The sequence below is a fragment of the Melitaea cinxia genome, chromosome 6 (assembly GCF_905220565.1).
Source record: "Melitaea cinxia chromosome 6, ilMelCinx1.1, whole genome shotgun sequence".
In the NCBI taxonomy this organism is placed as follows: domain Eukaryota; kingdom Metazoa; phylum Arthropoda; class Insecta; order Lepidoptera; family Nymphalidae; genus Melitaea; species Melitaea cinxia.
In genome coordinates this window covers 12,246,898-12,318,986 of record NC_059399.1, presented here as the reverse complement: position 1 = coordinate 12,318,986, position 72,089 = coordinate 12,246,898, and the positions used below count along the sequence as shown (strand labels likewise).

General features: G+C 31.4%; 1 long non-coding RNA gene across 1 annotated transcript; it reads left to right on the top strand.

The window, feature by feature from the left end:
• The first annotated feature begins 23,004 nt into the window (after window positions 1-23,004).
• LOC123654376 lies at window positions 23,005-40,839 on the top strand. The gene is made up of 3 exons (XR_006743232.1): window positions 23,005-23,160; window positions 29,101-29,103; window positions 40,829-40,839. It is a non-coding gene; the product is annotated as an uncharacterized LOC123654376 (long non-coding RNA).
• The last annotated feature ends 31,250 nt before the right edge of the window (window positions 40,840-72,089 follow it).

The window sequence follows — 72,089 nt, the reverse complement described above, 5'->3', positions numbered from 1 at the left end:
GTAAAAAAAAAAACACGCATAAAAATCAACCCTCGATCAAAATTAGTAATTAATAGCTTGAATTGAGATTTATGGCATCAGTTATAGTCATCACCATCACCATCACCATCACAGCAGCCTTTCGCAGTCCACTAATGGACATAGGCCTCCAAAAGTTCACGCCAAAAATGGCGTGAACTCATGTGTTATAGTCGTCGATGTGTGAATATTAGACGTCCGTGCGCGTGTTAAGGTTATGGCTCTTATTTTGTCCCTTCGCCATTCATATAATTGTTAGTTAGACGCAGAACAGTTTTTCGTAATTTTATCTTATCGGGTCAGTAGGTACGTTTTTTTTATATAACTAGGTTGGCAAACAAGCGTACGGCTCACCTGATGGTAAGCGATTGACGTAGCTTATAGACGTCTGCAACGCCATAAGCATTGCACGCGCGTTGCCGATCCTATACCCGATTTCCTCCAGGAGCTCTGGCCACCTTAATCACCAATCGGAACACAACGCTGATTGAAAACAGTATTATTTAGCTGTGATCTTCTGTAATGTCGAGGTACTACCCCAGTCGGAATGCTCCATATTTTAAGCAGGAAATTTCCTGCTGTGCCTTATCACGGTTAAAATTTAATACTGAGGTATGTACGTCCTACGATTAGTGCAATAAAAAAAATCTAGAGCTTTATATTATTAGTATAGTAGATAAAAAAATATTAACTTATACAAGTATAATCGTACGTTTTTTAATGCAATGTAATGCGTCAATTAATTAGTTGTCTGAAGTAATGTCTGCGCTGGCTCTCAAACTTCCTAAAGAATTTTGTTCAGAGGCGCGCTTATTCAATATAATGAAATGAAATTTATTTATAGTGTAAGTAATATTAATGCGCCGCAGCTCTCTCGGGGCGGGCGTAAGAAGCTTTCTTGAGGAAAGATTGTGAGTCATAAACTACGATTTTTCTCTATGAATATTATGGCAGTTAAGTGCCCAAGACAGACGTCCAGCTACGCGAGAGATATAAATCGTGGTTTATTAAATCAAATATGAGCCGCGTAATGGCTACAATGTAAATAAATATGTCTACTAGCGACAGGGAAGGACGCCAAAAATAATGATAAAAATTTATCATAATTATTAAAAAAAAATTGTTTACATTAATAAATTAATATCATAAAAATAACGTCACTAATAGATTTATAACATTGTAAAAATTTGCGTCATATTTGTTAATTAACAAGGTCAGAGGCGATTCATACAATAATCTCGTAATCTTTATTAAGCGACGGCGTGATGTTTGTAACAAATATTTGCTAAGCCGCGGGTTTCTGTTTGCGTTCAATAAGAACGTTAGGAGACGTTAGTTGAATTCTTCTCAGGATGTCGGGTAAAGGGACATCTGCATAAATAAAGCGGTCACGTTTGAACGCGCGTTTAACGTGCAGCTTCACTGGAATCGCTTGTATCGTACGAGTGCGATGGAGCTAGTGAATCAGTTCAGTGTAAATACATGTAATTTAAATAATTATTTGAATTTTTTGTTACAATCCGTTCGTATAACATAATACTGACTATATTAGTATTTGAAAAGAAGAACTTTATTCATTACACATCGTATATAACTATATTTTTAAACATACCTATTTAAGAATTTATAAACCACGGATGTCACTCAATTCATATTAATAAAAAGTAAAAACTTTTTTCTTACAAATATCTGTTCTAATAAATCTTAATTTCCGCAAAGTGATACCTCTCCTATAAAATATAAAAACGATAATAAAATAAAACCGAGCTATAAAATAGCTCTTATCCTATAAGATATTTTTAGCAATAGGTAACATACATGAGTTACTGCTTATATTGTAAGTGTAAAAATTAAATAAATGAAAGCTTAAATATTATCGTACCTTATAACTTAGGACTATAAAAAATAGATGTTGGCCGATTCTCAGATCTATCCGATGTGCACACAAAATTTCATAAAAATTGGTTCAGCCAGAATGGCCATTAACATTGTGACACGAGAATTTTATATATAGGTAAGATTGTAACGTCCCATTGTACAGCTGCCCAATTTCAAAATACGGGACAATTTCGAAGTCGATTTTTTAGCATTTTTCATTCCAATGGAGTCGTGTGAACATTTATATAGATATATTTAAAAAAAAAAATTGAGTACCCTTACTGAGTTTTAAAATAGTCGAGTATTGCTAAATGAACAGTTGAGTTTTCACGTCAATCAGAACAATTAATCAGCTTTTTCAGTGTTTGTGGTGGGTGACGCGTCATTAGACGATCGTTGTTCATTGCCGTTCCACCCACAAACAACGTCATTACAAATATATGTTTTTATTTATTTATCTTGCGATTTAATATTAGTAACTACAGTCCATATTTCAATCAATTACAAAGACATCATTAAGTTGATAGTATGTAAATTAGAATAATTCCATCCGTTTAGAAAAAAATAAAAAGTAATATTAATAATTTCGAAGTAATATTGTAATACTTTAAAGTTTGGAGCAATCTTCCAGTAGACTTGCCATTGTGAATCGTGCACAGCCACCGTTCATGTCACACGGCCTTTATTTTCTATTTCCAATGACCAAAGAAACACCACGGCTAATCGTCCGCCCGTTACCCTCCCTTCTTGATAGTGATGTGATTTCTTAATATCGGTATTGCGAAATATATTTAAAATAGTTTGTGAACTTAGTGTATAAAATTTTAAGAAAAAAAAAAAATACATAATTAAATACAGTTATCTATGCTTTAGTTTTTGTATATGTCAGATTTGTAAAAGTTTTTAATCAATGCACAAAAAACATATATAAGTCATACATACGTAAGTCATATATGTTTGCTACACTCAGAAATAAAGAAACACAATGTTTTTTAATTACTTTCGTAGATTAATAGAACAACAGGTTCAGTCAAACTGATTTCTCGGTTTCATTAAGATGGACAATGACTAAACAATTTATTAGCGAATCATTCAAAGATGAAATAAATTCAAAGATAGATTTTAGTCTTCCAAAGATTATTTCAACGATTAATGTCTTGTACAAATTTCATCATTAATATTTTAATATTTAAATTATTTGTCGCATTGATAACAAAATGTGTTAAGTCCATACTGGTGTATGATATTTAAATACCATTTATTTTAATTTCTAGTTTCGACAAAAATCATCTTGAAATAAAATATCGATAATTTTTTTCACAGCACTATCTGTCTTGATGTGTCCGGGAAATAACGTGTTCTTTTAGTGGTTTGTCCTACGCTTTGCTACCTGCGCTTCCTTGCTGGAGATCAGTTTACTTAGGTGCTGTCTTTTATACGTATGCTTATACTTTTAGGCACGTGTGTGTGTTTTAGATTAGGTGATTCAGATCATTGTATAAACAGGCTTAAAGCGCAATGTTGAAAATTGTTTTATTTCGAAAAAAAGCTATGACATGTATCAGAGACAATGAAATTTTATTAGAATAACGTTAGCTTAAATACTCATATATTTGAATAGCGAAAACGTGCTATGCAGGTTTTTCTTACTTTGAGTATAGATACCCTGGTTGTAAATTATATTTTTGAAACGAATTTATTCATATTAAAAATTGATAGGTATATAGTTTCAAAAATTATCTTATTTTAACTATATGACCAATATATATGACTTTGTTGTTTGCGGATATCACAAGGTATCGGCGCGAGAAAAACGTATTAAGCAACTTTAAGCTGTGCAGCAACGTAAACAACCTGTGTAACGCTACAAATCCTTCAGTCGAATACATCTTGATTCATATCTTGAAGCGACCACAACTCTAAGAGCCACCTGCTACCGGCTAAATAATCATTTGTCAGACAGAATGTAAGTTAAAAAGGATTGCTAATATCTCAAGTGGCTTTGCCTGCGTTTTGTTTACGAATTGAGATTTGTACGTCTGAGTTTACGTAAAGTTTCTCTCTAATGGTTATGTCTTGTAAATCCGCGTCGTTGCTTTCGTTGTATCTGTGTTTAAAGCATGTTCAGTTCACGTTTGTCGTTTAATTGTTTATTGTATTGAAAGTAAAATATATATGATGTACGAACAATCATTTTTTTATATTAGTAGATTATGAGTATATTACTCAATCATAAACATTATGATTGATTTTTGAAATAAAAAAAAATAAAGCGACTGAATAGATCAGTTTTGAAAGACCGAGCCGATGTTATGATTTCGCTCAGTAGAGATTTTTATAATATGTTTTAGAAGTGTGCTCAGACTTTTTTTCTTTCACTTTCCACCACAGATCAATGATCTATCATGAGGAGCTACATTCCAATGTTAGCTAGCTTCTACTCATCCCGCTCATCACGAGTTAATCTTCCACGTTTCAGTTATGTAATACCGTTGTACTGTAGCTGTATTCCTGGTGTATATATGCGTGTGTTAAAGAGGAAAAATAAAAATATATTTTCAAAGAATAGGATATAAGTGCATTACAGTACAGACCTCTTTTTTATATTGAACCAGACTAAATGTTTGTCAAGCGCAACCTTAATTTACATTAAAATAAGCGACGCGACTTTTAAAAGCGGATCCAAAAATTATAGTAAACGCGTGTGTATCTTACACACTACTTTTAAGAAAGAAAATTATTTAATAACAAATATTTAAAACGATTGATACTAAAATACCACACAGTAAATTATAAATAGAAAATAATTCAATAACAGGATATGTATGTAAAGACGTCTGTTCCGGCTGTCACCGCAAGCAACTAATGTCGTTAAGTTCCCCAGTCACAACATGTCTCGTTTCATTAACCGAAGTTCACATGGTTAGGAGCTCGAGCGTTTTATAACTAAATTTTATCTTATCGACAATTCTAGATCAATTTCTTGAGGTGGAATCGAATAAGTTTGTCATATTTTAGAATTTACGTAGCTCCTATAATTTACTAGATTTAAATTTGATACTTTTTACTACTGTTCCAAGAACTCCTATTGAATTTCTTTAATCGGCAATCTTTCTATTTCTATATAAATAAGGTTTTTATTACCTTAAAGTATTGGTTGTATGCGATCTCTAATACATGCGTATGTATACTTTAACACCTTATTCTGGTATGATGGAATTATGTCGAAACGTCCACACGTCGTCATCTAGATGTCCTATATCACCCGTTTATCTGATTGTACATACGACCAGATTTAATGTCTAAATCTAAAATGTAGGTACATATTTAAAAATATTTAAGGTTTGATTTGTAGTAAGTTTATTAAAACGTGTTTATAACTTTCACAGTTAAAAAAAAGTAATGTATAAATTATTATAATAATAAATTTAATACGAAATGTTTCATTATTATCTAAATAATAACGTAGAAATCTGGTTTAGTCGTTCAAAAATATCCTTATCTTACCTGTCATTAACAAAAGGACAAGATTAAACAAAGCTTCGTCCGGTATTAAAGAATTTTCCTGACATGAAAGCATCTAAGACCGATCGAAAACATCGAATAATACCTTTTCAAAGCGTACGGATTGAAAATATTATTCGTTATTGGTACTGTTATTTCGTCCCTTTTTTACGTTATTAATAAAATATCAGCAAAACAATAAAAGTATAAGAAGATCTTATGTAACGCTTTCTGATCATCTTTCACGTGAATGTATCTTTTTATATTTAAAAATGATATAATAAGTGTATAAATAATTATTTTTAAGTTTATTATAGTAAATATGTACAATATATATAGTAATAGAAAGCTTTAAGTCTATCTGACAGCATTAGAACTACAAATTTAAAGTATTAGCAATATAGTTGGTGCCGATTATATAACTGTTATACTTTTATGAATTTACTATTTTATTTTTAACTTCATTTTCTGTTGATTCAATTTCTGCAACTGCAAATACAATATATTTTTATGCCTCTTCGGTACCTGCGACAAAATTCGAAGCTTAACACAAAAACTCGTACGTGACACGTCTTTTAGCTATCAAAAGGAGAGTAAACAAAAAAAATAATTGGCTTGGCCTACACCAAATCGGGAGATGAGACCTCAGCACACGTTCGAGTAGCAACAGGTCGCCGATTTATCCCGGCGAGGGTGACGAACACTCTAATGGGAAAAATGTCACGCTACCCGCGATTTTTTTAAGAAAATTGAATAGATGAGTTATGAAGTTGATAAAAGATAATCGCTAAAGATGGGGATTTGTCAGTTCATTAATTTTATACGACTAAACGTTTAATTGATAGAGACTCCCTTATCGTGAGATTTGTTTGATGTTTTAGCACTTTACCTAATTGATCTTTGACTTTTATATTAATTTTAATGTTTTTTTTTTTTTGCTGCGTCGCGTCGTTGTGGAGGCTTCGAGCAGAATAAGCTTAAATATTAACTGTCATAATATGTATACATGTAGTAACTCTGATTTACTGTTTGTTCTACATAAAAATCTCATTTAAGTCATTTTCATTTTTATCAATGTATGAAAATTTTTAAAATACAATAAAATTTTCAAAATACAATTTTAAGTAAAACTTAATTTATGATGTCTGATTCGACATGAAAGAAAAAGATTAAAAAATAAACAGTATAATATTTTTCGCCGCCGTCATTATAAAGATAGTTGACTCGTTAGAGAAGGATTTTTGATGTTGATATATCCCCCTTGCATCCTTTGAGCCATGTTCTAACTTATTACAAGTTAGAGAAAATCGTGCTTCATGAAAATAAGGGCAATTTTGTCTTCGTGTTCGCCCTTTCGTCTTAGTTTGTATCTCGACCTTTATTTATATTCATCACTGTCTTAACGTATTTGTCATTAATTACTACACATTACACTTATAAAATTATCCGCCAACCCGCAGAGGAGCAGCGTGGTGAATTAAGCTCCAATTCTTCTTCTATAAGAGGCCTATGGCCTTGATTAAATTAAGGTATTATTTTCTATTATTTCAGTAATTATTATATACGTGTTTATAATTGATCGCAAAATGTAGTGTTCCTAAAAAATTAATACATTAAATTGTTAAAAGTAAGTAATTTCAATAAAATTAATTAACGAAGTACATTAATGTTTAATGTTCGCTAATTAAAAACATACTAAAAGCACGAAATCAAATCAACTGGAATAAACAAAATAATTTGCATTAACTGTTTTGATATTAACAACCGATACTTCACATTTTACATTTATGAACAGAGCCATTATTGCATTCAATTACCGTCACACTTTCACACGAATAAGCACTAATTAAATTAAACTCAAAAATCGTACAAATATATATGTGCACGAGCTAATAATAATACAGGTCATTTAGCACAATAAGCGATATTAATCGGCTTAAAGCCTATGTAATTACATAATAGGCGTACATACTGTTACTACTTGCCATTAGTACATACTCGCTGGATGGGAATTGTAATCAATCGGACGGACAATAGGGACTGCAGGTGTATAGCGCGTCGTAGCAATACGGGGAGACAATGACGTCCGACTAGTGCGTTTCTGTACAACGGAATCAAGAACGGGTCCACTAAGACGAATGAACGCTCATAGAATATGATTGTGATATACTAATATATGTCTTGCAGTAAATTATTGGTTTCGGAATTCAAATTGAAGAATTTAATACCGAATATTGCTTAACAAACACACATAACACACATAACGTTTGATATGGGTACTAAATTTATGTTGGACATTGATACTCTGGTCTGTTTTTAACCGACATAAAAAAAGGAGGGGGATCTCAATTCGATTGTATTTTTTGAAGTTCTTTACACACGCTTGGCTTGGAAAGTAAGCTGGTGAATACGTGACGATAGAGTTACGAAAAGTGTGATTGGACGGGAAACGGAAGTTGAGTGGGAGATATAAGTTAGTGAAGATAGAAAGAGAAAGGGAGAGTTGCGTTTCGTAAGTTTTACTTCAGTCTTCGTTTTTTTCATATATAAATACGTCGGCAAACAAGCGTATGGCTTACCTGGTGGTAAGTACTTATCGTAGCTTCTAGACGTCTGCAACACCATAAGCATCCGCAACCACGTATCCGACCCTATCCATAATTCTCTCCAGGAGCTCTGGTTACCTTACTCACCAACAGGAACATAACACTTGTTATGTTCCTGTTGGTGATACACCTTGATCTTACAGAAGATACGTATAATTAGATATACCTCGGAAAGTACTGACTAGTACTTTCCGAGGTATATCTAATAATACGTATTTACTTTACTATTTTTTCGTCTACCTACGTTATATTAGATCTCATAACTTTTTACTTTGTGTACCGATTTTGGTAATTTTTAACCGACTTCCAAAAAAGGAGGAGGTTCTCAATTCGACTGTATTTTTTTTTTTTTTTTTTTTTATGTATGTTACATCAGAACTTTTGACTGGGTGGACCGATTTCGACAAATTTTCTTTTAATCGAAAGGTGGTGTGTGCCAATTGGTCCCATTTAAATTTATTTGAGATCTAACAACTACTTTTCGAGCTATATCTAATAATGCGTTTTTACTTGACGCTTTTTTCGTCGACCTACGTTGTATTATACCACATAACTTTCTACTGGATGTACCGATTTTGATAATTCTTTTTTTGTTGGAAAGGAGATATCCCTAGTTTGGTACCGTGATAAGGAAACCAGGATCTGATGATGGGTTACCAGAGAAATCGAGGGAAACTCTCGAAAATCCGTAATAACTTTTTACTGGGTGTACCGATTTTCATGATTTTTAATTTAATCGAAAGCTGATGTTTATCATATGGTCACATATAAATTTTATCGAGATCTGATAACTACTTTTTGAGTAATCTTTGATAACGCGTAGTTGCTTGACTATTTTTTTGTCGATCTACGTTGTATTACTTGTCGATGTAATTGAAGTCGGTTTTTTTTCGTTTGCGAGCAAACACAATTATGTTTTACTCGAAAGCAGCTTATTGTGTGGTCCTATTTAAATTTTGATTGTGTTTCTGAAAAGTAATTTTTGCGTAGTCTCTGATAACGCGTATTTACTATCTTTTCGTCCTCCTACGTTGTAGTATTTTTCAATGTAATTGAAGTGGGTTCTTTTCGTTTGCGAGCATACACAATTATTATACATACAGTTATGTATGGTCTTAGAAGTACATTTTCAATATACAATGTCGTTTCGTTTCGAATTCTTTCAGATTTATATTTATCAAAGAAAATTAATGTTTTTGACATCGTAAATTTTGAGAACATACTATATTATTTAAATACCAGTAATTCAAACAAAGAGTTGTTAACCGATAATTGGTCTCGTCTTCCGATGTTGTTTTACTTGTCGATGTAATTAAAGTTTTTTTTTTGCGAGTAAACACAATTATATAACAGTAAATAAACCGTCCTCTTCCCCTGAACTAAACTAAGTACTTGATACTGAATCGTAGCTTAGCAACTAAAATGGGTCGCACCAACATTATTGAGCTTTATACTTTTCTTTTCCAGAGGTCTGCCTAACAACAACAAACACAATTTTACAGCGTATTACCTTAATTTCGAGATTCCTTGATAAAGTGTTTTATTTTATTTTTTTGTTTCAATTATTTCTTTTTAATTAGTTTTCTAAGTAATTAGTCTTTGTTCGTTCATTATTTAAATAACCTTATTACAAGGCAAGATTTCATTAGACATAATTCGTTTTTGTTTTCAAATTTTCTGTTATTTCAAATTTCTGTTATTTTTTTCATCGGTTTAAATAAACAATAGTAAGGATTTAGAAGAGAAACGCTTCAGCCTGTAATATCCCACTACTGGGCATAGGCCTCTTTCCCCATGTAGGAGAAGGATCAGAGCTTAATCCACCACGCTGCTCCAATGCGGGTTGGCGGTTATATTCCCTACTATGAGTAACGATCGCTATCAGACATGATAAGAACTGGGACTGACGGCTTAACGTGCTCTCTGAGGTACGGTAGGAAGAACCACAAGCACTGCACAAACACTCAGATCATGGCAAACATCTGTATGGCCGATACAAATGTTTGTCACGTGCGGGGATCGCAATATATAACTGTAATTCAGTACAAGTTTTCGTACGTTAGCGACTTTAAAATGTTACGAAATACCGGAAAAGGCAGTCAGACACTCTGAAGAGAGCGTGTAATGTTGGCCCTTATAAAAATAATAAACTATAGGTTAACAGATATTCATCTACAATTGCTTGTAATAGTTATTAAGTAAATATTTTACAATGTATAAAGTATGGAAACCTCCGAATACGACTTTACGGTATTATTTTTGATTTTGCTTTGATTACGTCGAATAGCTTTTGTGGATTTTCAATGACACTTGATTCATTATAATCATCGTCCAAAATATCAAGTTTTTATAATAAAGTGTGAATTATTTTTTTTCATATAAAATTAAAAAGAGTCTGGATTTATGTAATGTTATACTATATATATACCATATTTTACGTGTTAATAATAGAATTCTTATAAGTGAATTTTAGATATTTTTTGTATGGTTTTTTATTATAAGTGCTATATACTTGCCTGGCTTCGTCAGTTTCCAATAAGAGACAACGTGCCTTATAATGAAGGCTTTATATTATACCAATCACCAAAACACATTTATTGAGATTACATCAAAATACTGAAAAATACATTTTTAGTCATTATATGAAAATTATCTCTGTCATATCAAAAAATATGTATTAATGGTAGTAATCGACGATATTCCGGTACCTTACATGATTGTAATCATGAAATATATTTTCAATAAACATCGGGTTAAAAAAAATGATTAGAAAAGTTTTAACGGCTTGAACTAAATATGGACTTAAATTAAGCATATCAGTTGTTCTTAAATAAACCAATAAAATCAAGTAATTAATTAAAATCATTTAAGAGTACGTAATTTATTGAGTTTACTTTGTAATATACGCAACATCATAGAACAACAGACCGTCGAATCTAATTTAGGTGCATTGCTGTGCTTAACCTTCTGCCTAATACCTTGTGGCTTCAATTCTGTTAGCGAACGACTATATCTAGTTTCAATTACCTTATCGCATAATTAGGTGCATTGATTACCTTTGTGAGCAACGGTCAGACGTCAACGCCGTAATTGTTTGAAACTTGATTAATATAATACGTTTACGTAATGTAATGAGGATTAATTTGATATTATTTTAATATTTTCATTTAAATTTTATAATATAATGGTCTTAAATAAAAATTTTCATTTTTATTTAATTAAACTTGATTACGATAACTACGTATTTAATATAATATTAATTTAAAAAATAAATATTGATTGTAAATAAATATTGAATTTTATGATTGCTCTCTTTTATACATGTTATACTGTGTATATTATGTGAAGTACAGAATAATGAAACAGCAAATAAGTTTTTGATCTCGCTAACATAAACACTCGGGAACATGTGTACTCCGTTTATGAACAGTTAAATTGTGTTACGACTATTAGATGTGAATCTACATGCTAACACAGCTTTACGCAGACCCACGCCAGTCTATATGCAAATAAAGTGCTTCCAAAGTAAAATAATGATTACACTGAGTCCTTTATATCTGCAGATACATCTATATAAAACCTTTGTAAAGAAATATAAGTTTGAGTTTATTTTCAAATTAATTTCTGACTAATCTGTTACATAAAAAAAAATATTGTGTACTAGTAAAAACTTTCAAATTTTAGACTTTTTTCATATCCAAGTACATATTAATATAATATAATCATTTAGAATTGAAATGAATTAGAACATGAGTGATTGTTGTAGAGAACGAGTATTTTTGTATTGTCTTTCAATTAAAAGCGAAAAAATAGGCCAAAAGTAAAACGTAGTGGTGACGCATTTGTGTTATCTTTGCCGGCAAATTGTTTAATAAAGTTAGTAAACATAATTTCTGCTCTGCTTTTTCTGCTTTCTAATATCTACTTCCGCATTCCTCGCAGGCAAGAAAGAAGTGTCCGCAAAAAGGATTTGTTTACAATACCTAAAAGTAGGGCACGCTACACCGCCAATAGTTTCATACGACGTACATGTAAATTGTATAATGATAGATTAAGTGATATAGATATATTTGGTATGAGTAAAAAAATCTTTAAAAGAGATCTAATTAGAGTATTGAATGAATAAAATATTTTCTTCTTTTAAAAATGTAACAATCTAGCTGTACAAGTTTCATATTTTATTTTATTTTTTATTTTGTATGATATTTCAGGGAGCTATAGGTTTAAAATTATTATCATAAATGTATTTTTATTACATTGTATGCAACTGTTTGTTCCTAAAAAAAAAAAAAAAAAAAAAAAAAAAAAAATTTCTAAAACAAGAAAATTAAAGATTCCGTTTATTCGCCTTACTTGTAATACGTTTGTAAAACAAAAGAAAACAATTTGTTTGATATTTAAAAAGGGTAACAATAACTTTATCCCTTGTCTAAAAAACTTCGCTTGAATCTACAATAGCTACGAGTATAAGGTAACATGACGGGTACAGTTTGACAGCTTCCGTAAGTATCCGCAAAAAAACTATAACAGAGATGAGCGAGTGCTGTATACCCATAAAATAAAAATCGTGGGACCTCTACCTGAGGCGCGCCTACAAACAATGTTAGCGAAATTCAATCTCGCAAAATAGAAAATATTTTTACGGTCAATGAATATGAAAATGTGGATATACCGAGGTACAATGAAGTTTACGTTATCTTAACACTAAACTTTTGTGTCTCTCGCGTTACTCTGTTGGTTCAGTCGAAATAGTTGCAGTTTATTTTTCATAAAACAATGTTGTCGGACTTTCAAGTTTTGTATCGCTCGTAGATCGTAGCATTCTTACAAACGCCGAAGTGTAAAACTTTATTTGTCATTTTTACTAACACATTATGGAAATATACTTTATTTTGAATTGTTTGTAAGATGAGTAATGATGATATATTTATTAATATCATACGACTAACTGCAATTCTAAAATTATATTTTTTAATTTAAAATTTACAAATAAAACTTAAATTTAATCGAAGCTTTTATAAAATTGCCTTTGACCTCAAATTACAAGTTTATAAATTCATTCAATTTTATTAGAATATATCTTTAAATAATTTGATATAAGAAAATGAAACAAATAAGTCTTAAATCCTCGCTAGTACGGATCAACAGGTAATTTTTACAGGTATACCTCATGTAGCATCGGTACAGATCGGTAGATGTGTTAGACTCTATTGTTGCTTGGTTCTTCGAGGTTCTTAGAAGAAAATTTAAAATCGATTTCTGTGCTTTCTTGAGAAAGCAATCCTCTCACAATACTCGCTTGACAATGGCGCCGGTAATAGCGACGTACAGGGACGGGTATCACTACACCACGCTTATGGTTCTTACGATAGGTATTATGCTATTTACGTAGGGTATATAAAATTCACGTGACAATTGTACGGTGCACAATACGGGATAATCATTTAGATAGGATGTTATTTCATTTTATGTTATTTGAACATATCGGAAGAGTATTATACGAAGTGAATTTACTCAGTACATACACGTAGTGTTGTATATTGCTTTTAATATTTTCAAAGTTTGCAATTGAGTTTTCGCTTAAAAATAGATTTAATAGAGAAGTTTTGATGTAATACATAAATTGTATTTCAGGTGTACCTATTATATACAAATTAACTGTGATATGATATAGATAATAAGTCTTTTTATATATTATATCGCAAAAAATGTTTCTTTGTTTTATGGAAATAAAATGGTGTTCCGTAGTACGAATTGCAGTAGACACGAATACTAATATGTTGAAAGAAATCACATACGTAGATATATAGTCAACCGCAAATAAATTTGTAACAAAATTCATATGTACATATTTAAACATCGACATTACCCATCAAACACTCCTGAATAAAACAGCAAAGTACTAATTACTTTGCTGTATTTGTTTAAGCCGACACGTCACGGTTGCCTGTCTCTTAAAGGATTTAACGAGGGTAAATATTTTAAATTGATACCGCCGAGTTTTCGTCACGGATCATTTCAGGCCCCGAGCGGCATTGTCTCTTAATGATATTAAAACCCAACAGACCAACGGAATGGATAAGCTCGGTATCTTACAGGTATATACAAAATATAGGTACATTTAAACTTACAAGACCGACTAGTCTAATCGCCGAGTCTTTCTTTGAAGATTAATGTTTGTAGGCATTACTATCGAGACAGCGGCTCATACTTAATCTGGGTCATGTACTACATATATTTATTCCGATAAATAAGATGGTTTTCGAGTGTTGGGTAGAAAAACTGTTCTGTAACTAAATGGCAGAGCAGCAAAGTCACCGGTATAGCTCGGTATTCAGTACTTATACTAAAAAAGTTTCTCAGTAAAAAAGCGCTTTGTCGAATCCTTTTAGTATTGAATTAAAGAAGTCTTAATTATTTAATAAAATAGACGACAGTTCGTTTGTCCTTATTTTCTTCTGCTCTTTCATTTTCTTAGTCCGGAGTCAAAACAGTTTTTTTTGTTTATTATTGTGTTTTTCCGATAAAACATAATACATATTAAATTGAATTGATTTTTCCTGGATCAGCAGTCGAATTACTGAAATATTGCTTACATTAAGTACTACGAATAAAAACGAGACACCGTATCAAACTAATCCGTTCCACATATGTCTGAGTCGTTTCTTAATCAGTCTAAAACATAGACTTTGGGTAATGTGTAGCTTTTAATGTAATTTGAATTACTTCGTAACATTAATATTATGACTTTAACAAAATTGTAATTATTCAATCCTCAATCAGCTAATTATCTTTCACCTGTATTGTTTTTGTAGTCATAAAGTTGTATTGAGCTAAACAATCATTGTTTCTAGTTTTCAGCCAATACCGAGTGGACTCATCCTAATCCATCTCGTATAATGTAGCAACAGAGCAAACAAAAACCCTGATGCCAGTTAGTAATTAATTAACTAATGGTATTGCTATTTACCAAATAGTACAACTAATACGAAATTTGTTACCTCAAAGCTTTTCTATCGTTAAATATATATCGACACGAAGGAAAGTTATTTTATAAAAAGGTTTCTTTAATTATATGACGAGATAAGCATCCACTAAACGTAGTTAGGCGGGTAGACTTACAATAATTTAGCTCAACGCGATATGACGCAAAAGCCACCATTATTAGATCGTGTAATAGCGTTTCGTAATCGGCGAACTCTTTAAACATCTCCAAATATCTACATAGCTAAAGGGTTCAAACGAAACGGAGCGTAGACTCCGAGCTCGGGGAGCGTGAAGCCGTAACCGAGTTACAGATATAGAGAATAAGAAGTGCCACATGTTAATTGGCTCTTAACTGGTTTTATATGTTTGATAAATATAATATATGGAATAATTTGACGCCGATCTATGTAACGTATCAGGGTTCAATAAAAAAAAAACATATAAATATGTTTAACATACACACGTGGTCGTCGGTTACTAAGGTAGGCAACTTAATGCCTTACTCGTTCGCTCGCTCGCTTCAGTCTATCTCAGTCCAATACTGAATGTAGGCCTCGCCAAGTTCACGCCCAACTTCTCGGTTTTCTGCAGTCCTCATACATTCCTCACCGGCGATCTTACGTAGATCATTGATCCAGTGGACTAGAGGGCGAAGCACACAGCGTTTGCCAAGACGCAGTCTCCACTTCAGGAAACGTCTGCTCTATCCTTTTTTTATGTGGGGAAAATCCATCATGTATACCCTCCGGCGCGGGGCTGCCAGAGGGTTATGTCAGACTCCTACTGACTAAAAAACCACCACGTGTGAGCAGTCGTCAGCCTGGGTGGGGCGAGATGGGGTCGCGCTTGCATTCGCCACCTCGCCGCGGCATCAGCCATCGATCCTGCGACAGAGATAACCAGCTCACTGCCACTTCAACTTGCTTATTTTACAGGCTATGTGTGTTACTTTTTTCTCATGGATAAACTCATTTCTGATCTTATCTTTAAGAGAGACCAAGCATAGCCTGTTCCATTGCACGCCGAGCGACTTTTAACTTTGTGGACTAGTCTCTTCGTCAATGTCCACGTTTCGGCTCCGTATGTTAACTCAGGCAAGACGCATTACTCGAAGACTTTTGTCTTCAAGTTAAATAGTTAGTTGAATTGTTTGACCTAGGTAGATATAATCCTGAACAACTTCGAGATGGGTGCCATTGACCGATAACGATCTCGGTACGACTTTATTCATATCGAGACCGACTTCATACCTGTATATAGGTAACTGTAGAAGTATCTAATAGCCGGCTGATATAACTTTTTTTTTTTATGTCACTAGGTCGGCAAACAAGCTTACGGCTCACCTGATGGTAAGCGATTACCGTAGCTTATAGACGCCTACAACATCAGAAGCATCGCAAGCGCGCTGCCGACTCAATCCCCAACCCCCCCCCCCCAGGAGTTCTGGTCACCTTAACTTAATTTTTTTCGATAGATGTACGTACAATTAATATATATTTAAATAAATACACACCTGTTTATACACACCTAGACTCGGGTAAGGAATCGATCCCACAAATCTTCGGAGAAGAAAGCAGGGTCACTCGAACTTCACTAATGGTTTAGTCATAAGGGCTAAGTTTAGGATAAGATGACACTGTTTTATTAATTATTACATTATTCTAAAGTTTACTTGAATCTACTTCACCATGTACTGTGTAATCGAATATAAACATATTAATTCGCTTTCACAAAATCATTATAAACAGTTAATTAATTAAACCTTAACTACATAGGATTCAAAATATTACATTTCTTATCTGTAGTTACCCTACAGAATAACAGGAATCTCAAGCGAGCCATCGTGACAACCCTTTATTTATAAGTTAAGTTTAACATAACAGTTCTTAGCGTAACGATTTGATTATACAATTAGATAAAAAGTAGCAGAGAGGAAATGTAAAAGAAGTTATCATTCACTGTGACGTCAGTTGTGCGAATATATATTAAGTGTGGTTTATTTTATTCTTAATATTCCTTCTAGTAAAACGTCTATTTACCAAAGAGTTGTTACAAATCAAACCTTAAAAACTTTTCCGAAGATTCACGATAAAACGACCGAACGGAATAACTTTCAGCCTGTACTTATTTATACTTTGTTTGTGTAAGAATGGGAGTTTCCTTTGGATTCGTATTTACTACGAGTAAATTACTATGTTAAGTGTCACACTCGTAATACATATTTTTAGATATTTACTAGTGTAATATGTATACTATGTTTACTTTTAAAATCTTGCGTTGATTGTGTCGAAAAAAAATAATAATAATTTACTAGCATACTTATATAATCGTCAAATCATCTTTACAATCCGCCCGTTACAATCATTTATAATTATTTCGTGCTTACGCTCATTAGCTCGTAAGCTTAGTATATAAAGTAAGTTAAAAAAAGCCAAAATATCTTTAATATTATTGTCAAAATATTTAAACAAAATCATTTAAATAATTAGATTCTACGTGTATAATAAAAATATTAGATTTGCAACCACTAATTCACCCTTGCTTGGAGCATGGAAGACTGGGGATGAGTAATAAAATCTGTAAACTGTGAAATGATGCGCTCGCTTAACCCGGGCAGTGCTCTGCGCGGAATGTAAAGAAAAGCTTGAAAATTACGAAATAGTCTTTTATATTCGCAATGATGTTCACGTATGAGAAATTTAATTTGAAGGATTTAAGAAACCAGATTTTATTACTCTTATTGTATTTGAATTTAAATAAAAAAATAAATAATAATTTACAAAAAAGAAAGTGTAAATAAACTAATAAGAACTTACCTACATGTGTCCTGTATTTTCAAAAGCATTTCGACAGTAATGTAACGTTTATTATTGTATTGGCAATGTTATTCTATTAATATTTACTAGCTGTGCCTGCGTCTTCGTCCTCGTGGAATTTAACGAAAAAGTTATTGTTCATTTCGCAGAGTTACGAAATAAATAAATTTCTAAAATGAAAGTAGCCTGAGTTATTCCTTACTACATCAGCTATCTGAAAGTGAAAACCCTGTCAAAATCGGCCTAGCCAGACAGACAGACAAAAAATGTAAAAACTGTTATTTTGGTATATGTACCGTGTAATGCATATTCATTAATTAAAAAGCGGTTATTTTAATATTACAAACAAACATTTCAATTTTATTTATTTGTATAGATTAACCTTTCTCTATTAACAGCCTATTTGATGTAGAATAATAAAAAAAAGATGCAAGATCGTGAGATTATCATCTAGGAAAAGCTTGAATTAAAGCATATTAACTATTTTATAATACTTATTATTTGTTAAATAATATATTAGAGCTATTAAGATCTCGTTCTTCCAGAAGAACATAGACATGAAATTCATGGTAAAAGTAACAGGTTAGAAGGCTCGTGAGTTGCCCCGTATTAGTATCGCGTAGATTTGGCCGCACGCCAGAAGGCGTTGACATCGTCGTGGCATTTGAGAGCCAACTGTTGCGTTCGGTGTTATGGGGAGACGTCTTGTATTTTTTGTTTTATATCTTTTACGCAATTCTTACAATTTATATAGCAACTTATTAAGTTAACCTTCTGTTCCATAATTTAAGAGATATTTACTGAGTGTTTTGTCTTTTTTTGTACCGTGGTATACTGTTATATACAGTTCTATTTGTTTATACTAGTAAAACTATCTATAAACAAAACAGAAATTTTATTGTTTTTTTTTTTTTATTGTAATAGGAAAATTAAATTTAACTTATTGTATCAAATATTTAATATTCTACTGCTTGTTATGGTGAATTTTTTATTCATAAAGAACGCTTGAAAAAAAAATTGGTTGTCTGTAAAGTTGGTTTACGGACGAAATTTTTACGTGACAACGTCATAACATAATAATTGTGTTTGGTGGCAAACGAAAAAAACCGACTTAAATTACATTGACAAGTAATACAACGTAGGTAGACGAAAAAATAGTCAAGTAAATACGCCTTATCAAAGATTACTCCAAAAGTTGTAATCAGATCTCGATAAAATTTAAATGTGACCACATGATTAACATCGTATTTCGATTAAATTCTTTTGAATAAAAATCATCAAAATCGGCAAACCCAGTAAAAAGTTATGCAGAGTTTCAAGGGTTTCCCTCGATTTCTCTGGGATCTCATCACCAGATCTTGGTTTCCTTCTCATGGTACCACACCTGGGATATCTCCTTTCCAACAAAAAAAAAAAGAATTATCAAATCGGTTCAGAAACGACGAAGTTATCCCCGAACATACATAAAAAATATATATTTATATACGGTCGAATTGAGTAACCTCCTCCTTTTTTGAAGGCGGTTAAAAATATCTCTTCGGACGCATAGCCCAATCGAGTCGAAGAGAAATATATGCGGCACAAGCGTACAATGAGCGTAACGAGACATTGAGTGTAAAGGTACAAAGAACATGACGCTACTATGGGTTATCCTTTTTCGTGCATGCAGCCGGCTGTCATCGATTTATTAGATGTTATTAGGTCAAAAACTACAAAATTCAGCGTTCTAACATGGGTTCAAATCCACAACATTCTTGTTGTTTGTAATCGATTGGATGCTTAAAAATATTGAAAGCTTAACGAAATACAAATAATTATATACTGCCAATTTGTCATAAGCATGTAATGATCTTATATTTTTGTTTTATGTTTTGATTTTTTAAATTTGACAATATATCTCGACATCGGAAGCAGTTAAGTTACCCATTAGGCGGCAAATAAATATACACGACTTCTGCTTAACACTGTCAACACCAGACACGACCTTTCCTTAAAAAGATGTTTACTTTTCTGGTGTATCATATTAACTCAGTTTCATCTCTTGAAAGGATAACTAACTAACAATAATCCTCAATAGTTCTAATATATAATACATGGTAATAAACCTTTAAAGTTTTGAAACTCTGAAATTCCTTGCCTAATGAAAATCGTAAAGCTGACTCTGTATTTATCTTACGCTTTACAAAGTCGTTTGTACAATCACAACTCATGTCTTTATCAGAAGTAAGTATTATATTTGATCAATAACTTACATACTATATAAAATACAAATTTATTACACTTATTTAATCATCCAATAGATGTTTCCATTCATTATGAACGTACCAGCATGCGTTTAGTACCCCCATGATTAATCATAATATATTTATGAAGTTTTAATTACACTTGTTACGAATGACTGATAGTCTGTTTTGCCACAGCAAGAGCGTGAAACATAAAATTATAATAACATCATTTCGTCTGATGAATAAAAAATACTCAGTTCGTTTGCAGTAATATGCCTTATACGTATATGTTAGATGACCGGAGCTTTAACATATATTTATTATTTTTGTTAAGAATCATATAGTTTAGATTTTTATAGATAGTTTTAGTAGTTTATGACTGGTTAGCTTTTTATGGCTTACTATCTGACAAGCGTCAAATTTAGTTGACTATTTATTTATTAGAAAGAATTTCATGGCGGAGTTTTATGTAATTGTTGTGTAATTATTCATTTTTTTTCCGAAAGAAAAATAGATTTTGTTGTAAAACAAAAGACTAACATCAACAATCCTCTAATAAAAAACCCTCCCCTTCAAATTATTTTGAAGAACGACCGGAACAAACATGCCGACCGATATACAAAATTAATCCAAAGTATATGTACGTGAATAAATATATTGTAATGTAATTAAAAGCTCTGGGTTTTAGCAAATTGAGTCTCGAACGTTTTTATATATATCGTGAATTAAAACGCGTTTTAACGAAAAACTAAATTTTAAATCTGACCGAAAGATTATGAAATTGAATCAAAGAAATATGATTTTCAGCTTCACTTAGATTATACGCGTTTAAACTATCAGATATAACAAGTATGATTATATATTAACTTTAAACAATATTCATTAAAGGTCGTACACGATGCCTATAATTATTATCGCCTAGACTTCATCCTATCACGTTCGATCTAGATATTCCATTATTGGCCACAACCGAGAAGTTAATAGCCACTATAATCTAATACTTCGAATTGCTCTCGGGTAAGCGGTTGGCTGTTCGCCAACGCCACCTGTTGGCTCGTGCGATCATAAGTGAAACCTTTTGTAGATACAAGAGATCTTAAAGCTTTATCAATGCAGTATACTTTGGTCAAATTTTTCACTTGAATCTCAAGAGGCTTTGGTTCAGTTAATTCTTTATTTCATGTTGATTATAAGTATGTGACTGTCGGCAGCTTTCTGTGTCTGTAAACATGATAAAAATAATAAACTTAGAATTATTTATAACGCCGGTCGACTTTTTAAAAGTGGTTGAATAATCCTGAAAACAACTCTCTTCGATATGAGGATACCGCACCAAATAAATATAGCATTTTGAATGCTAAACAAACTTTCCGTTGAATGAAAGTCTCATTTTTTATTTAATATTATTAAAAAAAATTTGCTTTTTGATTTTAACAATACAATTTAACCTAAAAAGCGGGCTGGCATCGTCCGAAGTTATTCCACTTTGTATAATTCGGAAAATTCTAATTAAGGTGAGCAGCTGTTTCGCTTTTTTAATTTCGCCGTCAAACTGTGTCGTCAGATGACGCAAAAGATGTTAGGACCTTTACAGCAACAAACTTACGACGTACCTTATCTTGTGCCAAATATTTCATTTTAATATAATAAAGGGAAATTACGCTATAAAAGGTTTAATATTAAAAAGATTAATTATCTTTTGAAGGAAACTCGCCCAACGAAGACATGGTATTTTTTTATTTTACTCAGCAATAAAAAGCAATGATGCGTCTTAGGATCGAGTAATAGGTGCGTATCTTAAAGAATATAAATGGTGTAACTACTTAAACAAACAATTTTTTTCTAAGATATTCCAAAATAATTATCGTTAATTACTGTAACAGTCACTGCTCGTAAACAAATATTACATAAAAAAAAATTAAACAGTACGGAGCTCATACTAATTTACATGTAAGTTCTACATGGTCAGAGCCGGGTAGATGTGAATAAAATATTCTTGTTTAAAACAAGCTGGTGTGTTTAAAAACGAAACTGAGATGGATGTTACACGAGAATACAATAAAATAAATATTAAACTGTTATTTCCATTTGATGTTTAAATTTAAAATATGGACATAGCGTCCATTGCGCGCATTCGATTACCGGTTTTCAATTCGTTTTAACACTGCTAAAGCTTGGCCCGAGGGCTTGCAGGAAAACATACAGTCCATAATTTACGAGTTCCGTGAGCGGAAACAATGTCCCGAACAAAATGGATAATGAAAACAATACAATTTCACATCAGAAATTTAATCGATTAAGTACGAAGTTATAAATGCAATCTCGTTGGTACAATCGATGTTACGTTAACTATGCAATATGAGCACGCATTAAAACTGTTTTTCCCATACATCTCTTTATTTATCGGTGTAAAAGGTGAAAAATGTTTGAAAGCAACAAAACCTCTGAGAGTAGGTAGCCCCATAGTTGGTATAAAGGAGACCCATATCTTGTTAATTAAATCAGCACAGCAGGGTTTCTTCAGGCGGGTTGTTCGCATCTTGCCGTATCTTTCTAAAGCTGCCGAATTTCAGACACAAACGAGGTTTAATTTAAACTTCACTCAAAGGATATTTAAAAACGACAGTGATTATACCCATACAATGTATTTTCAATGACAAAAGACGTTCTAATAACGCCGCTAGTCTTATTCTACTTTTCTTAAATTTATTAAATAAAATCGCTTTAAATATTTTTTTTTTCATATAAGAACTTTTTGTTAATGATTTAAAGTAAAGGTACAATCGTGCTTTGTTTTTTTTTTCGTGTTATTATTCCATGCTTCTGAATGTATACATATATATATATATATATATAATTATATGTTTACACAAACACACACACACACGCACACACACACACATATATATATATATATATATATATAAAATTGCTCAATAAATGTCAGTGAATTGAAAACAATTAAGTATCATTTCTTGTTAGATTGTTGTTTCATAAAATTATTCTTATTCCCTATACCAAAAGTATCAAACACTTAACTATATAATACCTAAAACCATTTGGAAGTAACAATAAAATACGTTTATCACTTATATTTTCATTGGATATTAAAATAACACAGATAATGTTACGCAATTGTTACATAACATAAAGAAATATTTTTTTAATTACTGCATTATTATTCGTGTCTAATTAATACTATTGTAATTACGTGATCTATTTTGAAAGTAGGTTTTGTTTGGAATATCTGAAAACAGCCTTGCAAATATTTTTTTGTTCGTTTTCATTTCCACTCATAATTAATTTAATGAAACTGAAATTCGTGGAAATGAGAATTGTTTTTTTATGGAATAATTGAAAAACCCCGTGATAGATAAGTAAGTATACCGTACGTGGGAGGTGGCATTACTAAAATACAAAAAAAAAATGATGATAAAATTACCCGACAACTGGCAACAATATTTTGTAATATACAAAAAAAACGGATGAAAAAGTATTTTTGAGGTCAAGTATAAATACTATTAATGCCTTAAAAATAATAATGCCTTAAAATTGGATATCATATAGCAAAAATACATTATATCATTTATATAAAATGGTAGACCATTTTCAGGTATGATATCCTTAATTAGGATTCGAAAACACACATAAGGGTTTTATTAAAAGTAAATTGTATAAAATACGCATAAAAAGATATAAGACTAAAGAATTGTACGGTTACAAAGTATGCGATAGCTGTATTAAATCCTTTGTACGGGTGGTCAGCTAATGCTAATACGGTATGCCTTTGATGGATCGCGTTCAAGATCTACGGTAATAGTAAGCCAGATACATCTTTATCTTGGGAATTCCTTAACATTATAAAGAGCCTTTTAGGGATTTGGAAAAAGTCTATTTGTATATTCCTTTTCATCGATGCTGAAAAAAACTGAACTGATAAAATACATGCGAATCAATATTATATGTTTTATGTGAATAAAATATCACCATGGAATTTTTTATAAATATAATTATATACATATCTTGTAAAACTAGGCTATGTAAGCGAGTCAATGTATTTTGTATGAAATAAAGGATTTCTTTTCTACTACAAGAAGCAAAGCCAGAGAACAAGTAATAAGTAATCTTAATTTGCTCGTGAAGACCTACAAAACTAAAGTAGACGCAAATGCATTGCCGTGTAATAAAATGAAAGAGGGGAAATCAACCATAGATGGGAAAAAGGGCTTCCTCATTCACCGTTGCCGCAACTATAGCACTTATTTAATATCTACCGAATTTGTTTAAGAGAAGCTACCTCAGCCATTCAGACAATCAGGTATATAGCTAGGCTTTACTAAACTCGTCGCGTAACATTGAAATGTTTAAATTATAGACTCAACAATTCTAAAACACTAACAGATTATTCTAATTAACCTATTGTTATGAATCAGGAAATGTAAATATTAACGCGGTTGTTGTATTCACTGCGGTTTAAATTCTAATTACGAGATCGTCCATATTGTGTATACATAATGTACTGAATATTACATCTACTATCGGAAACTGTAATCCGTTTAGTTTACTCTATTTACTGTGAATAACGATGAGCTAAATTACGAATAATGTGAAAAATATAAACAAATTTTCTATCACTCTGTAGTTTTATATTACTGCTCACAAACGTTATTTGAGCACTCCTTTTAAACTTATTTTCCGACTCGGTTTACCTCGTTTACATGAGAAGTAAACACATAAATTGAAAGAAATAGTCATGTTTAATTTGACTAAATTCTTTTACAAGTATTATTAAAATGAAGAAACTTTGTAACACTAAAATATTGCTTATAAATGAATTAAACGACTTTTATTTTTATGTCTCATCATTTTGATATCAACAAAACTTTGTAATATCAAAAGTTTCTACCGAAATTGAATACACCAATTATTTAAATAATCCATTACAAATAATGCCAGGGTCGTATACAACAAATTCACCATATGAAAAATTTCGCTTCTGCAGTTTCCAGGCGCATATCGTTACCTAGGCTTAATCTTTCAAACAGCACCTTTGTATGAAGTTTTAATATTATGTGTAATTATATTATTTTGTAGACAATTTGTAGACAATTTCTGTACAAGTATTGAAAAAAAATACCGATTTAAAGATCCGTAAATTTTGAAATTTTAGTCATGAACACAATATTTATGTCCTGCCATTTTATGTCCATTTCAAATTTTATTTTTATTTACCCTTTCATTAGATTAGTCGTTCCTTACAAAAGACTAATAATAGTCCAACCAAAGATTCAAACTACAGACGAACAGATTAAAGAACAGATTTGCTTAATGGATAGAAATTATTTTATAATATAACCGATATCCTGCTCAAAATATGGCGCAGTCCGACTAGGGAAGTACTTCGACCTTACAGAAGATCACAACTAAATAATACTGCTCTCAAGCAATGTTGTGTTCCTGTGGTGAGTAAGGTGACGAGAGTTCCTGGGGCATTGAGGGTAGTGTAGTGCTTGCGATGCTTCTGGTGTTGCAAACGTCTATAAGCTACGATAACCGTTTACTTCCATTATAACAACTCATACAATTTGATTCCATTCAACTCCAGGTAGTTCGCATTCTCGACGATCCAAAGTTTATGGATGGTGAAGAATCTTTAAGTATACGAAGAGACATCGTCTCTCTATATGTTTTTACCGAAAGTATAATGAGAACTGGCTCCACAAGTATCGACTCGTCGTTCCTGTGGGTCTAGCCAATGAGGCCGAGAGGGTGGCGCAGAGCTTAGGCAACTCTGCGTTTTCCTGAAGAGTGTCCTACGCGACACAGTGTCTGTCTGATACTGTCTTAATCGTTTGCAATAGACGGACCAATGATAATGAGAAGTGTTTGAAGAACTTTTCAATATGCAACCACCGTCACGTTTTTATAATCGTAACCTTGACCACAAGACTAGATATCACTCAAACCGACTTGATCTTCTCGCTCATTTTTTCCGCGTACATACAAACTGTGGAATGACCATCATCCTATCTTGGCTTGAATATGTTTGGTTCAACATGGTCTATACAAAATTTTATTCCTTTCAAGTAAAGTTTATTTGAAAAGTCAACATTTGTATTCGCAAATGTGATAAAATCGAAAATTAATTACATTACAATTATCTATATAATTACTTCTAATTTTGAATAATTACTTTATCACTATATTAAAGAAAATGATTTATGCAAAAAAAATCGAATTTTTGAATCCATCAAATCAGAGAACTCCCTCAATCGTATGTCGCAGAGAAATTTTATCGCTGTGATTTGAAAAAACGAAATTAATTGATTAAAATATCAGTACATTATACGCATCATTTGGACTTGTATTGCGCGTGTAATGTTTTATAATTGGTTGGGACAAAGGCATAAAAAGAGCGGGTGTGCTGTTTACCCGCCCGCATGCCGCCGCCGCAAGCGCCCTCCGCTTCGCTTGTTTAAGTTTATAATTAACACTAGATTTTAATTAATATCTCCGATTTATGTGCATTTGACGTACTTTTCAAGTCCTTTGTTGGTGTTTAGAATAAGAACAACTAACTTGTCTTTGAACCAACTACCATAATTATTCTTTAATGTTAACGAACAATTGATTTTGAGTAAACAAAGATATCAAGAGAAAATTATATGCGACATTGACAATTTTATTTGGTAATTTATACTATATTGTACACTACAATCACTACCTTATACATCTTAAACACAATCTTGAGGTAGTCACTGATTGTGTGTACTACACAATGGTGGACTAATAGCTATTTAGCCATCTTTTTTAGACAATACAAAAAAAAGTGTTATAAACAAATAAAAAAATTCCAACACTACGAAGATTACTTTTATTATGATCTTAAGTTGTTCAAACATCTTAAAAAGCCTAAAACTAATTTATTATTTCATACGAAACTACACAAGCGTCAAACGCAAGCAACAATGTAAAATCAAAACTTGATGTTTAGCCACCGAGTGTTGACGTTGGGCACATAACAGAAATTAGAACCCTTTGAAAGAACAATAGTGGAAAAGGGTTATATTTTACGTCGGCGAATTAAATGGACACATTACAGTTAGTGCGCTGCGATGCCTGCGGCGACACCGGGCACAAAGGTTCTGAGTTTCGTTCTATTATTGAAAAGGGGTGATCAAAGCCGAACGATACGTTTCCATATATAGACCTTTTTCTATTTCTGTTTGTGCAGGTGTTTTTTGAATTCCCATTCCGGGTGCAATGTAAAGTTATTACATTGCCTTATTGCCATTCGCTGTTTCAGTCGCTATGAAAATAGCTTTAAAAATCATGGAAACTCTATTGTTCGGCACATTATTTCGTTTTTATCTGCGTTGTTTACGGCGTTTGTTTTATTCAGATATACCCCTAAAATGACGTATAATGTAGTAGTTGGGTTTAATGGTAGCCCGGCGTTAAATTTTATTGTTATTAAACAGACAGTCAGTCAATAAAAATATCAGTAAAACTAAAGATATACATTTTCATTATTCTTCATAAGAGATTTTTTAGTAGAAAAACAGTATTCGTTTTCGTTAACATTCATATTTGTTATAACTATAAGTAATAGATATTACGCAATTAACGTCTATATCCATTGGGTATATAAAACTACTCGTATTGTACAATTTACGCACAAGCAGAAAGCGCTATGCAGCGCCGGCAAATACTGTCATTTAAATAATTACTTGCCATTAGGTGTTCTGTGTTCTATTGGCTTTGTCGGATGAAACTAGAGCGTCAAGGGAATACTGTATAAATAATAAACTAGTAAGCCTAGAACATGTATCGACGCTTGATTCTAAGAGAGATTCTGTCAATATCTTGATGCATATAAGCAATAATAAATAGTAAATAGTAGTTAAGAATTAAGTATAGTAAAAACTTCTCCACCCATTTGCATTTTTTAAATTATATCAATTTTTTTTTTGTATGGGTAACTCAAGAAATGGTACCGAGAAATATGTCTGTCTCAAATATAAAACCAACAACATCTCGAATATAAGAATGTTTCAAATTGACAGGTGGGTATAGGGGAACACAGTGAAAAGAGGTCTTAATTTTTTTTTTCTTTAAGCAAATATATACTGAAAATGTATCTATAATGGAGTCCTTTTGCAACATTACTAAGTTTTGAATGTGTTGTATAAAAAATGATAAGTATTTTTGGTAAGGTGAAAATTTCGCATAAGTTAAATTGAATAAAATAAGTTGTAAGTTTTGTGCCTCTCTAAGCATGTTGTTACGTGTGACTCTGAAACGTATTAGCGGCTTTTGTTGTATTTGTGTGATATCAATATGTCATTTTATCCATAATTCATTCTTGAAAACAAATGTCATTCTTGAAAACAATATGTCATTTCATTCTTGAAAACAAAAAATCATACATTAAATAACATTATAATAAAAAGTTACCTTAATTGTTAAACAAATACTTAATATTTTAAATTTACATAACACACTAAATTCCTATACCATATTATATAATTTACATTATACACTAACACTGTAGTGTTTACATTTAAAAAAAATCGATTTACTAAAAATAAAGTACAATAACTATCGTATGACTTGAGATATTCGAAAAATATTAACCAATAGTTATATAAACGCAAAGTAAGTGTATATTTTACAAGTGGAATAAATAAAAATATATCATGTAAGATTATAACCGTTTCGTTTTATAATATAAACTTGTAACATGGTCGGGGTCTGTTGCACGAAAAGCATCAAAGCGCGTTAAATTAGTTAAACGTAGTCAGTAAAATAAAAACAGCTAATAAAGGGATCCATCATACCGGTAGCGGCTAAAACATTTTCGAAGAATATCCAAATAAACCTAAACTCCAGAAAGTTCTCACTCAATAACGTTAAAAATGAGCTCTCGAATAGCAACAAAATTGTTTTTCCGCCCAACAACATCGGCACGATACATCGCCAAAATGAAAAGTTTCCCCATCAGCCACTGACACATCGACTGGCGTTTACATCTTTATAAAAGAAATTGGCGTCGTTCATACAAAGGAAGTTAGACCTTAAGCCGAGGATCAACGTGTTCTAAACCGCATTTTTGTCCCCTCCCGGCTCGATGTTTTCGAACTGCCATCGCGTTATTGGTAAGCTATCCATCATTTATGGAGGTAAGTAACAAAGATGTACGATATAGTACCAGCGAGAACGTTGCGCTCTATGTTCTACCGGAGCGAGCCCGTCTATCAGGGAGTGTATCTATTTGAATAGATTCTGATGATATTGAGCTGTAAGAGGAGTAACGGCCGATCTGGGTTCCTATGTACACATACAGAATGGGAGTAATTGCTTTCAATGACATGCCGAACCCCCAAGCTGCGCGGAGAATGCCTCAATAATTAATCGAACATAACCGTTGATGGAAATCAGTTTATGCTTGATACCACGCCGTATTCAGTATTGCCTTGTAAACGATCCTTTCTACGTTTTAATTCAAATATAGTCCTACTTACGAGTATGTAAAATTATAAATACACAAGAACTTTAAGAATTGTTAATTAAAATATATTGTTTTCAAATACACTTATTTAAATATTTCAGTTTTGCATAATTGTTAGACCACCTGCTTTAAACATATAACACTTAACAGACACTTTCAGCACTTTCACTTGCGTATAATCTTGTTATTATCAGATTATTTGTTATTACTTACTACGATTTTTAGCAGTGATATTTTTTCCATCTTACAAAAGTATAAAGTTTTTTTTATATGAAAATAAATTGATCGTTATATTATTTATAGTTATATAAATATACCGTTGCCTTTATTATACAGGTGCACTTTATAATATATCAATTATTGTAACGTACGATGTATAAGCACGAAACAATCAATAAGAGGGCAGGGATCTAGTTATAAGTACTCTATTCAAATCTCTCCTCATCCTCCGCATCCATCTCAATATATTATGTTAAGATAGGAAATTATTTTGATGCGATTATTTTCAATGTAAGAAAAAAAATCCGCGTAGATAGGAAGAATATACGTCTATTAAAACTTACAAAATGTGTTTAACATTCGTATAGTTATTATGGTTATCTCTAGGCTATATTTCTTGCATTAAGTTACCTTTCCCTCCTGCTTTAAATTAAATATCTAGTTTGCCCGTGTATACTTGGCCCGAGGTTAAACGCTGAATCCAAACACAATGTCGTCATAAGCAGAGTAAACGACACTAGTTCTCAGCTTGTCTTCAACTAAATGTATGTAGAAATTCGTTCATCTCAGGCTAAATCGTTTTACTACATTGTGATAGAATGTAACGAGAAACTCCTTCATAATATCTGTGTTATACTACTTATGAATGACTACTAATATTTATGATACCTTGAACTAATGAAAATAAAAAGTTTAACAACGTATCGCTGTTACATCGTGACAGCTTACATTTTCGAGATGAACATTGACAGTTGAGCGAGAGAAGATAAAATCGTTAGGCTAGTTTTTTCTAAATAAAATTGTGGTGTCAAAGATTCCTATAACTTTAAAAATGAGTAAATCGGCCCCTTAACCACAGACAAGGACTGCGATCTTGTCTAAAAGTAATTTTAGCTCATGACGTTCAGTATATACTACACTACTAGTGACTTTTCACTAGTTTCCTTACCTATTGTAACATTTGTATACATTTTTTTACTATAATAAAATATTTATTCTTCCTTCAAAACTAACTTGAGGAAACATTACATTAAAAACCGTTTAAGATTTCCTTTTTTGTTTCCCCCTTAAGACTAAATATAACAAAAACACAAAGAAGTCAAGTTAAATTGTGTCAACAAGCAATTTGTATAATAGTTAATATCTGCAGCGAAATTAAATCCTCCTAGAAAGGAATCGTCATAATTTGAAAGCTTATTCTATTAAAGATTTTTCCGAGGCCGCAATATAACTTTTTAAATTAATACATGACGAAAACACTCGGAGGGCAAACATAAATTGGGTTAAAATTACGAAGAATACAATACAATACAAGCAGATTTAGCTTTCTTTTTATGAAAAAAGTTGAAGTGTGTCTTCAAAAATATAATAGCAGAGAATAAAATTTATAAACCCTATTTATTCCATTAATCCTTCAACCTTTCCTCATTCCCGAATAATAGCCATTGTTGTTTTTGTTATGTGTAAGCAGCGGTATGTTGTAAAACTGTCAATAGATTTAGATATCGAAAATTATAAAATTTTATCAATTTTTGAATTTTGATTAATACATATTTTGTACCGCCAGTCGTTTGGTGAAAAATCTAATACATAACATACGAAGTGAACTAAATATTGTCATGTGATCTTTGTGTTAAAGTCGTGGTAAATTTCGTGCGTAACGCACAATGGAACATCGAATTGTTCAAGCTGGACTCGTCAAGAGATTAGAGGGATGTCACAAGATTTTTTTTATATATAATTTATAAATATATTATGATAATGAATTATACCTCCTAAATAAAAAAAATCAATACCATATATCAGGTTAAAATATTTAAATATTTGATATATACTTAAATTAAGAAAAAATACTTCAATTTAATTTCTTCAACATATATTATGAAACTAATTATGATATTTATTCACTAGATAAAAAATCATATTATATTAATTGTGTCGTTAGAAAATGTTTGGTAAACTTTTAATGTCTTTTTCGACCTCGTGAAATATTTTTTTTCTTTTCATTTCAAAATAAACGCAAATTTTTTCATTATGCTTTACGTATAAAATGGTTAAATATAAATTGTTTGTAACAATAGACGGTAGTAATTAGTACCTGTAATTCGAATACCTTATGTATACAACACAGTACATGTAATAATGATTTACATGTTGAATCAAAACTTTTGGAATCCTCTTAGGTTCAAGAGCTACGAGTAGCTCGCAACGAACTCTAGTACGGTTAGCATCCTCCATCACGATAATTAAATATACACATATTGCACGCAGTAATTGCAGAAAGTTATTAAGACAACAAACGGAAGTTGGGCTAGCTTGAGCTGACTTACAATGGGACTTACGGTCCAACTGTTTACAGTAACTTGCAACGTCTTGCCATGCAACTGCACTGATTGCAACTTAATCGCCAACTTGCTAAGAACTAGTTTGATTCTTAAGGAATTCTGCAAACTAATAGCAGTTCAGATAGCGGAAATATATCTCTCTTGAGGTAACTATCCGTTTTATTTTCTACTTTGTTTAACTTTCTTCTATTTTCTTAGTTATTATAAGTTTTGAAATCATTAGCACTTTCTAAATTATGAAGGAATATAAAGTTTCCCCTAATAATCAAAATCGATATTAATAAAAAAATTTAACTTCTGTATAAATTTCGTAAATATATATGAAGCAAACTTTTATGATATCGTTCCTATCCTGGTGCCTCAACCTGACATAACTATAATCTAAAACCCGAAATCAAAACGAAATACAACACGAGAGCGCCAGTATAAAATTACAAAAAAGCTATGCCTCCTTTTATTGCTATACGCATCACATAAAAATTGATTAATACACTTTGTCCGCGTATAAAAAATAAAGTTCATACTAATAAGAAAATTACGAGGTACTTTACTACAAAATTAAAAGAAAGACCACGAATAATTCGCGGGAACCGCTCGTATAGGAGTAAACTTTGTGAAGTTGGAGTGATTTAATTAAATAGATATATAATTAATTAGTATTGGGTACTCAACTTTGGAAGAACGATAAAATAATTGAAACCGTCAACCTTATAGAGAGCCAATAGATCTCTCTTAATTAATGATAAAAGAAGAATAATTTATTAAAAAAGTATTTTATAATAACCAAATGAACTTCACGTTTTCAATTCCAAATTTACGATGGATTTTTTTTAGTTTGCAGCCTTTATAAAGTGGAAATAGTGAATGTTTTTCCCTAAAAATTCGATCAGACTGCATTCATGTATGAATAAATATTTGTACGTGAATGAAAATTCATTTTACAGAAGTAAGATATGATTTGGTCGGTTCGGTTATCGAATCAAATACAACTCTATATCATGTATAGAGTCAGCGCGGAACATAAATAAATTATTTAATATTTTATTCTCATGTTGAAGCGATATTCCATACTAACAGCGAGTATACTACGTTGGTAATTGATATAAAACAAATATCTTTCACGTGTACCTGCGATATAATTTATAAATTTGTTTATGTACATAAATTTATAATATTCATGAAGTAGTATCCTGCTGCCGCAGAAAAAAATTGCTCAAAATCCGGATCAGCCCTACTAGGAAACAGCTCGACCTTACTGAAGATCACAGCGATAAATATTGCCTGTAAGAAGTGTGTTTTTGTGAACTTTCATTCGAGTATCACATAATATCGGCTCCGCTAACTATATTCGTATTTTAAAATTATTATCTATTAAAATGGTAATAATAAAAACATGACTGACCTTAAATTGAATCATCAAACGACCTCCATTAATGTTCAATCGCATACAAATTCTACGATCACTATCCCTTAATAAAAGCCATTAAGTGCTTGATTACTTTGAATTCGATACTCAGAGAACTTTAAACTACATCCTGATCAAATTACTTGAATGTCCCATCCGGTGATATATATGCCCAAATATGATTAATTAAATAAATATTTAGCGCACGATTGCTGTGAAAACATAATTAGGCCATTAAAGTGGTTCGATACTGATTTGCCTATAGGTAGGGACTGACCGCGACGCTGTCCCTGGAGGCAACCCTCCTAACTATGCGTGAACTGAGAAAGTTGTATCATTATGTCACTTACTAAACTCCATTATTTACTCTAATGAATTATAATCTATAGTGTCGCTTAACTATTTCACCCCGACCGCATCGAGGTACCCTACTGATATATTTACCTTGATGCGAAAATAAATGCTATATATATAAATATTATAATTTATAAACCATAGTTAAATCTGTGTATTCAATTTTAAATGAATAATTTAGAAAATACCTCAGGCATGCCAATTTCGGCGCTTGCCTGTAATTTGCACTCGAAACCAAGCGGGTCGGTAATGTATTAATATTAAGTAACTAATACCTCACATGCTTGAGAGCAAAACATTGCATCTCAATTTTACGCGAAACGACGCCGCACCTAATATGATAATTACCGACTTAGAAATTGCGAATGTAGTACGCTGTACGTATAACGAGTTTCGTTTCTTTGAGAGTATGGTTGAGAATGTAATAAAACAAATATGTAAAATAAATAAATATGTAATCATATGCGGAAATTTAATTATGAATTGTGGCGTATCCACATATTTACACACTTTTTAACTGACTTCCAAAAAAGGAGAACGTTCTCAATTCGACTGTATTTTATTTTATTTTATGTACGTTACATCAGAACTTTTGACCGGGTGGACCGATTTCGACAATTTTTTTTTAAGCAACTGCTGCTACGGCTTACCTGATGAAAAGCGATTACCGTAGTTTATAGACGTCTGCAGCACCAGAAGCATCGCAAGTATGTTGCCGACTCTACGCTCAAACATCCCCAGGACTCTGGCTACCTTACTCACCACCGGAACACAACACTGCTTGAAAGTATTATTTAGCTGTGATCTTCTGTAAGGTCGAGTTACTTCCTCAGTCAGGCTGTTCTCAATTTTGATCAATTTATTTCCTGCTGTGCCCCACCTCAGTTGAGGATTAAAGTTTGTAGGGATCTTTGTTTCCAGACTTTAAGCATGAAAGTTGATATTTCCGCTATTGATAGCGATGAAAAAAAAAAAAAAAAAAAAAAAATATATATATATATATATATATATATATATATATATATATATATATATATATATATATATTGAAATTACATACTATAAAAAAATAATTCTGGATAGGAAAATTGTAATTTTTGATGTTTCAGGTTCAGTAATTGGTTATTACCGTTCTGTTTATCACATTCACAGATGCTATTAATAATATGTTACAAACAAAATGTATATTTATGTACTTTAAATTCCCAAACATTTCTTTTTATTACGTATTAAGTCAACAACTGTCAAAGGAGAAAATTTCTTCAAAACAATTCAAACCCATATATAAACACAAGGGCGCGAATAAAGCATCACGGTGTCATCCTGTCCGTTTGTTCGACGCTCATATTTGTCACGAGCACCGGTAATACCGCCTGATCTCCCGCGATGCTGCATTCACGCCTATATATTATTCATAACGTTTTCAACGGGCGCACCGGCCCATACGGAATATTAGAGCATATACCGAGTTTATATCCGCTTTTCAAATTCATCGCTAACTAAATTGTTTTCGACGTTTTCGATTCTATGTAATTCTGTTGCAACGCGTTCGTTATAGGTTTATTAATTTCATTGGTTGGTGTATTTATAACATATTTTATTTATTTAACAAAAGTTTTTTTGTCAAAATTTTCAATTTTATCAAATCATTATGCTTCTCGTTTTCTTCGTTAATTATTTTTGTACAAAAATAGGACTCATCGTTTTCAATACGTCATAAGTATAGGCTAATTTGTTCTTTGCGCGCAATATTCATATGCAATATTTTACATGGTAGGAACTTTTTATTATTTAGTATTTAGACTTACAGTAGGTACATAGTCATGTTGTTTCGAACAACAAACATGACTACGGACGTAGTGTAAGTTGGTAGAAATCAGTCGGAATACTCTTGGAATTGTAAAATTCTATTTCAGTAACTCTCAACGGTATATGCAAAGAGCCCATAGAATGAAACTACAAAAGCTCGTGAAAAATGTGTAGAAGATTTAAGTACCTATGTGAGAAATTCAAACGGACCAATACTGCAGTGTATTTTAAAACACAGAAGAACAAAGTATGAACGGTGTTCAGTTACATGCGATGTATGGAAAATAACAAAACACATTTACAAAGGATAACGTTTGTAAATTTGGCGTAAAAATATTGAACACTTCGTTAGTAACTTGATATATTTATTATTATTTTACGAACTATTACAGTTTTACTTATATTTAACATTAAATTTGATATATTGTATTAAATATTTATTCTATTATTATAGTTTTTATTTTAAGCAGTTAATAAAATAAGTTTATATTTATTGGCTTTAACTTTTTTTCAATTCTATAAATTGTATTTGCTTTAAAGTTACAAATATTAGATAAATAAAATTAATCTTGAACTCATTGTCGAATTTAAAATACGTAAAAGTTACTATAACACCCTTAATTACAATATCATTTTGTATAAATGTGTGTTAATAATATTTAAAACGTTAGAGTTTGATTCATTTTCTAAATATAAAAAAAATTATTTCAGGTTGGCGCAGCTATGATGTCCTGTCCTCTGCCTTTGCCGCTTCTGCCGGCACTTCACCCTCAGCCTGCCCTGGCTTCTGACTTCCCTATTCACATTGGAATAAAGGTAAGAATTTTTTAAATATTACTACTCTCTCTCTTCAAAGAACAATTTAGTACATCTCTGGAATCGTGAATGTTTTACTGCCTTTTCTTAAATATGGTTTTTTTACACTTTACATACAAATATAACATATATACAAAAAAATATATATATACAAAAAAAAGTCTTACAATAACTCGTGTAAGATATTTAAATCGGAATTGTTACTCGGAATATATTCAAGAATATTTGTGTACGAGCTTTTGCTATATGATTTATATTAAGATTTTAATTCATCTACTAAGTTAAATACAAGTTTCTGTTATTATATTACTATTATAAAATCGTTATTGTTACACTAAATCAATTTTACTACACTTTTATTTCAATGCAGTGAAAAAAAGAACATTCTTTAAAAAAAATAACTAGATTCTAATAACAGTTCTAATTTAATCGAGAATGTATATACTTTTAATGTTATTTTTCAATTTCTTAGGCAGATATTATATCAACGTAACTGTAATTGTATTTTCTATCTTATTTTGCTTACTCTTTATGTTGCCCTCTAGCGGGTCTTGCGTCTGTTTATAAGGGGAAAAATATATAATTTAATCCGGCCGCCTTCTCGACGAGTTTTAGACAACTTAAATTGCGAATGTATCAAAGCTAAATAATATAAAGTAAGCGAAGAATATAAGGTAACTTCTCAAGAAGAAATTTTACTGTAAAGGTACTCTCACATAAGCTAAATATGTTCAAAGTCCTTTGCAAGTTATTTACAAAGATCAAAAAGGTATTCTTGATTTAGTGGATCTGTTATTTTATCTAATACAGCAACAACTCGTTCAGATTTGCACGAGTGAAATAAGGGTCCGAAAAAAAATAATTTATTAAGTATATTTTTTACAAATGTTATAAAATAGTCGTATGAGTAACAAAAATGTAAGGTTAATATTTATTGTTTCTATTAGATATCATTAAAACAAATTGGCTGCTATTACAAACAAACACAAAAACTGTTTTATGCAATTGCTTAGACATCGAGTAACTAGGTCAGATATTGTACAGCATAATTGTTACCTTCAAAGCTTAGATATATGATAGTATGTTAATTAGTAAAAAAATGCATCCATGAAAGTACTGCTTGATTTTTGTCACAAATAAAGTATGTATATTCCTGAACGCCGCTATGCTATTATTATTTGTGATGAACTTTCACCCAATTACCTTTGAGAGTTAAACCGTCTTAATTTATAAGTAATCGATACACTGAACCCAGTTTAATTAGTTCCCTACCTTTGAAGTGTACGCTTTATTTATTTAATTATCTGTAAACGGTCCTTGGATTGTTACCCTATTTTTTTTCTATATTAATTTATGGAGATGTTTGTAATCGTACGATTTGTTTCTGTATAGTAATTAGTAAGTAATTTATAAAATGAACGACATTTTTTATTTAAATTATTTAAAAGTGAACTTTATCACTGAGTGTTCATTTTTTTAAAAACTCGAACGGTTTAAGTTAAATTTGTTTTGTATTAATATTCGCAACCCGGTGCCGTTTACACGCCGCGCTGAGTCATCAAAAAACTATTAAACTACAACTTTAACGGGCGCTTGAAAACGTGGTATTATCACAAAAACAAGATGAGTATACGCCTCGATGCATAAGTTTACTCATTAAAGTACAATTTCCTTAAACATCAGGAGAACAAAATATGAAAAAATTGTTGTTGCAAGTTTACTCCTTCGAAGACTATGAAGTGTACTCGAATAGTAAGTCGAGCACTAAATAACTACAAATTGCGTTCTTTATCATTACTCCTTATGTCTCTGTCTAATTTACTCGGGTGATTCAATTTTCAATGGAAGGCCATATTTCAGTAGTCGCGGACGAGATTTCAATTCATACATAATATTTGAATAAATAAATATGCATGAAAGCAATTTATAGAGACCGCTAGGGTTGGTCGGCTGGGCGGCACAATATCGTAGCCTCATTAGTAGCCTACTACGATGCTACGATGCTACGAAACTATGTAACCACTACGCCTTTTATTGTGACGCCGATTCTATTTTTGTGTTTGAACTTTAAATTACAGCTGAAATGTTTCTTATAAGTAATCCAAAGCGTAATAAAACATATGACCTACTTTATTATTATTAAATAACCAATTCCTAAAGCCTTTTCAGTGGAATTGACATTTCAGATCGACGGTAGCACCATTTTGAAGAAAATAAATATAAATAGTAAAACAACTTTACTCCACATAAAAATGTTACAAGACAAAATTACAAAGAAACTTAATATTTAAATTAAATAACAATCAATAATAACACTTTATTAAGTAATGGGTACTTTGAGCTTACGTCATATTCTAAGTATCATGAACTTTAATTCAGATTTTAAGTTAACTTATATAGGGACAAAATATGAATATTGAGTTCCAAAAATTTGTTACAATGTCGTGAAATTCATTAAGAATAATGGCGTTGTCATAAAATAATGGTGCGTAAACATCGGGCGAATTTAACTAAGGAGAAACGACGTCGCGTACAAAAAACAACCGAATATTAGTGGGATGCGACGCTAAATAATAGGCATTATCTCTTACAATATAAACGTCGCAACCTGCCGTAATAACCGTCACTGGTTAATGATGACCCGTCCGTCCTATCTGCGCTAAAGCTGTGATAGCGTCAATATTACTTATACATACCCGAACCATAATGGAACCTGCCCGCTACGCTCAATGTTAACTGATAATGTATACAATGGTTATTAAAGCTGTTAATTTTTTTTTTATGTAGTAAATCTATTCCGCAATATTTATAAGTCAAAATATTATTAATGATTGGATGGCAAGGTTTAGTATTGTAGCCGCAATAACTATTGATTCAAAATTAAACAATTTGTAATCCTCATAAATATCAAGCTTAAAGTAATAAAAGAATTCACTGATTCAACAAAATCTTGTCATTGTTTTTAATTTTCACAATTAACTCTTTACTCATGAGGGTATCTTGAATTGGACCGCTTTAAGTAGTACAGCTAATGTTCTTGAAATCTTTGGAATTAAAACGATCTGAAAAGACTCGGGGGAATTATGTGAGCTAAAAAATATTACTCAATTCATATTATAGTGAAATTTCAACTACAAAAACTACAAAAGGTTTTGTATATGTTCAATCAACACAACTTGTTGTACCCTTAATTGAACAACAGGTTTCCTAAATTGTACGAAACAATTTTTTTATCTAAATGGTCGAGGGGATTTTAATAATAAATATACAGTTTTAAGACACTCATTTACTTATTTTGGCCAGTGAAATTAATGTTTAATTGAGTCAGTCTCTAACGCAGCGGCAAATAATCGTCTTTTTTTAAATAATACTTCCCTCTTTGCCATGTATAATTCGCTCCTATTTCTAAGTCGTTAATCACTAAATTATTTATTTATTCTTTTTTTAAAAGAAACGATTACACATATCTTCAGTAGTGATCATAATAAATCCAATTTCACACTTGGCACTTTCCATAGACATAGAAAGCTATAAGGCAAGGAAGAATGGACTTTATTCAGAATCAATTGCTCTAATTGGAGTTGTGCAATTTAGGAATTTTGTACTGATTTGATGTTTAGAATTCGTTGAAAAAATAAAAAAGTTTTTCAACTATTCCACTTTAAAATAATTCCATAAGGATTATATAACTACTCAAATAAAAACTCATAAAATCTGTATATACCAAAAAAAATTCAGCTTTTCAATAGTACAGGCAGTCTAATTTGTTAGTTGGTTTTAATACTATAGCTAACGAAAAGTATATAAAATATCCGACAGGAAAAGTTATTAAATGTTACATGAAAAATATCAAGAATAATCGCTTGCTCTATAAAATCTAGACGGGTAAATGATATCAGACATCAATATCTGATATTTCCTAGGTAATGACGAACCGTTCGTTACATTTGCAGAGTTGAAATAATATTTATCTGTTATCTAGATGTTGTATCTCTACCCAATCAGTGGAAAGTTGAAGTATTGTGAGTCTAGTAAAAATATTGACAGTTAAGGATAACAATTGGAAACTCCAATTTTCTTAAAAACATTTTGAGAGACATTTTTACTTTCGTGTTTTCAATGTCTCTGTAAAAGGCTAGTAATTTATGTTTTGTTAAACTTAACGTTGAAATTATTTCATTCCTAAAGTCCTAGTTCTAGTTCTTCCTATTTGTAAGATTTTTTTAAATGTAATTTTTATAAAATTAGTTTGTAGCGTGTCTTGGGTTGTCAATACTAACGGGAAACTTTATTTAGTAACTTTCGAAATTGTCTTTTATGATCATATTCCATAAGTATGTAAAACAAAATTACGTAAACAATAAAAATCAAATTAACAGAAGTTCATTGCGTACAATAACTTAATGTACAAACGAATTGAAATCTTAAAATATGAAACGAAGGGACAAAGTAATACTTAAACAATATCACTACGAAACCGTCTCGGTCATTATGTTTTATTTGTGCCACGTACGAAAGCTTTATTTTTCTATACTCCGTATATTGTGGGTAAAAGTTTTCTAATAAAAGCCATCCGACTAGATAAGTTTTTCTCGTCGTTTAAGGCCTACCAGGTGACAATTAATGACAATAGGTCTTTTTTACTGAGTTGGTAATAGAAGTTTTACTATAACATCCCTTCCAAAAACTCAAGGGACAACCTTTGGAATCTATCGCCCATATAGGAGTACTTTAAGCTTACAGTTGTTTCTTTTTCTAATTAATGTTTGTTTATAAAAGCCACTTGCGTTTGATCCTAACAAACAAAGTTATGTAAAAATGTTCAGCAATAGATGGGGCCATCTGTAAATTAATTTTTAGCACCGTGTTCCCTTTAATTGAAGTTTTGCGTGTTGGTATGGACAAGGTACCATTGAGATTTCGTTCTATTTTAGATCTTATCTTAAACTCATAAGATATACAACACATTGTTTTTGTGGGAGCACAGTAACGTTTTTCGTGCAATTTATATTTCATAATTTCGTCATATAATAATATATAATAATATAGGGTCCTACTCGTTACAGAGATTTGTTTTATGTGAGATTGTGAGGGTAGCTTTATTTAACTAAATCAGTTTTACATTTTTCAACATATTTTGTCTATTTTTTATGATTAGTCCGAATCTAATTTAACAAAATCTGCGCAACGCGAGAAGAAGAGTTTTGTTGAAGTCGGGTGATAATTAAATAATGCGTAGGATGGCAGAAATCCGTCTTGTACTTTCGTGTTATTATTTCGACAAAAATTTTTGTTATGTTATTGCGGGATTTTGTAGACGACGAATCTTCTGATTATATAAACGATTAAGTCGTACCAAAAGTCAAGAAGCATCTATTTCAAATTTATTATTGTAACTTATTTTTGCAAGTTTTCCGTATTTTAAAACTATAATATTTTAGTGTATCGATTAGTTGACGTCTTGCTTTATAATAATGATCCGAAGTTGACATTAGGTACGTGTACATTTCTTCAAATCTATATAAACACTAGCTGACCCCGCAAACGTTGTTTTGCCATATAAGTTATTTTCACCCTTAATCCCCCCCCCCCACCCTTATAACTTAGGAGTATGAAAAATAGATGTCGGTCGATTCTCAGATGTACCTGACATGCACACAAAATTTCATAAAAATCGGTCCAGCCGTTTCGGAGGAGTATGTTAACTATTTACTAACAACATTACATGACCTAGATTTTTTGTAGACTATAAATAAATAAATATATATAAAATCGTCTTAGCAATCAGACAAATCGCCCAAAGACTGAGCGGCTCTGGACGCTTGTTTCCGGTGAAGACGGCTTAATCCTTCGCTGATTAAGTGCACAGCTTCCTCGAACTTGTAACTGTACCAGAGACAGATTTGTAGTTCAATTTACTGAGGCCTTCTTGCGAAAAAAGTTTGAAGAACAAAACAGTTAAGAGATATATTTGTTCACTGTGTACAAGTTAATGAGCATTTTCTGAGAGGTTCGCTGCTAATTTAGCGTTTAGGAGTTCCGACTCAGTTTGTAGAGCTTAATTGCTATTTAATCCGTAAAGGTGCAAAACGAATGTAAATATTTTCATTAGGTCGGTGTGTTTAAACGTCCACTGTACCACTTAACAACATGATATACTTAATTACTTCAATTGACAAAATATACGTTTTTAATAATAACAAATAAAGACAACACTTAAGAAATACAGTAATAATGAACATATTTTAACTAAGTTAGAGCACAGGAGGAAATATCCTGATCAAAATCTGGATTAGCCGACTAGAAAAGTACCTCGACCTTACAGAAGATCACATTTAAATAAAACTGCTTTCAAAGTGTTGAGTAAGGTTAGGGGTTGGGTCGGGAACGCGCTTGCGATGCTTCTGGTGTTGCAAGCGTCTATAAGCTACCGTAATTGCATACCACCAGGTGAGCACGTACGCTTGTTTGCCGACTTAGTGTTATAAAAAAAAGTGTATAAGAACTTTGTGTTAGTATTTACATATTTTATTGCACCATAACTTATATGTCCAGTTCGAATTTTTTATATGATTTTGATTGATATGATTTGAATGATATAATTCGAACCCAACATAGTATACATTGTTTTTATCATTCGTACATAGTTAAGCGTAGAATATCTTAAACAATACTATACATCACACTTAAAGGCTAACTCAGCATGCATTACACATTAAACAGCTGTCTCGAAACTTATGCTATTAATAAATATTTATTTTATGACAAATTAACTCATCAATAAAAGTATAAAACAAAGTATAAAAAACAGTACAAAATTTTAGGTATGTATGTGTAAAAAAAACGAAAGGCAACAACTTCAAACAGTATCATTAAATTTTTGAAACAGATTAATACATCGTGAATTCTGTATATATATATAAAAATTAAAATGTAGTCTACCCATAAGTAAAAACGGTTGGAGGTATAAGAAATCATTTGAAAAAAATATGTATTGAAATAATATATGTGTGTTCATACAGTAGGTAGGTAAGTTGAGTTCAAATGTAAAAAAAAAGCATCTTAACTTTTCGCTTGAATGCTTTCCCAGTATATCTAAAAATATCAATTTATACTTCCTCTTTTAAAATTGAATTATACAATATTCTGATTCTATTTTTGTATTCCTTTAATCTATTTTTATGAATTTAGTAGTATGGGTTCCAGACATTTAAACAATATTCATTTTTGCTTCTGATGTATGAATTAAAAAGTGCTAATTTTGTATGTGATTTTTTGCAATCTTTTGTGTTTCTAAAGATAAATCTTCTATAAGTGAGATAAAATTTAGCTTCGAATCCATTAAGATTCCTAAATCGTAGGTATATTTCAGTAACACATACCAAGTTATCATCCCTTATATTATAATCATAATGAATATTTCGAATTTTTCAACTATATGTAATTTTATAACACTTTTGGTCATTTAAGTGATACCGTTCACACCACGATATAAGTCTTTCTAAATCTGCTTACATTTTAAAAGATTCATCTGTTGTTGATATTTTACTAAACATTTTTAGATCATCCGCATATAAATATATTCTAGTGTTTAAAACAAGTTAGCGTTATTATAAATTCCGAAAAGTATTGGTCCAAGGTGTGATCCTGTGGTACACCGGATGTAGTAATAATAGTGTCAGATTGATTTCCACATTCATTTCTCGATTATGCAAATACGATGTAATCCAGTCAAAAAATTTTACACAGATACCGTAATTCATTAACTTATATAGTAAAATATTGTGGGCAACTACGCCAAAAGCCTTAGCTGAATCTGTGTACATGTAGTCTATTTGAACTTTACTGTCTAGCTATTCAGATACATTCTTTACAAATGAGGTCGTTCAAATCAGTTCGGTGTCAGCGATTAGATTTCTGTGGTAAGAGTCAATATTTACAACTTTATACGGCTCTCCGGGGCACGTAAGAGAACCTACTAGGACATACCTTTAGAGGAGTTACATATATTACTACAAAAAAAAAAAACAATCCTGAGCGGGAATCGAACCGCTACACAAGAACGTCACAGCAACAACGAAAAACAAACATTACAGTATCATGTCTTAAACTTACACATGGAGAATATATATTTCCTGAAAGCTTTTCATACTATTTACTAAGTTAATACATGTTTATACAGTCCTAGCATATAAATGAAGTTGAGCGAGTATAAAACAAAGGCACTCACTGTTTCATCAATGTGAGTGACAATATCTTGCGATTCTGATGTATCTGTTTAAACATAAAACATACAATTCTTATGTTCCTTCATATACCGTAGTTAACAAAACCAATACCGTCGTTACAGCGGGTACCTTAGATAAAATACGTGCTACAGTCACGGGTTTCAAAGACTCGCATGTTGTTAGTTTAGGACGGCACTTTATTAACGTTTTAGTATTATTTAAATACGCTATATTCTGTAAAATGAAACTAAAATCCCAGGAGTGAATGTTGAAACCTACGCCTGCTAGCAATGCCCAGGGTTGAAACTGTAGATGTGTTTCAAGTGAAAACAATATTTCAGATGTATTTGATTGCTCATTTTTAGGTCTTCTTGTTAAAATATTACAAAAGAAAATAATATTTTCATGATGTACCTAGTAATGATTTAGCGTATATGGTTTATTTAATTTGCATTTAAAGCTCTTATGAATTACATAATTGAAGATGTAAGTATTCATTAAAAAGTAAGATTGCAGGAGGAGGCTGGATGAGAATTGCGGAAAACCGGATCGATTGGCGCGAACTTAGGGAGGCCTATGTCCAGCAGTGGACTGCGATAGGTACAACTACTTCATAGTGGTAAAAATAAACAAGCTTGTAAATGTTCAGTGTATACTTTTTTAGTAAATAATGTCATGTAAACACTTTTCAAGATCAAATTTTATTCTATCTTTAATTTTTCAGTCGTTCGATTCGATATTGTCAAACTATAATAAGATACATTATAACGTACCCTCATTTGACAATATTATGTATTTATGTAGCGGTTTTATTCACTTGGCTTTTATTGTTTTATTGAGGTTTTCAACTTCAATATTTATCGTTACCGCCACATCTTCTGAGACTTCTTCAATTTTTAATGTTCGCAACGCCGGTTAAACTTCTCGAGGTAAATCTGCCTGCGTGAAATTGTCGAAGCATTGTGTGCGCGTTGAATTTATAACGACGTAAAGTACATATGAATTTAGTAAGGGTTAATGGTAGACTTAATGCAGTAGGGACCTAAACGACCCTGATAAGATTAAAATATTTTGTATTTATAAAGAGCGAACACTTTTCTACCTTTTGGGTACCTCTCCGTTTTATTTAGAAAAAAGGTATTTATCAGTTCTAAATTTACTTATGACAAAAATTTTATCTTACAATGATGAATGACAATATATTTTAAAAATTGAGTTTTATTGATGTATAAATTTATGACACGGGGTATAATTTTACAGTAGGGTTTTTTTAACTCTGATTTTTCACCTCCTATAACTAAATTTAAGACAAAAAACCGTTAGCGCTCCTACAGAAGGATCATTTTAGATTACTGTTGTAACAATACTACGTGTATTATAATATTTTGCCTAAATAGTAGTCTTACTTTTACTCGTCGAATATCACGCATTAATTTATTTTGTCGGGTATTTTTCATAAATTACCGCAAACGACAGTCCGTGATATGATATGATTTAACGATCTGGTTACGACATAAGCATATGACAACGGTTAAGTTACATTATTTTCAAAACATTAAACCGATAGCCTTCGTTCTATCGATAGTTCTTTCATTTATTTTAAAAATGTCGCTATCGCATTGTTGCGTGACTACAATTATGTCAGATTTTGATGGCGATAGTTTCGAACAGTTACCCGCTATCATTGTAATTGTTTTTAACTATTTTAGACACGAACTTTAAAAAGTAATATTAAATGACATATAAAGAGTTTTTAGTTTGCGTTCATAAAAGTTCGTTCTCGTAAAGTGAAAAACTTTTAACTAAATAAATTATTAATGGAGTGTTCGGTCTTTCACAGAACCCGTTGAATTATTATAAATGGTTAATAATCAATAACCGAGAATAAAAAAAATCGAGACCTACAAGTACTCATGACAGTTTGTATTACGCATGAAAATGTATAAGATATAAGAATAAGAAAGTTGGCGAGTAATTCTTAAGTTCACGGATGATCTATTACGCGAGGTACAAAAATTTCGTAGGTAGGTATGCTCGTATTGTACAAAAGTTCCGTAATTAGGGCGCCGAAATGGGTATCTTCCCCTTACCTGCTCTTTTGTGACAAATTTTCCTTAATAACAGTTTTTCTTTCTTACATTTTAGCGGTATTTTTCCTCCATTGTTTTGTGCTATTAATATTTTATTAATAATTGTTAAAGTGCTTCAGAATTAAATAGGCATATAAAAGAGAAACGGATTAACCGACGATGTAAATAAAATTGAAAATGTTAAACTAAACTCCGTAATATAAAATCTTTAACAGATTTTTTTTCAGCAATTAAGAAATAATTTCTATCATCATCTAGAAATTTCATTGAAATAGCTATTAAAATTACTGCATACTAAAATTTTTACTAGACACCGCACATACACAACCGGACATTTTGAAAAAAAAAAGTGTAAACAAGAAAAACAAATTTCATAACGTATCAGAAGCACACGGAATGCTATACTCGTACTTGACTATTTAGCCAAAAATAATGAATCTGCCAAGGAGTGGGAAATATAATAGTGTGCGTATTCAGAATGTTCGTATTGTATGTGGCGTCAAAATCAATCGAAAATGAAAACTAATTAACGTTTAATTTTGAATTTGAAATAAAAGAAAACTCGTATAATAAGGTATTCGTGTATTGGCCGAAAACGTAAGAAAACTAACGTTATCATTTATGTTTTCAACACAGAAACGAATAGTATGACGGCTAGGTGAGGTCTCCCCGCCCGTCGCCCTCTCATTCGCCGATGAGCGACAATTTCATGGCATTCGAAGCGCCACTACTCACTACAATAGCAGCTCGAACAAATAGTATAGGTACATGTATGACGCTATATAGTTAGTATATATTACTAGCTGACCCGGCAATCGTTGTCTTGCCGCTAAACGCTATTAAAAATAGGGCTTGATGGTAGAGGGTTGAAAATTTAGGGTTGTATGTATTTTTTAATGTTGTATCATAAAAAAATAGAAATTAAAAATTTTGTCTAAAAAATAAAAAAAATTAAATTTAGGGGTGGACTACCCCTAACATTTAGGGGGATGAAAAATAGATGTTGGCCGATTCTCATAGATACCGGATAAGCACAAAAAATTTCATCAAAATCGGTCAAGCCGTTTCGGAGGAGTATGGCAACGAAAACTGTGACACGAGAATTTTATATATTAGATAAAAGAAAATTTAAATATCTCTAATTCATTTGAGCTTAAAGAATGAATCACTTCACTGTATAAATTAAAATAGAATAACTTCGTCGTCTTCCTAGAAAAGTATTAAATAAACGCATCTTGTTTAACACTTATCGTGTATAGCGAGCAACAGAGTTTTTCGCATTTAGAAAATTTCATGGAGAGAAAATGGTTAAATTTAATATCATACATTCGAATTAAGTTTTGTATTACGACGAAAAAACAATGTTGTAGTAATCAAATTGTCGAAATCCCGAATCAAGTACTTACCGACTTACTCTAGCTAAATCTTAAAAAATAGGTAAAAATTGTAGGTGAAAAACAGTTTTTTATTTATGTTATGCTAATGTATCTAAAGCTGTAAAATGTTTGTAAGTTTTAAAGAAATGGTAGAAAATCATTTAATTTTATTTGTAGAGCGTAAATAATTTAAATAGCAACACTTTCACCACAAGACGAAATAAATTAAAATCTCGTAATAAACTTAGCCGACACAGAACTTATTGGAAACAAATCCAATCAAAAACTTGGCTGAAGTTGATAGAATACCCTCAATCAGAAATCACTAACGAGTTCGATTACGCCAAAAAAATACTCAAAAACATCCAGCTATTTGTATAACGCTGCACGGATTACTCGTTACCGCAGCGTCGTTTAACTTCTTTAAAGGAATATCCGATCAAACGTTGCTGTAAACTAATTCCGTCGAGTAAACTCGAAACTCAGTTAAAAAGAAAAAATAAAGATACGCAGATATCTACACCGGAGTCAACTAAATTGGTTACCCATTACACTGTCGATTTAACCTAACGACGTTCATGTTGCTCCAGGTAACATTATTTAGTTCTTTCATGATTGCTTTCTAATTTTGACGGTTTTTTCCTCTGAGAAGGAAGAAGTGTGTGAGCTATTTTTATTTCAAATAGTATGTTCTTACATCAAAATCTTAAGTATTTTTTAATCCAGTGTTCCACAGCAGGACTCGTTATCATTTTGTTTTATGCGCACTACTATTAAGAAAGTATTATTAATTATTAAATTTTAATTCATACTAATTTATAGTAATCTTGAGACTAAGCAATTGAAATAAGATTCTAAATAATTTTTTTATACTGTCTAAGCAATGATTGTCGGCTTTGATAGAATGAGTGTTTTATTTACTTCAACTGAAGTTAACGCTTTAATTAATTTTCAGGGCCCGCTATTATCCTGAACTGCGTCCGAAGACAGTAGTATAGACTTTTAAAAAACGGTGTGATAAACGTAATAGACTTAAATATCGCTTGGCATAAAGAACGTGTTTGGCATCAAGATCTAGTGGCAGACCGTCGCATTACGTGAAATGGTCAAGGTAATCAAAATTCTATATGAATTATTCACAGCTCTTGAATTACGCCACGCTAACCCTTCCCTATGTGGGCTTTACTTTGTAAATATGTCTTCTAAATCACTCATCCATTCGCGAATTTTGCGCAATGTACTTCTATTACATACATTTCCGATTATTGTTTTGAAAAGGAACTTGGTCTCACTTTTCGCTCACTTCTTAAGGCTCGCTTAGCATTAGTTTTCGTGTTGATTTTTACTGTTTTTTGTATTGCACTTGCTGTTTGTTAATTGTATTTAGGAATGTTTTAATTTTGATGGGGTTATTGTAGTGTGTTCTGCTGAAACTAGAACTAAACTTCAATAAGTATGAAACGTAGATGTGACCAAAAGCCACCAAATAAACTTTATCATTTCCATATAAAATTTTATTACCTCACAATGAATTTTCTGTTTGACTAACTTTTGTACGTCCGTTTTACTTAATGTTTATTAATATAACTAATTTTGTGAAATCTTTCTCTTATATTAATCCAGATTAACTGTGATGAAATTAAAATTATTATTTTGCCATAATTTTGTTGCATTACTAAATACTCTTTTCAAATACTTATACAATATTTCAAATACTAGAAGTTAATTGACCTAGATTGAACATGACGCAAAATATCAATTAAAAGCGGGTAAAATCGCCATTTACTACAATAATTACATGTTATATGCGAGTATGCACAAGTAAGGGGGTTTATGGTTTCCAAATGTGAATATGGAAGGGATTCGATTTTTCTATTTTCCTATATATATGCACACATACATGTGTATCTTTATATGATTTATGTGAATCACACAATCACGCTTAAATATATAAAAAAAAACAATCCTAAATGATTTTGTGAACGATATAATTTAAAACAGCATAAAGCATTTCACCACTCGCTTGCCCGCGGGCGAGTTGAGGGAGCACATACATGTTCCCGACTGCTCTATTTTAGCACTAGTGCTGCGAACGGTCTGTAATTTCACTCGACTTTATCATCTTATGGTAATTTTCTATATCTATCACTAAAGGAATCTTTCTAACACTGTTTCTTATATTTGTAAGTTAGTAGTTAGTTACCTGTAAAGTCGTGTTTCGAATACTGCTAAAATAATTGTATTTTAATTACTGCACTGCTTTAAGGAAGCGTGACGATGACACAAAAACACTAAAATTTTATTTTTCAATATCTATTACACCGTACCTTAATCTTTTCTATTATCAAACCATTTGTACACCAACTAAATTCTACTGTTGTAATTGTTTATTTGTTATTTATATCTGTATACCTATTCAATAGAAATAGGATTTGTAAAATTATGATATTAAAGCACTTTGATTTTGCATATGAAGTGTAGAATTGCCGTAAAATACTTCTAACTAATGTTTCGGTCCTCCTTTATTCGAGTAGTATTGCTAATTATCCTTAAAGCTTTCAACTCTATCTAGGTACAAACACAAGGTTAATATTTTATGTAATAATCACATAGTAAAAACCTTTTATAAGCTCAAATATACTTAAATATTCCTTTGTTGATGTATAATAAAAAATATGAGTATACGATAATTTATCAAATCTACGGATCTTAAGGTTGTCTATGAAGAATTAACAATTCAGTAGCTGATATTTAGAATCCGTAAATTTGTCATCATTTTCATCATTATAGCCTATGTTGAAAAGTATATATTTTAGCGTAGGTAAATTAGGTTTGAGACTCAAATGTTTACTTTCATTTTTAACTTACAACCCGACAAATAACTTTTTGACTTTTCATCGATACGATGTCGATAACGTAACAGTAATATTTCATCGAATTTGTTTATCAGAATATTATATTTGATATATGTCCATACCTACTATAGAACATGTCGCGGCACGGCACCTGTGGTGTAGTAATGTAGGCAATAAATGTTGAACAAAATATCCTAATAATTTTAATGAATATTGATCCTTTGTTTGTGGTAAGTTCGTATTTATCAAAATATATGCTTCCCAATAGCTGAAATTTCAATATTAAAATAAACAATTTTGCGGCGCATGCTAGGTGTGGAGTTTCATTTCGTTTATATGGTTAATAGCTCATTATGAAATCAGAGTAGCTACTGCGCCTTCAATGGAAATTATTTTATCAGAAGGACTTTTATTACATTTGTGGTTTAATTACAAAAGGAGATAAAACAAACAATTAATGGCAATATTATTTTTTCATTAAAATATTTTTCTCTGTCCAAAAAAATTGAACATCACGTTCCTATTTGAATGAAAAATAACAATTATAAAATCTAAAAAATAATAGCTGGAATCATAACATAATATTTATTCAATTGCTAGGACACGATCTGTTTTGTTTCAAGTTTTGATGGAAACTCAATAGCCTGAAAAAATATAGATCTGTGATGGAATAGTATGAATATTTTAACAAATCTAAATATGCATCGTACAAATATTAAAGGGCAATCAGTCAAATCAGTTTTGAAAATTATTGACATGGATAAGTGAAAGTCGATATATGATTTATAGTAATGCAAATACGCGTTTCAGTGATTTCTGTACGTTACCGTAAGTTGGCGGGCATTCGCCTGAACAAATAGATTATTATACCCTCACCACCCCTTTGCCTTTCTTTCGACTTCTTCCACACCGTATCACTTTTCGCGAACGCGTTCTTTATCCAATTATCCGGAGATAAATCTCACCTGTGACTGCTGAGGAAATAGCTGAGGAAAACGTTGTATTTGAGAATAATACCCATTTAGAGATTTCTACTATTTTTCGTTTTATCGAAAGCCCTTCGTCATTGTTTTTTGACATTGACTTTAATAGCATTTATTTTTGACGTATAAATTTTTAGGTCTATATTTTATTACATTTTGTTATTCCACGTGTTTACCATAGATATCATTGTACTTATGTTATATCAGTTTCATTATTTTCACTAATGTATATGTTAGAATATATTTGGTTTTTTATTATTTAATCTTTGAACGTTAGGGACACAACACTGATTTTGTTTTTTAAATTTGTAAGAGTCGTGAGATTGTGTCGTGCATAATTTACACTCAGATACGACAACCCAATTGTATACTTGTACACAAAAAAAGTGTACATAATATAATGTCAAATAAATATTATCGTTGGCACAATTAATGTCAAACAAATTGATCGAAGCAAGCTAACTAGTCGATATCGTACAAAATATTGCTGATTCGAATAAACCTGATTGCTATCTCACTTTGATGTTGTCGGAGGAAATGGGATCTGCTTCCGATCCGCGAGAAAAAGGGAATAATCTTCTTCCCGTTTCAGGGCTCCGTCTTGAAATACTTTAATTTAATAGCAAACGGAATTAAATTATAATATGAATAATAATAACAATATCGAATTAATATTATGCATTTTATGTTACAATTTTTATTTCGAATAAGTAGGTATCTACCCTATATATTAGACACTAATGTCATAACGTTCAAGCTTTTTAAAAGTAGGTAATTTATAATACAAAACTTTTTACAATCAATTCGATGCTGTGTTATAAATATATATATAAAAAAACACCTTATAATATCGAACCAAACACCGTAGGAGCTTGATATCTTGACAAGTTTTTTGAAATGTTGTCGTGATTGCTCGAAGGACGGATAGCGAGATATCAACTGAAGGGCTCGGTGTCGACTTCTGACCGTTAGGAGTGTCGTTTTAATTTGCCGAATCGCGGAAGCATACGAAATTTAATCGATTTACCTGAGTGAAGTGATTATAAGATGTATTGTAGGTACTTTTGAATATTTTTTTTAAATATCCTTTTATTTTAAATCAATATTGTTTGTTTTTCAAACCTAAAATACTAGAATTGAAACATTGCCCTGGCTTTAGTGTACATGCTTTGTAAACTGGAAAAATTATATTCAATTTTGCGTTAAATAGCAAAACTAAGAGAAAAACGTTCAATTAAAGGGGGTAAAATGTGAATTGTGTTACTATGTACTAATATACAATATTTATATTAATATATTCAAGTAAATTATTTAATTTTTTACCTTTGTATCTATTAATTCAATATAAATAACTTTTAATAAAAAATATACATATATTTACAACTTAAGAACTATTTACGGATAGTTGTGGTACAAATCATGTCCGCGTGGAATGATGCTAACAATGCTGGCAGCATTTCCCCGGCAAAAAATGCACCAGCCCTCTTGTCACCAGTGGAGGCAATAAGGCAAAGCATTATCTCTTTTAAGAAAATATAAGCACTGCTACTCCAAGGTCTAAGGTGTTTCGACTGCAAAAAGCACAAAGATCTAATTAGTGACGAATATTTGTGTCTATTTTTAAAATTACTTTTTATTTTTTATGGAGACTACTTATAGATCCAGAGGCGTCAGAAGTTGTTGACAAATAAGGAGAATTAGAAGGGAGTGAAGGATATAAATGAAGAGGAAAAAAATTGCGTGCGTACAAAGTACACGTGTCTGAAGTGAAACTTCTTTGGCAAACTAATTTTTAAGTCTCTTTTATATTTATACAATTCGCTTCGCTTTAGGTTTCCGTTCCAGCGCCATCGACAAAAACGTTGCCGTTTCATCAAAACGTAGCCGTTTCATCAAAACGTAGCCGTTTCATCAAAACGTAGCCGTTTCATCAAAACGTTGCCGTTTCATCCCTAAAAAACTTACCCTCATGCGCCAAAAGAAGTTTCACTTCAAAAAGATCTTTCGGATTTCTCATTGAATGACTTACTATCGCAGAATTTCTGTAATAATTAGTTGCAATCCCGTTTAAGTTAGCCATATTCAAGCTGTTGAATTGAATAATCCATGGCTAGGACGACGGTTAAATTCCACAACAATACAGTAAAAAAATTAAAAAAAAGAGCAGACAGACCTTTATTTAACTGGTCGTAAAATTTGTACGCTAGGTGAGTAATGCTGTAAAACACATTTCGTTGTACTACAACGTCATGAGCGGGATCATAAAATAAAGGTGTTCTTGTATGTTACTTAATAGTTAATAACATAAAGGATATATGTATATTATAATTTGTGTTAAAGAAGTAAATGTAATAATTTTAATAACGAAATAATAATTGATGGTGCATCATCATTAATTCAAAATCCGGAATGACAGTCATGATTGCAATAGCTCGCGTCAACGGCGCTTAAATGAAAACAAGTAAATTCAATTGACTTTTAATGATGAAAATTTTTCGAATTTCATTACGAATCAGTACGCAGCACTGAGTTGATCAAAGGCGTTTAATTTCCATAATCAACAGGTCAAAGTGGAATTCGCAATGTAAACTCGCTATTTTCGGTGACCATTCGTTTTTAAAAAGTGTGCTTAATGTTTTATTCTTGACATGCAGTTCAAAAAAATCAATTAATGTGCCAATTGGTTATCTTAATGTGTTTTAAAGAGAAATCATTTTTGTCAAAGTATAGATAACTTTTATGTATGTTATGATCGTATTTTAAATTTATCAATGGAACTAATGGAATTAATAAATATAACATATAATTCTTTACAAAGCTTCAAACGTGAGACATTCAAAGAAATAGAGATTTACGCCTGCGGAAGCAAATTGTTACAGCAACAAACAACGTATTTTGCCTTTAGTCTGATTATAGTTTTGAAACATATCAAGTATGTTAGCGAATGTATTAGCCGAACACATAATATAAGCATATGTACGTTTGTCTCGATTAATATCTTCATGCGTCGTAGCAGATGCATGACGTAAATTTTGAAAATGACGAAAAGCAAATAAGTAGTATCAATAATAAAAACGTGTAGGTGAGTGTTTATTTAACAATTATATTAAACAAATGAAATAAGATAAATAATGTGTTGCGAACTGCATACCTAATCTTCCTCGTAGGGGATATAAGCAAAAATACGGCTTGGCTTATTATTTTAATGTCCTATGGCGAACTGCCGAACCTAAAATGATTATGTGAGCTAGTGATACCCGCAGCGCGAGGTTATTATTGAAGTTAGGGCAGCGCGTACGCGGGTTTCGGGTGACTAAGTGATATATGGGCGCTGAGGAACCCACATGCATTGTAGCGGAACACTTGCCTGGAGGTAGTCTTACTCTAATGAGTTAAATGGTATTTGTTTTAATAGGTTTTAAAACTTATCATTTGAAACTTAGGACAGTTTGAACTTTAAAAGATGAAATGTATACAAAATAGATCTTAAAAGGTGGTTACAAGTATTTTGCGTTTCGACTGAGCCATCACCGCTGCTAATAAAAAATAATTTAATCATAGGTATATATATACTTAAAATATTTACGGTTATACAGGAACATGGTAACATCAAATAATTTATCATTGTATTCGCCTTATCCTTGTGTGTATATGATGTCGAACCGAATTGATATTAACAAAACAGTACTGAGATTAATTAATTTTAAAAATTTAGTCAGTTTTAGATTGGGCCATGCCATAAAACTCAAATCGTGCGATGTAATATTTGAGAACATCTTACGTAATAATTTTATACTAAAATATTCATATTTGATTTTTAAGTTTGAATGTTTAGCCTTTACATAACTTTCATACTATTTAATAAAATCCTAACGCTGTTGAACATTTTGACAATATATTATTGGCAAACTAAGAATATACTAGTAGTAATAACATTTTTTGATTACTCAATTATTAATATCTACAATTTACTTTACGTTTACGTTGAACGAACGTCAAAGGGCCTTATAAAAGGCTTAACGTGATTAATTTAGCTGATGATCTCTATGCAAAATTGAATTACGGCTTTAGAGGATCCCAAATTAGTTTGACCTAGACAATAGTTGCCATAGTAAGACGGTTGTTCAAATATTTGTAGATTCAGTCAAGACGGGCGTCGTAAACCAAAGATTGCCAGTATTGTCTCAAAGAGATTAGTTTCCTTACAATTCTGCGTGGTCGTTATGCGGATTAATTTAGGGTGATGACGGAAAGGAGTGTGTTGTTTTAAATTAAAACTCAATTTATTGGTTTCGTTTGATAAATACACATAATTATATCTCGAGAAGATTATTATTTTTGATAGATAAACAACAGTAAATGAACGTGAAATTTCTACCTTTACTATAATACACGTTTAAAGTAAAATTTAAGCGCGAGACCTTAAACGTTAATGACGGTATTAATATGTTAATATTTAAAACAAATGTTCGACTTGCCTAACGGATTCAAAGGAAAAGTAGCAAAATTGGTGTTTTCAAATATTACTCGTTATAGATCAGTAATTTCGGAATACATCGTGAAACCAAAACTCTGCAACATCAACCCGCATCCTGTGACTGGCGCAAGTTTCGCGTTGATTAAAGATAGCAATATCAGTTTCGACCTTTCATTAGAAATGGCACAAAGGCGAACGCAATTACATCAGCGACATCTGGTGACCTTATCGTGAAAGGGCTGCATCTTGTGCTACAGAATTTGGATTCAAGCTTCGTTTATTATCTGCCAAGATGTGATACCATCGTTAACGTGATATCTCAAATTACTAAGAGGATCGTAATATCGATCGAGTGATGATTATTCTTTACAATTATTCAAATATATTAAAATCTACCGAAAAGTTACGCATTTTGTATTTGAATTGTTCAAAAATTATAAACTCATTATGTTTTGGAATAGTGATGCGTAAAATTATTTTTCTTAGAAGTAAATAAAAAATGTTATTTAAAAGTACTCAAGAATTGATTCAAATATTTTTCATTTGGAGTCAGCGTGTTTTATAGTAGACATTGGGTAGAAAATTTCGTTTGATTTTGGGTTTGATTTAAACGCAAAACCTTTTTCGTATAAAAATGATTGGGACTTAAAGGATAATGTAACACTAATAATGATAAGCAACTTATCTGCAATATTCCTAATGTGTTTTTGTGACCTCAAAAGGCAGATGGAAGCACCCGCTTACTGTAGCTAAGGTCAAGCACAGGACGAACCGCAGAAAGTAAGACTGGCTTTTGGCAATGAGGAATGTGGTCGATGGCAACATGGGTACTTAAGCTTAGAATCGACAATGAGATATTGTTGCTCATACTAAAACTCCAAAAACTTCAAAATTATGTAGTTGCGAATTACGAAATATATGTCACTTTTGCCGATATTCTATTTTTGATTCTGAAAGATTAGTAAACAATATATTTATGTGTATTAGATAGTTTTACTAACGTAATTCCGATTCCGCACTTTTCTTTTTAATCTAAGCATGATGATTTCCTATAAAAAGTTAACGTTAAGTAACATTCCCTTGATTGTTGATATATTATTTACTATTTAAGATTCAGGTTAGATGAATTCCCAAAATGGTTTTTGTTTTAAATTTTTAGTGTTATTCCGTTACAAAAAATTTAAACCTTTCAACAACAACAAATTCTTTTTGAATTAATGAACCTTTTTAAAATCCACCTTGAAATCCTTGAGCTCGTTTAGAATTCCTATTAAAGCTTAGATTTAAAGTAAAAAAATTTAATACAAAGACTACGTTACTCAATAATTATATCTGGGTTAAAGAGAGACCGTACCCCATCAAAACATTGATGTAATAAAAATCCAGAATATTTGTTCTTTATAAATTTATTGAATGCTTCACAGAATGACACGTTATTAAATTCATAGAAAAATGTGAAAAATAAAATGACGCACACACTTAACTGCAAGCACTAATGATGAAATGAAGCGCTAGTAATGAGACGTGAGACACTTATTTATTTTTTGAATTTATTATAAAAATACGCAAGTCTGTAAGTAACTATGGGGATAATATTTTCGGATTATATTGTAGATATCCAAAGAGTTGCTATTGTTACACGTGCACGTTTCAGAAGATTTTAAAGTATATTAAATTTGACATCCAAAAACGTAAAAGTATTTGAGTGATTGTGAAATGTTGAGTAGTAATTCTGAATTCTGAAATTTAAAATTATCACTATTTTGATAATAATGAAATTAAACGTAAACAAAACATTGATAATCGAAATCCATTAAATTTAACAATACAGCAAAAGTATTAAACAATTTCGCTTCCATTTGTTTGATAAAGTAACCTTCATTAGATATTTAAGTTCTTGAATATTTATTTAAAAACTATACGGAGCTTTAGCAACATAGCAGAGATTAAATCTTTCAAGTACATTTATTTTAACTGTCTTCCATTAGCTTGTGTAAATATTAAAATAATCCAAACCAACCTTTGGCATTTGTATATGCAACTGTTATATTTTATTTGCCGAATACTATACATATATCAATAATAATTAAAACCTGCTATTTACAGGTAAGCTGCATTAACTACAAGAATCTACATCGGATATTTATAAAGGTAACTTATAGTAATTAATAAATTATAAAATTTATCTTTACAGAATATATGGACATTGATTTTTATAAATATTTTTACTATGAATGCAATTTAGTTAACATTCATTATATTTTAAACACGTTATAACATGTAACAATATTCAGCTTATTAAATATATTTATTAAATAAGCAAATGTGAGAATCAACTAATGCAGAATGAACAAAATTTAACACATGTAGTGTTCGACACTGAATTGTTTTATCATTCATTACCATTATTCTAAATCGTTTATTGTGCATTTGTTCGATAAATAATTAACCGATATAGTTTCCGCTTAATCGGCTTTTTAGAAAACTCATTTGACTGGTAAATTATTTTTGCTTAGTGAATACATGTTCATGCTAACGGCGACAGCGGATGGCTGCTTAATTTATAATTATTAGTAGTTTTATCAAAGCACAGCTTTGCTTAGCTTGTAAAGATTAACCATGTAAGGCCTTAACTTAAATGAAAAATTTAAAGAACTTGAAGTTTTAATGGTATAATAAAAGACTTTTAAATATGTATAACACACTTAAAATGAAGCGCAATTAAGACTTATATATAAAGAATATATGATATATTAAGAATATGTTTTTTGGTATGTTTTGATACTCAGTACATATTAAATTATGGAGTAAATTTCACAAATCCGCAAGCTTGTACAATTTATTAATCGATATTATGCATATTGAAAAGATACTCAACAAAAAACTCATTACGTAATATAAACGTATAAAGCACAGTCAAAATCAATTATAAATTAAATTAAGCAAAGGACTAAATTTAGTAAATATTTAATAATTATTTTTGATAATATTATATTTTGGTAGGAATAATGCATTTTACATATTCATTTTATAAAATCAATCACAAATTTCCATCGAAAAACGGGACAGCTTTAATCCACATGCAAATAAAACTGGGTACTAAATAAAGAGCTTACAACGGAGGAGCAAAATGGGTAATAACGTTCGGCTTATTTAATGGTTACATTATTAATTTACACCGCAAATATTGTGATTTTATTCGATGTTACGATTGATTTTGGGTTAACCGAATTTCAATTAACGCTATAAATTACTTCATTTGGAGCATATAAGTGTTAGTTGGTTAGTTGATTTTCAGACACACTGCCAACTGAATATCCTGTTATTTGATGTTAATAAATAATGGTCTATTAATAGACCATCGTCTATCATCGTCTATAGATCGTCTATCGCTTACTCGTAGATGATGTGCATATGGCATCTATGCTATTCCACAGAAAATAAAATTTTTTACGTCAAAGACAAAACCTAAAGAGGTTGTAAAAATATTTTCTTTTCTATGTCATTAATTGACTTGGACCACACAATTCAATTGTTAAATCTTACGCACGGATAACTAGCTAAAATATATGGTAAATTATTCGTAAGCATCGAATCAACATATTTGCATGTGGTATTTCCGCGGTCATTGTTATTAGATAATGCCAGATAATTAATCTTCTCGTTGTATTAAATATTGAATGATGGTTTGTTGAGATTAATAATTAACAATTTATTGATCAACGTAATATATTTATCATCTAATTCGTGTTGTACTGGACTTGTCTAACTGTCATACGTGCCACACACTACTGGACAAACACTTTTGTAGATTTTCACTAATACAGGACCCGTGTACTACACCCACCCCATATAATACGTATTAAATTGATAGTAACCGTGAAAGTTTAAAGACTTACAAACGACTTTTTTTGTTCGAAGTTGGAGTTTGTAGCGTAGCAGATTGCTACGAGATATGTCCAGTCGCTAGCTTCTGTTCTATAGAAATATGGGGATTTCGCTACGATATTTTCTTGTATCACTAAGCCTCTAAATTATATCTTAAGTTTTATTTTCGTTTTATTCAGCCCGTAAAATCCCACTGCTGGGCGTCGCCCTCTTTCTCCATGTAGAAGGATCGGAGCCACCACGCTGCCCCAGTGTGGGTTGGTAGATTATGTTTTGATGAAAAGATAAAAATGTAGGAAATAAAACAATAATAATTAAAAAAAAAATCAACCCGCCTGCGTGAAGAACAACTAATAGAAAATCAACTGAGATCTCTTTAGTCAAAAAGTTATAACAATTAAAAGAAAAAAAGAAAACATTCGAATCAAAAATTCTTTATATAAAACACAAAACAACGATGATTGATGATCTACGAACAAATTTTATTAACTACAAGTATTTCTCCATATAAAAATACGTAAAATAATGTAAACCACAATAGTGATTATATATCTGGTTCTGTCAATCAGTAATGAGATCAGATAAATGTCATAACCTGTTTTTTTTTTCAATACAAAAAAAAAACAAAGTCTTCCTAAATGGTTTCTTTAAAAAAACTGGAGTTATGTACATAGGTATTTATTTTTGTCCTATTAAATTAATTATATAAACATAGCTTTCGAGTAAATGGGCTCTAATCATCTTTTGATACGTATCCCTCGTACTTATGTTGCCAATATGATCTGTTTTTGTTTTAATTATGTAGACGTGTGCTTACACAAGTCAAGAACTTGTATTTACGTTATGAAATGATGTAATTATAAATTATGTATAAAATATATGTATAGTAAAAAATAGATAAATTATATATATTGAAGATACACAATAACAGTGGTTTTAAAAACAACCACTCTCGCCATTCGTTATACGTAGTTCATTGTAATATTAATATTATACATATTTTTATATTTTTATGTGACAACTACATTTTTAACTCAATATTGACTATTAAAATAACTGAATTATCTTTTCGTAAAGCTTTTTTAAAATATAATTATCAAATACTCCGAACTCTGATTTGCTAAAACTAATTAATTGAATAAGAAGATTTTCAACTTACAATTACAAAATAGAACGGTGTCCCAATTCAATTTGCCTTATAATTATGATGTCATCGGAGAAGGTTTTAATTAAAGCCCTTTTTAGAGGCCTTCGAGGTAATTGCTGCTCAATGACTCTTTGTAGTCCGAGATCCCAGTCTTGCTTTTATTTAGTGATTATGTCCAAACGTCTTTATTAGTGAATACTCAGTATTTCTTAAACAGTGACTAAATTATCAAATCGAGTCAGACAAAGTCACACGGCAGCAGGCTATCGTTTTAATCACCAGTTCATAAAATTTAAGAAAATATACTTGAAATTATTTTAATTTATCGAATCAATTTTTATACAATTAACATTTCATTTAATCGTGACTAGTTTTATCACTACCCTCTACTATTATTTATGTTGGATATCACTTAGACGTACATATATGTAAAAAAGCAAAATTCTAGAAAAAACTTTAATTTAAATTATAATTAACAGCGCCTTTCAGCGCGGAATAAGTAGGTAGAATGGCGTCTACCTTAAATGAAGCAAAAAGATTTTATTTTGCGTTGAAAAAACCCGGGGCAAGTCCGGGTGTAGTCATTTGCCCGGCAAACATTCTCATTCTTAGAGTCGCGCACAAAAGTATATCCGCGTAAAAGTTAATTAAATTTAAATATGTGGAAACGACTGATAAACACGGCGGTCTTAAGTTCTTCTCATTTTAAATCAAGGTTTAAAATACGTTGTTCTCTCACACGCTGTGAATATCACATGGATACTATTTTGCTTAACTGCGGGTTAGTGTTTTAATATAAATCACAAAAACTTACAAAACACAACATAAGCTACTTAATGGTATGTGTGAAAAAAGTGAAAAAAGCGTTTCTAATATTTTGATTGTCGTACGCATCGTCTCGCTTTCTGTACTTGAATTCCATATTGTATTGTTATACTAATTTACTTCCTTAACATTGTTGTTGGTTATCGCATAAGTTTGTATAAAACATATATTGCGCCTAATTCTTTTATGAACATATACAATAAAATGTTACATTTATATATATTATATAGGTTTTATGACCTCTTAACAAGTTTCGTCGCTTTGTCATTATAGTCAGTGAGAGACCACGTTTGGATTAATTGTAATGAATAAATAATCGCCTCACGCTCAACGGTCCCCACTAGGATTTACTCTTGTGCGGCGATCCGGAAACATAAAATACACCAGCACAAACGCCTTTACAAATGTTTGCCATGTGTAGCGATCGAACCCACGATCTCTAGCGTAATCAGCCAGTGTTGTAACTGCTACGCCAACGCTTCGTCAATTTTTATTTTTATTATATGTCACAGTGTATGTAAGATTGGCGTAGATACAAATATGACGTTAGTATTTGAATTTGTGCCACTAATCGTTTTACGACTTAAGTTTTAGGCTCTTTGAAAGATACTACGGATTCAAAACTCATATTTTTCATTTTTTTTTGTTGTTACAAAAAGCAAATAGTTTACTTAATTTACGAATACATGTCTTAAAACAATTAGGTTATATATTTATATACTTTAATTAGATCTCGCGTAATATTTTTTGTCATAAAAACGTTACGTTTAACATTATGTTTTTATGATGTTAATAATTTTTTGTCATAAAGGTATTGTAATAAGTAAACTTAAAATGGATTTTTTTACGCACATAGTTACACAATTATTCACTTTAAGTCTAAGAAATGCTAAAACTGTTAATATGCTTTTTGGCATCCCTCCAACATTCGTATTACCTGTCGCATATAACTTGATACCTTGAAGAGAAGACACCAGAGACATTATCTAGGCAGGAAAGCTCCAACCTGCGCCTTATTTGTTTTCTACTGGAAAATGTGTAGTCAGATTCAAGACTCGTATTAAAAAAAAAAAAAAACTTTGAGTAACATTAGAAATTAAACTGGAAGATCGTAAATACTTATATTTATAATTGGTATGAAATTCTAATTTCATTGGTCAGTTAGCACTGTGCATAACACTTCACTTCACTTTGATGGATGGTCATTCATGTGACAAATTTTATAGAGCCCTCAGGTTATTAGTTTTAATAGGTATAGTGAACCAACACAAAATAAATTCACTCAGGCAAATTTGACACTTACAGTCAACGTAATTCGTCACAAAATGGAGAAACCTCTTCATGTCTAGAGTAAGGTTTTATTTGAGTATTCAATGCATGAATTATGAACCGATAGTTAGCTTAAAATTTATAACGCCATTAGTAAATATTTGTGTGGCTTTAATACACGTTTGAATGATTTTCGAAATGCCTGTGACTCCTAATAAATGAAATAATGTATTCATGTACCTAATTATGCATTTGAAAACAACATGAGTTGTTTAACAATTTCAATATAGTCAGTCTTTTATTAATTTATTTAGATACCGTCACAAAAACTCGAAAAGTGAACATAAAATGATGAAAAAAGTATATGATTCCTAAAAAGTAAAACAAAAATTTATTTAATTAAAAACAATTATTCCGGCAGTTTTCCGTTTTATCGACATTTTATGGGATATAGTAAATAAAACTTCATTCGAGTTTTGTGTACCGAAAGGACTGGATAGTTTAACGCTTAATCAGGTACAGGCTGATGTATTATTATCGATAAAAAGATAATTATTTTATTGATTTGTATATACTATTTATTATATAATAAGTACCTCTTTTATTTATTTCATCAATTGGGTTCTGAGTGTGTGGCTTTGTAAATAAATATTCGTAAATATAAAGTTATCGAAAGTGAAGTTACGTAAATTTTCTTAACTATTGAATCTTTAGTTTTCAGTTCCATATTTAGTAGATTTTGAATATCGATTTGCGTTTTGCTGTTAATGTAATTCATTGAAGTGATTGTATCACGTTATATTATTTATCATTTTATTTGATGATAAAATGATAAAACAACAACTTTTTTTAAGGTCCGTAAACACTCTCAAGATCGCAAACGCTCTAATTGTGACATATGTATATGTGTAGGTAAAGAAATGTTTGGCATGAGCAGGCATCGAACCTGCGAACGCAACTATCCCGCGATGTGCACAACTTCACTGCGCCAAGTATATAATTACATAATAGTGTTGCACTTTCTTAGTTTTAAACTATATTATATATTGTTACGACATTAACATAGGTTACGATAATAATTGATCACGTATTGAGAAAGCACAGCAGGAAATGTTCTGCTTAAAATCTAAGCCAATACCTCAACCTCGCAGTTCACAAAGTTCACAAGTATATGAGACTGCTTTCAATTAGTGTTGTTACTGTGGTTTGTAACGTCGCGAGTGCTCCTGGGGATTGTCGGAGGTACAGTCGGGAACGCGCTTGTGTGTTTTTGGTGTGGCAGGCGTCTATAGGCTATAGTATCTACCTCCTTACGATCAATTGGTCCGTACGCTTATTTGCTGATCTAGTTGTATAAAAAAAACTACTTTTTTAATGAAAAAGAAATAAAAAATACGAACCTAAATTACACGTTTTAATATATCAATTTGTCGAGTAGTCAGTTATTTGTAACCATAATACATAGCATATAAGTATAAATTGGGAAGAGTAATTATGTTTTGACAACATAACAACTACATTGTAAATGTCTTTTATAAATTTCATTTACAACTTATTCGTAATGTCCTTTAAAAACTAACTATTTTTATAGCCCAAATTGTAAATACCGTCATATTTATATGAAACAGTGCATTAAATGTGGCGCGGTATGTAAATGCGCCGATGCTTATGATATTTTCAAGTCCATTAAGTAAATCCATATTGATTTTATAATCTGCATATATGGCTTTAATGAGCTTAGGTTCAATGTATGTATATTTGATTTTATCCAGTGAAAACTTGTTTGTTTTCATGTCATAAGTTTTAAAAAAGTGTTAATGTACACGTATAACTGTTAGTTATATATAGTTTAAATACGCTTCAGCCTGTAATATAGTAGCCTGCGGAGAAGGATCAGACGTTAATCTACCACGCTGCTCCAATGCGGGTTGGCGGATATATTCCCGACTATGAGTAACGATGACTATCAGGTTTATATGATAACAACCAGGACCGACGACTTAGCGTGCTCTTCGAGGCACGGTGGGGAGACTCACAAGGACTGCATAAACACCTAGACCACGGAAAACATCTCTATAGCCAATACAAATGCTTATCATATGCGGGGATCGAACCCGAAACCGCCAGCGCAATAGCCACAAACCAGTGCTCCAACGCGGCGTACTGCTTAAATAGAGAATCATAAATTTACAAATAATTTGTAGTTTGTTCTTGAAGGATGTTTTGACTACACCAATAGTTAAATTATGCTACCCTCAGTTAAGGTCACCTAGGTTATTATTTAAAGTTTGCTGTCATGAAAAAAATATATAATTGGTTAAACCGTAATAATAATTAATTTGATTGAATATAAATAAATAAATAAATAAATAAATATCTACACAATACACACACGGTCGTCTGTTCCTAAAGTAAGCAACTTAATGCTTGTGTTATAGGTAACAGCCGACTGGTATATAGCTAGCTACATATTTTTTTTTTTTTCGATAAATATACTTATAAATAATACATATATAAATATATAAATAAATATTTATATTACACCCAGACTCGAGAAAAACATGTTGTGCCGACCCTACATAAGTGGGATAAGGGCAGGAAGATGATGATGATGATGATTACACCCAGACTCGGGGTGGGAATCGAACCCACAACCCTCGGAGCAGAAAGCAGGGTCACTACAAACTGCGCCAACGGGCTAGTCAATGATACAATTCAATATATACAATTTTGACATTAAAGCTATTATATCTAAGCAATGCCATTTGTACTTATGATGTGATGACGAATCAGTGATGACGAACCCGGAATGTATGGAAAATCTGTAATATGTCAGAGTGGGGAACAAACCCGCGACTGCAAGCACAACGTGCAGTGCTGTAAACGCTGTGTCAACGCTTTGTCATTTAAATATTTGTATAGGTAGCACAGATATGTTTCCGGATGTCCGATGCAAGAAAAAACGGGGATACGAATAGAGAAAATGCAAAAATGATCAATTTCAGACATTTGCTTATGAAGTCGCCGTAAAGCTTTTCAGTCAATTCAATGCTGTATTTTCTTAGCATTTTATTATTATTATTTTAGTCTAAATTTATTATTTTTTTAAACTTGGTTTTGTATTGTCTAGACTTTAACAAAAATACTAAGTATTACTAAATTTATTTCTGTTGTTGCCTTTGTTTCAGATAAATCATATTGACATTAAATGACAAATAATGCTATTTATTGAATTATGAGAAAAATAGTTTTATATCGTTTCCGATTACGGTTTAGATTTATTGATCAGCTGAAATCCCATTTAATTTGTATTTAGTTCTAAGAAGTCATCTCACCATGTATGATTTATCCGTATTGACTGTTCTATCGGTTTTATCCCTAACTTAACTTTTAAGGAAATGGATCTCTGGAGTTGTTGGAGCGGAAAGTTGTATGTAACCGAAAGGCGATTGATAGACCCTATTTTAGCGGTGAACCTCTTCGTTTTCTATAGTAGCGTTATTTCGATGGTGACAAATGATGGTTAACCCTCCTTAACGTACTATTTATTGTTCACATCACATGACTTCAACCTATCACAGTCCACAGCTGCACACAGGCCTCTAAAATTGCGCGGAAAAAATGGCCTGAACACATGTGTGTTGCCCATATTCACCACGCTGGGAAGGCGGGTTGGTGACCGCAGGGTTGGCTTTGCCGCATCAAAGACGCTGCTGCCCGTCTTAGTCTGTGTATTTCAAAGCCAGCAGTTGGATGGCTATTCCGCCATCAGTCGGCATTTTAAGTTCCAAGCTGGTGGTGGAACTCTGTATTTACTCTTTACTTTTAATTTATTTTACTGAAATAAAATTATAAATTAATTTGTAAATTAAACAATAATTTTTAAAACAAGCCTAAGTTATACATTTTTTTTCTAATGTTCACGCGAATTTCACTCATTATAATAAAACAACGTTTTCAACAACCATGGTCACTGGATGTTCTTCATGACCATGTTTGCCGTAAATTACCCAAAGCGTCGGGTATCTAAAAACTTAAAAAAAAAAACCACGATAAAATCTAAAAAAGTTATTTCAAGCCTAAGTTATTTTTAGTAATCGAGAACAGATTGCTTTATAGGTTCCTAAAAACATAAATATTTGCGCAAGTCTATACGAGAAACATGTAAAATTATTTTGTGAGCGAGCAGAATAAAAAATTTTGAATTAGTCAAAATATAATAATAAATTTACTGATAAATTTTCATAGGGTTCAGTATCGAATTTATGTATAGCAGATATATATATTTCTTATAAAGGTAACTTCAACTACTTATTCGCTATTAACAGTACGTCACTTATAAAAGTACATAGCACTTATGTAAAAGAGACCTGAGGTAGGGCACAGCAGGAATTCCCTGCTCAAAATATGGAGCAACCCGACTGGGGAAGTACCTCGACCTTACAGAAGATCACAGCTAAATAATACTGTTTTCAAACAGTATTGTGTTGCTGTTGGTGAGTAAGGTGACCAGAGCTCCTGGGATTGGGGATTGGGTCTATAAGCTACGGTAATCGCTTACCATCAGGTGAGCCGTACGTTTGTTTGCCGACCAAGTTATATTTAAAAAAAAGAACATTGTTCTTTATATGTGAGAGATTTAATATAATGTGCTTATAATTGTTGAAGCACATTAAAAAGATTTTAATAACTCTTTAAGGATTAACAAAATTACTAGATGTATGATTAATAAAGATAATGCCGTTTGCTACATGTTTATGTGAGCAGTATTTAAATTACTCGGTACGTTTTATATTTAATTTAAAGTCTCATAATCGTACTCAAATGGGAATTTTGTGTTTTAAATTTATTACAAGCCGATAAAAAAGCTTATAAACTCTGATTAAGCCCGTTTGTTTTTTTCAAACAAATATTAATTAAGTAAACAGAATGTCCAAAGTAAACGTTACACACATGGGGTTTATTATTAACGGTTAAATATGTATGTAAAATGTAAAAGCTTATATTTTGAGATATTACTCGAAGCTTTTATTAGTACATTTACTTTATTATTCCGTTTTCTATGTACGAAAATAATATGTAAAATTTTTCGTAAAAAAAGTATAGTAATATTGTGTTATTGAGGCCATGCGAAATTAAATTTTAAATACTTGCTCTTTGAAATAAAAATTGTAGTAGAAATCTTATCCACTGTAATTTTAAGTGCAGGGCAGTGTTTGATTTTTTTACTCGTGTCTTATTCAAAAAGTACAAAATAAAAATCGCCTTTCAGGATCAAAGTTCTTGAAACGTTATATTAAAAACCTGAAAGCTATTATGGGTTTTAAATTTCTTGTACATTTACGGACTAGTAATACTTTCGAGCAGGCTAATTCCTAGCGTTCACACTTAATTTTATTTTTGTTTTTCGAGCTTTACAGATGAAAGGCTTACTTTTTAACTTTGTTTCGACAAATATTATCTATCTCTTAAATGTTACGATTCATGGCTTGAAATGTAGAGAGTTAACACAGAAATATTAAATATTGTATTCGTTTAAAAAAAATAAGCAGATGGCGGGTTTTCTCGTGAAAGTTAATTCACTGATTTTGCGGTTCAGATTTTTAACCACAGAGAATTTTTCTGTTTGATTTATGCATTTTAAAAAGTATTTACGCATGCTCTTGTAGTTTCATACATGTAAAATATGTTTATTTTTTTTTTTAATTTTATTTGATAACGATTATTTGTGTTGCTATAGTTATTATAAAAGGAATTGTGTATCTAACAAAGTTATTGTAAACATTCATGATTTTTTTTAGTTTTAATTTTTTTCTAATTATATTATTTTATTGCTATTCTCAATTTCTAATATGATACCGACATTTATAATTATATATATTATTAACCTATACATCAACTTTTCTTGATTGAAGAATTCTTCATGGTCGAAGAATTGATCAAGAAAAGTTGACGCCGACATACGGTCTAGGACTGCCTACCCGGGCGTCCTGGATATCACCCGTAAATGGGTTCCCCTGCGATACCAAAAAAAAAAAAATAGATCAACTCTTGTCTTGTAACGTTTATAGCAGGATTTTATAGAAACTTTTTATGTACTTTAAATAAATTGCTATCAATTATATCAGAAATCCACATTTATCTAATTTATAGAAATTTCTAGTCAATATTAATACTGGTGTCAAATAATAACAACTAAACTGCTTATATTAAGTTAACAATTCTTTTTTTTATATAAATTAATTAACAATATATCAATTTATAAATAAAAAGTATGGTTTTCTGTGTTTTTTATATCTTATTTTTTTAAAGCTTTATTAAATGTTGGAAGAAATTTATGGTAAGAACATAGATATAGTAAAAAAAAGTAGATAATGCGCGGCCTTTGTTGTTAGTGAAGCCACAAAACTCGGCTCCTTCAAGTAAATACACGCGCTCACGCACACATATGCATCAAACTACGCTCATTTTCGTTAGTATGTCACGAGGCTTCATACAGTAACTTTGCTTATAAAATGCCGTCTTGTGTGATTAAATGGTGCAAAAACAATACCAAAGTAAACAAAAAATCTGAAGGAATATCGTTTCACACGTAAGTACATATAAAACTTTAAATTTATTGTTATTCCAAAATAATATTGAGGTTATTCGGAACTTATAATTTCAATGTCACGAAATGACGTACCACGGGAGTGTTGCCAGTAGTTCTTTTTTTCAATACCCCAAAATGTGGGTAAGTAAATTGTACGCAATCAGAAAAATAAGTAAAAAGTAGACATAGTTATTGTTTTTTTTTTCTCGTGTTATTTTATGTTACATAAATTGAAAATAAAAAAATCAAAATATATTTATGAATTATTAACTCGTTTGTTTTATGTTTTAACTTTTTACAATTTTTGAGTAAACTAGGTACACATATTTTACTATCAAATTTCATGGTTTTAGGTTTCCAACGAATATTTTAATAAGAGGTGAATGGGTAGCGGCTGTAAGACTGAGAAAATGACCACGATTATGCTGGCCATGCGCATAAAGTCAATTTAATACGATTAGTGATTGAAAAATATTTGAACATAAGACTACATCATATTAGTAAAATGCAAACAATGACGATGACTCTGAGTTCTAAGCGACAAAAATTTAAAAAACTTATACAACATAAAGGATTCTAGGTTTAAGAAAAATAGTTAAAAAAAACCGACAGCAAACTGAAAAGAGATAAACAGAGGGGATAGGAAGTGTCCATTCATACGATTATCTTACGAATAGATTTTTTTTTATTATTCTACCGATTTTTTGTTTTATTTTTAGTAAATTTATTTAAAACTATAAACAGGTTTTTATTTTCACATACCCATATTTTACCTATATTAAATTAATTGTTTAATAAAAAATTTAGGGACTTTTTTTAAAAGGTGTCAACACTTCACTCACTCACACATCTTTAAAAAAGTGGCTTCAGTTTTCTGTTCTAGGTGCGTTATCTACCTTTTTTTACTTGATCTATGGGTAAGAATATAAATTTTAAAAGAAATTACTGCAATTGCTATAGTCTGATTTGCTTGTAATATCCCACTGCTGGGTATAGGCCTCTTTCTCCATGTAAGAGAGCTTACCACTTGAGAGCTTACGCTGCTCCAATGCGCGTTACATAATAATAACTGGGACCGATGGCTTAAGGTGCTCTCCGAGGCACGTTGAGGAGACCTAAAAGAAATGCACAAACGCCCAGATTATGTCAGACATCTGTATCGTCAATACAAATGTTTGTCATCAGCGGGGATCGACCCCGCAACGAGCCAGCGCAATAGCCACAAACCAGTGCTGTGATATGTATATGTATAAACAATTTTAAATATCATATTGAAAATCGACCGTTCCAGCGGGGATCGAACCTGCATCTCCGACTGACCGTGTCGGTGCTTTAGCCAATTAAACTATGGAACTATGTACCCGTTATATATACGGATATCTATATGAATGTATGTCCTTTATAGGATTGTAAATTATGGATTTGATCATGTAATGATCTTCAGTAAAGTGTTGTTCATGAGCCCACAAAGATTGAAGACTTGGTACGACCAAAAAAAAAGCATAGCAACGCGCCCAGGGTACAGCTAGTATTAAAAATAAAATTTTATGATTAATTAAATGTATTTACAATAAGAAAAAAGTCAACAATAATATAATTATATCATCTAACAATATTTATCTATTGACTAAGCCAGTGAAGTCTTACCAGTTAAGAACGTAACTTCACGTAATTTAGCACGTGGTTAGCTCTAACCAAAATAATTAAAGTATAAGTCTCACTTGCAAAATCGACATCGGCTAAGTAATGGATCAGCTGGTTGTTTTAAAGTTACGCTTGGTGAGCACGTTCAGCCAAACACCGAGATCGATGAAAACCGCTTTCTGGTTTCTCTACTTTGCACCAACTTTATCTACGAAATAGACG